General features: G+C 43.9%; 1 protein-coding gene across 1 annotated transcript; it reads left to right on the forward strand.

The window, feature by feature from the left end:
* Positions 1–28,904: 28,904 nt before the first annotated feature.
* On the forward strand, positions 28,905–33,687 carry LOC123434900 (mitochondrial inner membrane protein OXA1-like). The gene is made up of 9 exons (XM_045115541.1): positions 28,905–29,393; positions 29,496–29,577; positions 30,283–30,327; positions 30,451–30,509; positions 31,516–31,582; positions 31,702–31,833; positions 32,498–32,617; positions 32,951–33,005; positions 33,095–33,687. The coding sequence occupies exons 1-9, from the start codon at positions 28,954–28,956 to the stop codon at positions 33,310–33,312; spliced, it is 1,218 nt and encodes a 405-aa protein (XP_044971476.1). The 5' UTR covers positions 28,905–28,953; the 3' UTR covers positions 33,313–33,687.
* The last annotated feature ends 38,402 nt before the right edge of the window (positions 33,688–72,089 follow it).

Genomic DNA, 72,089 nt, shown 5'->3' on the forward strand with positions numbered 1-72,089 from the left:
GTAGTTGTCTTATTCTATTAAAGTAGTCTAAAAAGGGTAGTTATCCAAAGGGGTATGAAAACTTCCACCTTCATGTGCATTGAATAGTTAGAGAAGTTTGATTCATCTCAATTAGTTTTGAGTTGTGGTTATGGTAATATTGAAGTTACACTAGTAAAGTGTTGTGGATATAGAAATACTTGTGTTGAAGTTAGTGATTCCTGTAGCATGCACGTATGGTGAACCGCTATGTGATGAAGTCTGAGCATGATTAGTATATTGATTGTCATCCTTTGTGTGGCGGTCGGGATCGCGCGATGGTTTATACCTACCAACCCTTCCCCTAGGAGTATGCGTTGAATGCTTTGTTTCGATTACTACTAAAACTTTTCCAACAAGTATATGAGTTCTTCAGGACTAATGTTGAGTCCATGGTTTAGATGCACTTTCACCTTCCACCATCACTATCTTCTTTAGTACCGTGCAACTTTCGCCGGTGCACAAAACCCACCAATAGCCTCCCTCAAAACAGCCACCATACCTACCTACTATGGATTTTTTAAAGCTATTTCGAGATATATTGCCATGCAGCTACCACCATGACATGTACCACCACTTCTACATTGCCATTGCATGGTCGTAAGATAGCTAGCATGATGTTTCCATTGATGTCTATGTCATGCTAGATCATTGTCATGGTACACTACCGAAGGCATTCCATATAGAGTCATTATTGCTCTAAGTTTTGAGTTGTAAGTGTGATGATCATCATTGATGGAGCATTTTCCCATGTGAGTAAATAAAAGAGGCCAAAGATTCCTACACAAAAAAGGCCAAAGAGCCCACCAAAAAAAGAGAGAAAAGGAGAGAAGGGACAATTCTACTATCCTTCCACACTTGTGCATATTAAGCACCATGATCTTCATGATTGAGAGTCTGTCGTTTTGTCACCACCATAAAGCTAGTGGGAAATTTTCATTATATAACTTGGCTTGTATATTCCAATGATAGGCTTCCTCAAAATTGCCTTAGGTCTTCGTGAGCAAGCAAGTTGGATGCACACCCACTAGTTTTCTTTAAGAGCTTTCACATACTCTTAGCTCTAGTGCATCATTTGTATGGCAATCCCTACTCATTCACGTTGATATCTATTGATGAGCATCTCCATAGCTCATTGATATGCCTAGTCAATGTGACTATCTTCTCCTTGTTTGCCTTCCAACTTCCACCACACTCCACACCATTTATAGTGCTAAAACCATGGCTCGCGCTCATGTATTGCGTGAGAGTTGAAAAAGTTTGAGAAAGTAAAGGTGTGAAAAAAATTACTTGGCCAATACCGGGGTTGTGCATGATTTAAATTCGTTGTGCAAGGATGATAGAGCATAGCCAGACTATATGATTTTGTAGGGATAACTTTCTTTTGGCCTTGTTGTTTCGAAAGTTCATGATTACCTTGCTAGTTTGCTTGAATTATTATTGTCTCCACGTCAATAGAAAAGTATTGTTTTGAATCTAATGGATCTGAACATTCACGTCACATAAGAGGAGTTACAAAGGACATCTATGTTAGGTAGCATGAAAGCATCAAAAATTCATTCTTTATCACTTCCCTACTCAAGGACGAGCAGGAGTTAAGCTTGGGGATGCTTGATACGTCTCAAACGTATCTATAATTTTTGATGGTTTCACGTTGTTATCTTGTCAACTTTGGATGTTCTGTTTACCTTTTATATCTTTTTTGGGACTAACTTATTAATTCAGTGACAAGTGCGAGTTCCTATTTTTTCTGTGTTTTTGACTCTTTTCAGATCTGATTTTGGAACGGAGTCCAAACGGAATAAAATCCCCGAAATAAATTTTTCCAGAACGGAAGAAGATTGGGAGGCTTGAGGGCCAAGGCAGGGGGCTCCCTGGGAGCCCACAAGCCCTGTTGCCGCGGCCAGGGGGCCCGCGGCAACCAGGCTTGTGGCCTCTGTGGCGCTCCCCTGCCCTAGCTCTTTGGCCTATAAATTCCCTAAAATCCAGAAAAAATCAGGGCATCCACGAAAACACTTTTCCGCCGCCGCAAGCTTCCGTTTCCGCGAGATCTCATCTAGAGAACCTTCCCGGTGCCTTGCCGGAGGGGACTTTGGAGTTGGAGGGCTTCTTCATAAATATCATCGCCCCTCCAATGACTCGTGAGTACTTCACTTCAGACCTACGGGTCCGTAGTTAGTAGCTAGATGGCTTCTTCTCTCTCTTGGATCTTCAATACAAAGTTCTCCATGATCTTCACGGAGATCTATCCGATGTAATCTTCTTTGGCAGTGTGATTGTCGAGATCCGATGAATTGTGGATTTGTGATCAGATTATCTATGAATTATATTTGAGTCTTTGCTGATTTCTTATATGCATGATTTGATATCCTTGTAAGTCTCTCCGAGTCTTGGGTTTTTTGGCCAACTAGATTTATGATTCTTGCAATGGGAGAAGTGCTTGGTTTTGGGTTCATACTATGTGGTGACCTTTCCCAGTGACAGAAGGGGCAGCAAGGCACACATCGTGTCGTTGCCATCAAGGGTAACAAGATGGGCTTTTATCGTAGATATGAGATTGTCCATCTACATCATGTCATCTTGCTTAAGGCGTTACTCTGTTCTTTTGGACTTAATACACTAGATGCATGCTGGATAGCGGTCGACGTGTGGAGTAATAGTAGTAGATGCAGAAAGTATCGGTCTACTTGTTTTGGACGTGATGCCTATAGATATAATCATTGCCTTAGATAACGTCATGACTTTGCGCGGTTCTATCAATTGCTCGATAGTAATTCGTTCACCCACCGTCTACTTGCTTTCATGAGAGAAGCCACTAGTGAACACTACGGCCCCCGGGTCTATTCACAACTATCGTTTCCACGTTCACTTTTACTTTGCTTTGTTTCCTTTGTTTCTTTCAGTTCTCACTTTGCAAACAATCAATAAGGGATTGACAACCCCTTCATAGCATTGGGTGCAAGCTCTTTGTGTTTGTGCAGGTACTTGTGGCTTGACGCAATCCTTTCTCTGGATCGATACCTTGGTTCACAAAACTGAGGGAAATACTTGCCGCTGCTGTGCTACATCACCCTTTCCGCTTCGAGGGAACACCAACGCAAGGCTCCAAGGTCACAAGGGAATCCTTTGCATATTTGCCAAGGAAGTCCCTAAAGGCGTAGCCGTAGCAGAAGGATTCCTGGCATCGTTGCTGAGGAGTACCATGACAAGAACAGTCTCCCGTCAACACGCTTGTTTCTGGCGCCGTTGGAAGGTCTTTTGTTGGAGTAGCATACTACTGCTCCCCCAAGTCGTACTACCGCTCAAAATATAAAAATACCTCGAAGAAGCCAGAGAAAATATTTAAGAGGAAGTAGCATCGGTATTACACAACGGAAGTACCGCCCAATCGGTACTACCGTGGTACCGAGCGATAGTACCATCTGTTTACAGAAAAACAACTCTGGTACTCAAACTGCCATAACTTTCGCGTACGAGCTCTCATTTGAGCAAACTCAAGCTTGTTGGATTCAGGACGACAAGAGCTATATAAACAACAACTAGAAATCTTAAGAACACGCAGTTATGAAAATGCCAATGATATATATATGTGAAACCTCTATGAATGACGGACCGACAAAAACTTCCAACATCGAAAAGATCATAGAAGATGCATATGGACTCCGTTTTCGATGAACTTGAGCTTGTCATGAAGATGACCATAAGCTCTACAACTCACAAAGAGAATCACCAAATAAGAACCAATAAATATGATGCAAGGATGCAAATGGTTTCATCTCTTAACGAACGACACGATCAAGCTACTCACTTGAGAGCCCCCCTTGACAATACGACAATCGATCCTAAAATAGAAAAAAAACTATCAAGGGCAAACCTATACGTTGCACATAGTCCACTTGAGCTAGAATATGACGATCTTGACTTCCTCAATATGGACCACCTTTCTTGATTGCATTGGCCTGATGAAGACTAGTTGATTGCCTCCCCATACTCATTTTGGGTGAGCCACTCTTCAGCACATCATCACAAGTCCATTGCCACCACAATGAACGACAAACTTCAAGCATGATATCTTCATGATGGTCCATTTGAACTTGCACATCGCAATCTTGATGACGATCACCACTTGATCTCATCCTTCATGGGTTGAATGAGATCTTCCTCTTAACGCAAACCCATGGAAACACACCTAACCCCACATAGAACTCCCACGAAGACCATGGGTTAGTACACAAAAGTGTTATGGACAATGCTTACCGTACCATGGGATCACTTGATCCCTCTCGGTACATCTTGTACGTTTTGTGTGTTGATCATCTTGATTTACTCTTTGTCTGACGACTTTGATCAACCTTGTGTCATTATGACCATTCTTTGGATAATACCTTGAATACCACCTTGGTCATCATATAAACTCCTTGGAACCAACCAATGGACTTCAAGAAGTGCCTATGGATAAATCCTTTGAATATAACTCAATGCAACCGTTAGTCCATAGGGATTGTCATCAATTACTAAAACCGCATACGGAGAAATATGCTCTAACACCTTTGATGTCCTGCAAGTGCACAAGGTTGCTTGAGGCACACTTTCGTGGAAGTAGCATCCCAAAAATTATATTGCTCCCAACATAAAGCACATGCAAGCATTATTGTGAGTGTTTCGGTCACACTCAAGGTGTCACTTGTCTCAAGCGAATTAACTAGTTTGGTGTCTATCAGAATTATGGTGATGATGACGGTAGAACAGGAGTGGCAAAAAGTAATGCCACGGAAATAAAGGTTGCAAGTAAATAAAAAAGTATAAACGATATTTTCTACAATGAAGAGGTTAGGCACGGAGAGCTCTAGTTCACGGTGAATTGAAAATGTGTCACGTGCAACACTAACATGAAGTTGCCTAGTATTCATTTATATTTGTGTTCAGTATTCGAGTCGCCTTTGAATATCCAAACTCATCATGTCAGGATTGTTTGATTCTATTGGCATGACCGTCGTTACTGTCAACAACGACCGGCTCGATAATTATGGTTGTTAGACTGTACCAATGCTTTAGACGTCGTGGCTTATCGTGCTCCTCATATTGCTTTCGTCTCTCGTTGATACAAACACATGCCACCTGGTGGTCGCATATTTGTTGGATGATAAGTGCTTAACTATTTAGTTCTTCGATATTATCTACGCTTATAAATTGGACAACAAGCATTACATATGCCATAAATAATCAACTTGACAACCAATCATAGAAGTAATCTCACAAATACATCTAAATATTAAGCAGAGACAAATCTCATTAACCCCTAACATCTCTCACACGAGGACAATTACTTACGCATGGAGACAAAGATCAAATGAAAGGGGTCATATCGATATTACCATGGTTTGACACAACAAGATAAATGATTAAACACATCACGAGCTATTTATCAAAGTACAAACATAGTTTACAAAGCTAGCCTTACAAGTTGGAGACTTCTTAAAATGGAGGTGTTGCCGAGAGAGAATCGTGATTAAGAGAAACCCAGAACAGATCCATGTAAAGTAATTCTCCTTGGAATGTCTCTCTCTACTCTGGTCGATGGTTCTGTCTACCATGTTGCTCTAACACCTCTCGCTTGGTTATGAAAGTTGCGTGTGTAGATGAGATGAAGGCTGCATCGATTGATATGAACGATCGCGCTCGTACTTTTCATCGTATTTTTTTCACGCCAGATCCAATTATATCGAAGGAGAGAGTTATTAATTTCCTTCTCAATCAAGTAAGTTACATGGTATTCTTATCTTCAATGTATCGATTACTGATACGTCTCAAACGTATCTATAATTTTTGATGGTTTCACGCTGTTATCTTGCCTTCTTTGTATGTTTTATGTACCTTTTTATATCTTTTGGGGACTAACTTATTAATTCAGTGCCAAGTGTCAGTTCCTGTTTTTTCCGTGTTTTTGACTCTTTTCAGATCTGATTTTGGAACGGAGTCCAAACGGAAGAAAAACCCCGAAATGATTTTTTTTCGAATGGAAGAAGTCCACGTGGCTTTTGGGCCAAGCCAGGTGGGCTCCACGGAGCCCACAAGCCCCCACTCCGCCACCAGGGGAGGCGGCGGTGGGCAGGCTTGTGGCCTCCCTGGTCGCCCCCTGACCTAGGTCTTTGGCCTATAAATTCCCAAATATTCCGCAAAAAATCAGGGGAGCCTCAAAAATACTTTTCCACCGCCGCAAGCTTCCGTTTCCGCGAGATCTCATCTGGAGACCCTTCCCGGCACCCTGCCGGAGGGGACTTTGGAGTTGGAGGGCTTCTTCATCATCATCATCGCCCCTCCAATGACTCGTGAGTAGTTCACTTCAGACCTACGGGTCCGTAGTTAGTAGCTAGATGGCTTCTTCTCTCTCTTGGATCTTCAATAAAAAGTTCTCCATGATCTTCATGGAGATCTATCCGATGTAATCTTCTTTGGCGGTCTGTTTGTCGAGATCTGATGAATGGTGGACTTGTGATCAGATTATCTATGATATATATTTGAGTCTTTGATGATTTCTTATATGCATGATTTGATATCCTTGTAAGTCTCTCCGAGTCTTGGGTTTTGTTTGGCCAACTAGATCTATGATTCTTGCAATGGGAGAAGTGCTTGGTTTTGGGTTCTGCCATGTGGTGACCTTTCCCAGTGACAGTAGGGGCAGCAAGTCACACATCAAGCAGTTGCCATCAAGGGTAAAAAGATGGGGTTTTTATCATTGGTTTGAGATTATCCCTCTACATCATGTCATCTTGCTTAAGGCGTTACTTTGTTCTTATGGACTTAATACACTAGATGCATGCTGGATAGCGGTCGACGTGTGGAGTAATAGTAGTAGATGGAGAAAGTATCGGTCTACTTGTTTCAGACGTGATGCCTATAGAAATAATCATTGCATAGATATCGTCACGACTCTGCACAGTTCTATCAATTGCTCGATAGTAATTTGTTCACCCACCGTCTACTTGCTTTCATGAGAGAAGCCACTAGTAAACACTACGGCCCCCGGGTCTATTCACATGCATCGTTTACATCTCCGCTTTTACTTTGCTTTGTTACTTTGTTGCTTTCAGTTCTCACTTGGCAAACAATCTATAAGGGATTGACAACCCCTTCATAGCGTTGGGTGCAAGCTTTTGTGTTTGTGCAGGATCTTGAGATACTCTTCCGCCGGATTGATACCTTGGTTCTCAAACTGAGGGAAATACTTATTATTGTTGTGCTACATCACCCTTTCCGCTTCGAGGGAACACCAACGCAAGGCTCCAAGGCCACGGGGGAAATACTTTGCATACTTTCCTAGGAAGTCCCTTAAGGCGTAGCCGTAGCTGAAGGATTCCTGGTGCCGTCGACACAACTATTTATGGCACCGTTGCAAGGGATACAGAGCAAACATCAGAAGTATTTCTGGCGCTGTTGCCGGGGAGGAGAAGTCAAGATCTATCCAAGCAGGTCTCACAAACTCATCTCTTGCATTTACTTTTGTTGCCAGTTGCCTCTCGTTTTCCTCTCCCCCACTTCACATTTGCCGTTTTCATTTGCCTTTCTCCTTTGCCTTTTTCGTTTGCCCTTTTCTCTCGCTTGCTTTCTGTTCGCTTGTGTGCCATGTGCCCTCAATATGCTTGCATCTTCGCTTGCTGAAAATCTAGTGATATGGATCCTCATCCACTAGCTAGTCTCTTTAAGAGACCCACTCGTGTGGAACAAATTGCTAGTGAGTTGAGGGCAATTGACTATTTCTTTGGAGTTTTGCGTAAGATGCGTGAATATGAAAATTGTGAGGAAGAAATTCATGAAGTGATTCACGAGGGCTCCTTGGATGAAAAGCATGATTGCAATGGTTTCACTATAAATTCTATCAGTGATAATCATGCTAAAATTATGCAAAACCCTAAGCTTGGGGATGCTAGTTTTGCTTTGTCCACTACTTGTTGCAATAATCATGATTGGGGTGATGATCTTTCTTATGATCTTGAAATTTTTTTCAAACCTCATGATGAATATGATATTTGCAACAATACTGAAAGTGGGATTGGAGAAGTCATGACTTTATTTGATGATAATCCCACTATTTTTGAAGAGCGTCAACTTTGCATGCATGTGGATCATGAAAAGAATATCCTTTGTGATAGTTACATTGTTGAATTCGAATATGATCCCACATGTAATTGCTATGAGAGAGGAAAATATTTTGGTAGAAACTTTCATGTTACCAAATTACCTCTCGTTATGTGGAGATTGCTATTGTCTCTTTCTTCTTCCTTGCATATGGCAACTATTGGTTGTCTTGACAATCTGTTTTCCTATAAAATGCCTATGCATAGGAAGTATGTTAGACTTAGATGTGATTTTCACATGCTTTAGGATGCTCTCGTTGTGCTTCAATTCTTGTCTTTTGTGAGAGCATCATCGAATGCCTAGCTAAGGGCGTTAAACAAAAGCGCTTGTTGGAAAGCAACCCAACGAATCTATCCTTTTTCTTTCTATTTTGTAATTTCCACACTTTCATAATTCTGTTATGATTGTGTTTTTTGTGTTTATTTTTGCGTTTGTGCCAAGCAAAACCACTATGATTAGTCTTGAGGATGATCGTTTGGTCATGCTGGAAAAGACAGAAACTTTCGGCTCACGAAAAGAATTTTCATTTTTTTCTGTAAGAGCTTTTGAGTTGATTCTTTCTGCTTCTGATTGCTACACAAATTCTTCAGACTGTCGTATTTTGTCAGAATTTTGAAGTACCAGAGGTATACGAAACATACAGATTGCTACAGACTGGTCTGTTGTTAAAAGATTCTGTTTTTGTTGTGTTGGTTGCTTATTTTCATGAAACTATGGATCGTATCGGGGGGTCTTAGCCATGGAAGATTGAAAGTAAAGTAACCCAACATCAGCACAAGTAGAATTTAAGTTTGCTACAATACCTAAGGAAGTGGTGGTTTGCTTTCTTGTACTAATGTTATCACGAGTTTCTGTTTATGTTTCGTGTTGTGAAGTTTTCAAGTTTTGGGTGAAGTTCTTATGGACAAAAAGATAAAAAGTGGCAAGAGCTCAAGCTTGGGGATGCCCAAGGCACCCCAAGAGATTCAAGGATGTCGTAAAATCCTAAGCTTGGGGATGCCCCGGGAAGGCATCCCCTCTCTCGTCTTCAATCCATCTGTAACGTTACTTGGGGCTATATTTTTATTCACCACATGTTATGTGTATTTGCTTGGAGCATCTTGTATCGTAGGAGTCTTTTTTTTTTGTCACAATCATCCTTGATGCACACCTAGAGAGAGATACATGCACACACCGTGATTTTGTCGAGCTTCACTTATATCTTTTGGTAGACAATTCAGCTCACATGTGCTTCACTTATATCTTTTGAGCTAGATACTTTTGCTCTATGTGCTTCACTTATATCTTTTAGAGCACAGCGGTGCGTGGCTTGGTAGTTGATCTATGCTTTGAAAGTCGTCTCAAAAGGGGTAGTTATCCAAAGGGATACGAAAACTTCCACCTTCATGTGCATTGAATAGTTGGAGAAGTTTGATTCATCTCAATTAGTTTCGAGTTGTGGTTATGGTAATATTGAAGTCATGCTAGTAAGGTGTTGTGGATCTAGAAATACTTGTGTTGAAGTTAGTGATTCCCGTAGCATGCACGTATGGTGAACCGCTATGTGATGAAGTCTGAGCATGATTAGTATATTGATTGTCATCCTTTGCGTGGCGGTCGAGATCACGCGATGGTTTATACCTACCAACCCTTCCCCTAGGAGTATGTGTTGAATGCTTTGTTTCGATTACTAATAAAACTTTTGCAACAAGTATATGAGTTCTTCATGACTAATGTTGAGTCCATGGTTTAGATGCACTTTCACCTTCCACCATCACTATCTTCTTAGTGTCGTGCAACTTTCGGCGGTGCACAAAACCCACCATTAGCCTCCCTCAAAACAGCCACCATACCTACCTACTATGGCTTTTTCAAAGTCATTCCGAGATATATTGCCATGCAACTACCACCATGATATGTGCCACCACGTCTACATTGCCTTTGCACGATCGTAAGATAGCTAGCATGATGTTTCCATTAATGTCTATGCCATGTTAGATCATTGCCACGGTACACTACCGAAGGCATTCCATATAGAGTCATAGTTGCTCTAAGTTTTGAGTTGAAAGTGTGATGATCATCATATTGGAGCATTGTCCCATGTGAGGAAATAAAAGAAGCCAAAGAAGCCCATAAAAAATAGGCCAAAGAGCCCACCAAAAAAATGAGAGAAAAAGAGAGAAGGGACAATGCTACCACTTTTTCCACACTTGTGCATTTTGAGCACCATAATCTTCATGATTGAGAGTCTCTCGTTTTGTCACCACCATTTAGCTAGTGGGAAATTTTCATTATATAACTTGGCTGGTATATTCCAATGATAGGCTTCCTCGAAATTGCCTGTGGTCTTCGTGAGCAAGCAAGTTGGATGCACACCCACTAGTTTTCTTTAAGAGCTTTCACATACTCGTAGCTCTAGTGCATCATTTGTATGGCAATCCCTACTCATTCACATTGATATCTATTGATGAGCATCTCCACAGCTCATTGATATGCCTAGTTAATGTGACTATCTTCTCCTTTTTTGTCTTGCAACCTCCACCACATTCCACACCATCTATAGTGTTATAACCATGGCTCACGCTCATGTATTGCGTGAGAGTTGAAAATGTTTGAGAAAGTAAAGGTGTGAAACAATTACTTGGCCAATACCAGGGTTGTGAATGATTTAAATTCGTTGTGCGATGATGATTGAGCATAGCCAGACTATATGCTTTTGTAGGGATAACTTTTTTTGGCCTTGTTATTTTGAAAGTTCATGATTACTTTGCTAGTTTGCTTGAATTACTATTGTTTCCACGTCAATAGCAAACTATTGTTTTGAATCTAATGGATCTGAACATTCACGTCACATAAGAGGAATTATAAAGGACACCTATGCTAGGTAGCATGAAAGCATCAAAAATTCATTCTTCTCACTTCCCTACTCCAGGACGAGCAGGAGTTAAGCTTGGGGATGCTTGATACGTCTCAAACGTATCTATAATTTTTGATGGTTTCACGCTGTTATCTTGCCTTCTTTGTATGTTTTATGTACCTTTTTGTATCTTTTTGGGACTAACTTATTAATTCAGTGCCAAGTGCGAGTTCTTATTTTTTCTGTGTTTTTGACTCTTTTCAGATCTGATTTTGGAACGGAGTCTGAACGGAAGAAAAACCCCGAAATGATTTTTTTCCGAGCGGAAGAAGTCCAGGTGGCTTTTGGGCCAAGCCAGGTGGGCTCCAGGGAGCCCACAAGCCCCCACTCCGCCACCAGGGGGTAGGCGGCAGTGGGCAAGCTTGTGGCCTCCCTGGCCGCCCCCTGACCTAGGTCTTTGGCCTATAAATTCCCAAATATTCCGCAAAAAATCAGGGGAGCCTCAAAAATACTTTTTCGCCGCTGCAAGCTTCTGTTTCCACGAGATCTCATCTAGAGACCCTTCCTGGCACCCTGCCGGAGGGGACTTTGGAGTTGGAGGGCTTCTTCATCATCATCATCGCCCCTCCAATGACTCGTGAGTAGTTCAATTCAGACCTACGGGTCCATAGTTAGTAGCTAGATGGCTTCTTCTCTTTCTTGGATCTCCAATACAAAGTTCTCCATGATCCTCATGGAGATCTATCTGATGTAATCTTCTTTGGCGATGTGTTTGTCGAGATCCAATGAATTGTGGACTTGTGAGCAGATTATCTATGATATATATTTGAGTCTTTGCTGATTTCTTATATGCATGATTTGATATCCTTGTAAGTCTCTCAGAGTCTTGGGTTTTGTTTGGCCAACTAGATCTATGATTCTTGCAATGGGAGAAGTGCTTGGTTTTGGGTTCTGCCATGTGGTGACCTTTCCTAGTGAGAGTAGGGGCAGGAAGGCACACATCAAGCAGGTGCCATCAAGGGTAAAAAGATGGGGTTTTTATCATTGGTTTGAGATTATCCCTCTACATCATGTCATCTTTCTTAAGGCGTTACTCTGTTCTTATGGACTTAATACACTAGATGCATGCTGGATAGCGGTCGACGTGTGGAGTAATAGTAGTAGATGGAGAAAGTATCGGTCTACTTGTTTCGGACGTGATGCCTATAGAAATAATCATTGCATAGAGATTGTCACGACTCTGCACAGTTCTATCAATTGCTCGACAGCAATTTGTTCACCCACCGTCTACTTGCTTTCATGAGAGAAGCCACTAGTAAACACTACGGCCCCCGGGTCTATTCACATCCATCGTTTACATCTCCACTTTTACTTTGCTTTGTTACTGTGTTGCTTTCAGTTCTCACTTGGCAAACAATCTATAAGGGATTGACAACCCCTTCATAGCGTTGGGTGCAAGCTTTTGTGTTTGTGCAGGATCTTGAGAGACTCTTCCGCCGGATTGATACCTTGGTTCTCAAACTGAGGGAAATACTTAAAGTCGCTGTGCTACATCACCCTTTCCGCTTCGAGGGAACACCAATGCACGGCTCCAAGGCCACGGGGGAAATCCTTTGCATACTTTCCTAGGAAGTCCCTTAAGTCATAGCCGTAGCTGAAGGATTCCTGGTGCCGTCGACACAACTATTTTTGGCGTCGTTGCAAGGGATACACAGCAAACATCAATTTCCAAATGGAAAAAATCGACAGATGCAAGGGTTAAACCAAACAAAGTACTCTAAAATATATATATATATATATATATATATATATATATATATATATATATATATATATATATATATATATATATATATATATATATATAATGGATCTATCACCCATGTGATAAGCTAAATCGATAAATGGGGTTGTGCTACCATATGTCAACACCCCCTGACCATCATGTTGTGCCTCCACACCGACTCCCGCTCAATTCCCTCCAATGTCGATTGTTGTGTTGCAACGAGCTTCGTATTCTCAGTGCAATTTTAGTTGATCTTTGCTCGATGATGTGTGATACCTTCTCACTTTGCAAATCATTTTGATGTACATGTGTGAGAGTTCCCATTAAGGTTCATGTTCGTCAACAACTTCTCGACTACATTGCTCCAGTATCATGCCCCTTGTAGCAAATTTTGCGTGCATGTTTACAACACACGATAGTTGTTGATTGTGTTTGCTCATGTCATGGGAATCCAAGGTGCACATGGGTAATTTCGGCGGCTCATAAGGTTTTGATATTTTCACACCCTTAACAACACCTCACTTAAGTCACACATGTCAAGGAGTAAAAGAAAAATAACAATGCAAACTACCAAAACACATATATCGCACGGCAAGCGTGATAAGCTCTTCCAAACGAATAAATAAATAAATAATCAAAACACATACTCCTATGTCGTGTTGCAAACCCACGGCAAAATTGACAAAAATGACCCCTGGGGGGAAAGAACTCACAGAGTGACCCCTCGGGGGAAATATTTCACCCGTCTGGCCATTTTGTGTGGCGCCCGACACCTAGGCGCCACACTACACTGTGTGACGCCTAGCCGTTCGGCGCCACACCCCCCGACCACCTAGCAGAGAGGGCCCACCCCCCAGGCCGTGTGACGCCTAAGCCTCAGGCATCACACATTGTAATGTGTGGCGCCGAACGCTTAGGCGCCACACATTGACTTATACAGCCATGGGCCAGCCCCCTCCCCACCCCCTCCCCATTCCCCTCCCTCATTCAAACCAGCGGCGGCTGGCTCTCATCCAAGCCTGAATCCCCTCCCCCATCCCCTTCAGATCTGGTGATTTCTTCCTTGGATTGATCCCCCAAGGTTGGCTACTAGGTAATCTCTTTTGTTTCCCATCCTTGTATCCAAATGGAATAGGTTTTTGTTTGAGTAGATGAGTAGATTGATATGAGTAGGTTGATATGAGTAGATTGATATGAGTAGATAGGATATGGGTAGATTCATATGAGTAGTTAGTATTAGTAGTTAGGATATGAGTAGATTCATATGAGTAGTTAGGATATGAGTTCTTAGGATTTGAGTAGTTAGGATATGAGTAGATTCATATGAGTTCTTAGGATTTGAGTAGTTAGGATATGAGTAGATTCATATGAGTAGTTAGGATATTAGTAGTTAGGATATGAGTAGATTCATATGAGTAGTTAGGATATGAGTAATATGTAGATGAGTGGATTAGTAGATGAGTATTTTTTTGAATATGAGTATTTTTTGTGATTTGTAGGATGGTGTGGCTTTTGAATGATGTCTATGACGTTGAACACCGGGCCTATTTGATGTCGGAGAAGAAAATGGTAAGTAGATCATATGATAAAAAAATCATGTATTTAATAAGATGAAAATGTAATGATATCACTTACTCCTATCTGTTTGCAGGAGCTTATGCCCTTGAAGATCCGGTCTCACGGGGCATCGTCTGTAATGCAGTACGATGAGCGGTACACACCATACATCGAGATGACAGGACTCCTTCCATTCATTCAGCTTGTGAGTCGGTCAACGCCCAATCTGAACGTTGCGGCAGTCACTGCACTTATTGATCGGTGGAGGCCGGAGACACATAGTTTTCACCTCCGGACCGGAGAGATGACAGGTACTCTTCAAGATGTTTCCATGATCACCGCACTTCCGATCGAGGGGAAGCCTCTTTGTATGAGCACTAATTCTGAGGGATGGCGGCAACAAATGGAGGCCCTTATTGATATGTCGCCTCAGGAGCCGGAGGTAGAAGATGGAGGGAAGAAAGATAGAGTCCCGGTCGGCGCTCCTTTCACTTGGATTGCCGCGAACTTTGCTCATTGTCCCGAGGACGCAGATGACGAGGTGATCCAGAGGTATGCTCGCGTGTACATGTGGCACGTCATCTCTAGGACTATCTTCGCTGACGGCACTGGCAAGAATGCTCCATGGATGTGGCTGAAGGCATTGACTGTTTTCGACAACAAGTTCAGTTGGGGCTCGGCCGCACTGGCTTACTTGTATTGGCAGGTAATAAATTGTTAATAGTAAGTACTCTCTGATATCCTTTTCTGCTAAACTAATACATGTTTGTTGTTACTTGTAGTTGGACGATGCTTGTCGCAGGTCCACAAAGGACGGTGGAGTTGGTGGTTGTATGCTCCTACTTTCAGTATGGAGCTGGGAACGCCTTCCTATTGGACACCCTAAAACCTCAAAGTGGAATACCTGGGATGACCACGGCAACCCTGTACGGCTTCCTACATGGGCTTACAAGTGGGACTTGGTATCGGAGGTGGCAAGCGAAGTGAACCTATTGTACAAGCAATACACCAACGAGATGGATTCGCTTACCCCCGAGCAGGTAAGATGGTTTCAGAGTTGACTTCCAGCTTTTATGTTGTGAGTAAAATGAATTGTGCCATTTATGTTGTGTTGTAGGTGGAATAGCAGCCATATGGTGCCGGGCCAAACTTTGGTGATGCACACACGTTCGAGCTCAATCCACTATGCCTGCAGGAAAAACATCTTTGGCTAATGTGTTGTCCCCTTATATGCAATTGTGCGGTTGAGTTTCATCTCCCGCATCGTGTGATGCATCAATTTGGGTTGTTTTAGCCACACCCGCCAGAGTGGGTGGACACCGACACACAACTTCACAGGTAACAAAATCATGCACAATAAAGAAGTACTGATGAGTTTTGTTTTTAGTGTTGAGCGAGCTACTGATGGATTTTGTTAAAAGCAGGTTGGATAGGAGGAGGCAGCGAAAGATCAAGGATTGGCATAAGCATCATAAGAACTATGTCATTATGTTCGAGCAAAGTGTGCAGGCAGCTTCGAGTGCGCAACGAACCCAGCACCGCCAGCATTGTCCGCTTGCGTTCAACAACTACCTAAGATGGTTTCAGGAGAGTACTCGTGTCGAGATTTGTTCGCCGGCTTACGAGGAGGACATATTGGAAGAACCCATTGAGTACGATGCACTTGCCCATGGCGATTACAACAAGTTAATTCATGAAGGGTACCAAACTTCCTTCGCCCCTGTCCTGAACTTTGTGGTAAGTGTGCTCACCTGTGTTAAGTATGAATGCTAGTACACCTATTCATTTGCATGTCATTGTCTTGTGATCATAGCGCAAAGAGGTCAAGAAACAAGCTCATGAGTCCAAAGATATTCTAGAGAAGACACCCGGAGGAAAAAAGGGAGAATCTGCACTTCGTCTTTTCATAAAGGTGTTGTTTCATTATTATTATTTTGCCCACGAATGCAACATACGGTACCTTATATATGTCATTTATATTTGAATCTAACAGGAACAGGGCAAGAAGTTGCGGCTGTTGGAATTATGCCCTAGAGGCAATAATAAATATAGTTATTATTAGAATTCCTGTATCAAGATAATCGTTTATTATCCATGCTATAATTGTATTGAATGAAGACTTATATACATGTGTGGATACATAGACAAAACACTGTCCCTAGAAAGCCTCTAGTTGGCTAGCCAGTTGATCAAAGATAGTCAGGGTCTTCTGATTATATACAAGGTGTTGTTGCTTGATAACTGGATCACGTCATTAGGGGAATCACGTGATGGACTAGACCCAAACTAATAGACGTAGCATGTTGATCGTGTCATTTTGTTGCTACTGTTTTCTGCGTGTCAAGTATTTGTTCCTATGACCATGAGATCATACAACTCACCGACACCGGAGGAATGCTTTGTGTGTATCAAACGTCACAACGTAACTGGGTGACTATAAAGATGCTCTACAGGTATCTCCGAAGGTGTTCGTTGAGTTAGTACGGATCGAGACTGGGATTTGTCACTCCGTGTGACGGAGAGGTATCTCGGGGCCCACTCGGTAATACAACATCACACACAAGCCTTGCAAGCAATGTGACTTAGTGTAAGTTGCGGGATCTTGTATTACGGAACGAGTAAAGAGACTTGCCGGTAAACGAGATTGAAATAGGTATGCGGATACTGACGATCGAATCTCGGGCAAGTAACATACCGAAGGACAAAGGGAATGACATACGGGATTATATGAATCCTTGGCACTGAGGTTCAAACGATAAGATCTTCGTAGAATATGTGGGATCCAATATGGGCATCCAGGTCCCGCTATTGGATATTGACCGACGAGTCACTCGGGTCATGTCTACATAGTTCTCGAACCCGCACGGTCTGCACACTTAAGGTTCGACGTTGTTTTATGTGTATTTGAGTTATATGGTTGGTTACCGAATGTTTTTCGGAGTCCCGGATGAGATCACGGACGTCACGAGGGTTTCCGGAATGGTCCGGAAACGAAGATTGATATATAGGATGACCTCATTTGATTACTGGAAGGTTTTTGGAGTTACCGGGAATGTATCGGGAATGACGAATGGGTTCCGGGTGTTCACCGGGGGGGGCAACCCACCCCGGGGAAGCCCATAGGCCTTGGGGGTGGCGCACCAGCCCTTGGTGAGCTGGTGGGACAGCCCAAGAGGGCCCTATGTGCCAAGGATAGAAAATCAAAGAGAAAAGAAAAAAAAAGAGGTGGGAAAGGAGAGAAGGACTCCACTTTTCAATCCTAGTTGGACTAGGATTGGAGGAGGACTCCTCCTCCCCTTGGTGCGCAGCCCTTGGGGCTCCTTGAGCCTCAAGGCAAGCCTCCCCTCCCTCCTCCTATATATATGGAGCAATTAGGGCTGATTTGAGACAACTTTTCAAAGGCAGCCCGACCACATACCTCCACGGTTTTACCTCTAGATCGCGTTTCTGCGGAGCTCGGGCGGAGCCCTGCCGAGATTAGATCACCACCAACCTCCGGAGCACCGTCATGCTGCCGGAGAACTCATCTACCTATCCGTATCTCTTGCTGGATCAAGAAGGCCGAGATCATCGTCGAGCTGTACGTGTGCTGAACACGGAGGTGTCGTCCGTTCGGCACTAGATCGTGGGACGGATCGCGGGACGGTTCGTGGGACGGTTCGCGGGGCGGATCGAGGGACGTGAGGACGTTCCACTACATCAACCGCGTTCACTAATGCTTCTGCTGTGCTATCTACAAGGGTACGTAGATCGGAAATCCCCTCTCGTAGATGAACATCACCATGATAGGTCTTCGTGCGCGTAGGGAAATTTTTGTTTCCCATGCGACGTTCCCCAACAGTGGTATCAGAGCTAGGTTCATGCGTAGATGTCTTCTCGAGTAGAACACAAAAGTTTTTGTGGGCGGTGATGTGCGTTTTGCTGCCCTCCTTAGTATTTTCTTGATTCCGCGGTATTGTTGGATTGAAGCGGCTTGGACCGACATTACTCGTACGCTTACGAGAGACTGGTTTCATCGCTACGAGTAACCCCGTTGCTCAAAGATGACTGGCAAGTGTCGGTTTCTCCAACTTTAGTTGAATCGGATTTGACCGAGGAGGTCCTTGGATAAGGTTAAATAGAGATTCATATATCTCCGTTGTGGTGTTTGCGTAAGTAAGATGCGATCCTACTAGATACCCATGGTCACCACGTAAAACATGCAACAACAAAATTAGAGGACGTCTAACTTGTTTTTGCAGGGTATGCTTGTGATGTGATATGGACAATGATGTGATGTGATATATTGGATGTATGAGATGATCATGTTGTAATAGATAATATCGACTTGCACGTCGATGGTACGGCAACCGGCATGAGCCATAGGGTTGTCTTTAAACTAACGTTTGTGCTTGCAGATGCGTTTACTATTTTGCTAGGATGTAGCTTTAGTAGTAATAGCATGAGTAGCACGACAACCCCGATGGCGACACGTTGATGGAGATCATGGTGTGGCGCCGGTGACAAGAAGATCGTGTCGGTGCTTTGGTGATGGAGATCAAGGAGCACGTGATGATGGCCATATCATGTCACTTATGAATTGCATGTGATGTTAATCCTTTTATGCACCTTATTTTGCTTAGAACGACGGTAGCATTATGAGGTGATCTCTCACTAAAATCTCAAGACGAAATTGTGTTCTCCCCGACTATGCACCGTTGCTACAGTTCGTCGTTTCGAGACACCACGTGTTGATCGGGTGTGATAGACTCAACTTCACATACAACGGGTGCAAAACAATTGCACACGCGGAACACTCGGGTTAAGCTTGACGAGCCTAGCATGTGCAGACATGGCCTCGGAACACATGAGACCGAAAGGTCGATCATGAATCATATAGTTGATATGATTAGCATAGGGATGCTTACCACTGAAACTATACTCAACTCACGTGATGATCGGAGTTGAGCTAGTGTAAGTGGGTCATGAACCACTCAAATGACTAGAGAGATGTACTTTTTGAGTGGAAGTTTAGCAAGTAATTTGATTAAGTTAAACTCTAATTATCTTGAACATAGTCTAAGTCCACTTTGAATATATTTGTGTTGTAGATCATGGCTCACGCGACAGTCACCCTGAATTTTAATACGTTCCTAGAGAAAGCTAAGTTGAAAGATGATGGAAGCAACTTTGTAGACTGGGCTCGTAATCTTAAGTTGATCCTATAAGCTGGGAAGAAGGATTATGTCCTTAATGCTGCGCTAGGAGATGAACCACCCGCTACGGCTGACCAGGATGCTAAGAACGCGTGGTTAACACGTAAGGAGGACTACTCAGTAGTTCAATGTGCAGTCTTGTATGGCTTAGAACTGGGACTTCAACGTCGCTTTGAGCATCATGGAGCATATGAGATGTTCCAGGAGTTGAAGTTTATCTTTCAGAAGAACGCCCGTATCGAGAGGTATGAGACCTCCGATAAATTCTATGCTTGCAAGATGGAGGAGAATTCGTCTGTCAGTGAACATGTGCTCAAAATGTCTGGATACTCAAACCGTCTAGCTGAGCTGGGGATTGAACTCCCGCAAGAGGCTATCACTGACAGAATTCTTCAATCACTGCCGCCAAGCTATAAGGCTTTGTGTTGAACTACAACATGCAAGGGATGAACAAGTCACCCGGCGAGTTGTTTGCGATGCTGAAAGTCGCAGAGTCTGAACTCCGTAAAGAGCATCAAGTCTTGATGGTGAATAAGACCACTAGTTTCAAGAGAAACGGCAAAGGCAAGAAGGGTAATTCAAAGAAGAGCGGCAAGCCTGTTGCCAATCCGACGAAGAAACCCAAAGCTGGACCTAAGCCTGAAACAGAGTGCTACTATTGCAAGGGTATGGGTCACTGGAAGCGCAACTGCCCCAAGTATCTGGCTGATAAGAAGGCAGCCAAAGAAAAATCAGGTATATTTGATATACATGTTATTGATGTGTACTTAACCAGCTCTCGTAGTAGTGCCTGGGTATTCGATACCGGTTCTGTTGCTCATATTTGCAACTCGAAACAGGAACTGCGGAATAGGCGAAGGCTGGCGAAAGATGAAGTGACGATGCGCGTAGGAAATGGTTCCAAGGTTGATGCAATCGCCGTTGGCACAGTTTCACTTCAATTACCATCGGGATTAGTTATGAACTTGAATAATTGTTATTTAGTGCGTGCGTTGAGCATGAACATTATATATGGATCTTGTTTATTGCGAGACGGATACTCTTTTAAGTCAGAGAATAATGGTTGTTCTATTTCTATGAGTAACATCTTTTATGGTCATGCACCCAATGTGAGAGGATTGTTCATATTGATTCTTGATAGTGATACACATATACATAACATTGAGACCAAAAGAGTTAGAGTTAACAATGATAGCGCCATGTTTTTGTGGCACTGCCGCTTAGGTCATATTGGTGTAAAGCGCATGAAGAAACTCCACACCGATGGACTTTTGGAGTCACTTGACTTTGATTCACTTGACACGTGCGAACCATGCCTCATGGGCAAGATGACTAAAACTCTGTTCTCCGGAACAATGGAGCGTGCCAGTGACTTGTTGGAAATCATACATACCGATGTGTGCGGTCCGATGAGCGTGGAGGCACGCGACGGATATCGTTATTTTCTCACCTTCACTGACGATTTGAGTAGATATGGTTATGTCTACTTAATGAAGCACAAGTCTGAAACATTTGAAAAGTTCAAGCAATTTCAGAGTGAAGTTGAAAATCATCGTAACAAGAAGATCAAGTTCCTACGGTCTGATCGTGGGGGTGAATATCTGAGTTTCGAGTTTGGTGCTCACTTAAGACAATATGGAATTGTTTCACAGTTGACACCGCCTGGAACACCACAACGTAATGGTGTGTCCGGACGTCGTAATCGTACTTTATTAGAGATGGTGCGATCTATGATGTCTCTTACCGATTTGTCGTTATCGTTTTGGGGTTATGCATTAGACACAGCGGCTTTCACTTTAAATAGGGCACCATCAAAATCCGTTGAGACGACACCATACGAATTGTGGTATGGCAAAAGGCCAAAGTTGTCGTTTCCTAAAGTTTGGGGATGTGATGCTTATGTCAAAAAGCTTCAGCCTGAAAAGCTGGAACCCAAAGCGGAAAAGTGCATCTTCATAGGTTACCCAAAAGAGACAGTTGGGTACACCTTCTATCTCAAATCCGAGGGCAAAGTGTTTGTTGCTAAAAATGGAGCTTTTCTTGAGAAGGAGTTTCTCTCGAGAGAATTGAGTGGGAGGAAGATAGAACTTGATGAGGTTGTCGAACCTCTCATCCCTCTGGATGGTGGCGCAGGGCAAGGGGAAACCCCTGTCGTTGTGACGCCGGTTGAGGAGGAAGTTAATGATGATGATCATGAAACTCCGGTTCAAGTTCCTATCGAACCACGCAGGTCGACGAGACCACGTGCTGCTCGAGAGTGGTATGGTAATCCCGTTTTGTCAATCATGTTGTTAGACAACAATGAACCTGCAAATTATGAAGAAGCAATGGTGGGCCCAGATTCCAACAAATGGCTGGAGGCCATGAAGTCCGAGATAGGATCCATGTATGAAAACAAAGTGTGGACTTTGGAAGTACTACCTGAGGGCCGCAAGGCTATTCAGAACAAATGGATCTTTAAGAAGAAGACGGACACTGACGGCAATGTGACCGTTTATAAAGCTCGACTTGTGGCAAAGGGTTTTTCACAAGTTCAAGGAGTTGACTACGATGAGACATTCTCACCCGTAGAGATGCTTAAGTCCGTCAGAATCATGTTAGCAATAGCTGCATTTTTCGATTATGAAATCTAGCAGATGGATGTCAAAACGGCGTTCCTTAACGGTTTCCTTAAGGAAGAGTTGTATATGATGCAACCCGAAGGTTTTGTCGATCCTAAGAATGCTAACAAGGTGTGCAAGCTCCAGCGATCCATTTATGGACTGGTGCAAGCATCTCGGAGTTGGAACAAACGCTTTGATGAGGTGATCAAAGCATTTGGGTTTATACAAGTGGTTGGAGAATCTTGTATTTACAAGAAAGTGAGTGGGAGCTCTGTGGCGTTTCTAATATTATATGTGGATGACATATTGCTAATTGGAAACAACGTAGAGTTTTTGGAGAGCATAAAGGATTACTTGAATAAAAGTTTCTCTATGAAGGACCTATGAGAAGCTGCTTACATTCTAGGCATTAAGATCTACAGGGATAGATCGAAACGCGTGATAGGACTTTCACAAAGCACATACCTTGATAAAGTTTTGAAGAGGTTCAAAATGGAACAGTCCAAGAAAGGGTTCTTGCCAGTTTTACAAGGTACGAGATTGAGTAAGACTCAGTGCCCATCAACTGATAAAGATAGAGAGCATATGAGCACCGTCCCCTATGCTTCAGCCATAGGATCTATCATATATGCAATGCTGTGCACTAGACCGGACGTTAGCCTGGCCATAAGTATGACAGGCAGGTTCCAGAGTAATCCAGGAGTGGATCACTGGACGGCGGTCAAGAATATCCTGAAGTACCTGAAAAGGACTAAGGAGATGTTTCTCGTGTATGGAGGTGACGAAGAGCTCGCCGTAAAGGGTTACGTCGATGCAAGCTTTGACACAGATCCGGACGACTCTAAGTCGCAGACCGGATACGTATTTATTCTTAATGGGGGTGCGGTAAGCTGGTGCAGTTCCAAGCAAAGCGTCGTAGCTGATTCTACATGTGAAGCGGAGTACATGGCTGCCTCGAAGGCGGCTAAGGAGGGTGTCTGGATGAAGCAGTTCATGACGGATCTTGGAGTGGTGCCAAGCGCACTGAATCCAATAACCTTGTTCTGTGACAACACGGGTGCCATTGCCTTAGCAAAGGAACCACGGTTTCACAAGAAGACTAGACACATCAAACGACGCTTCAACCTCATCCGCGACTACGTCGAAGGGGAGGACGTAAATATATGCAAAGTGCACACGGATCTGAATGTAGCAGACCCGCTGACTAAACCTCTTCCACGGGCAAAGCATGATCAACACCAGAACTGTATGGGTGTTAGATTTATTACAATGAATTCGCATGATGATGTGAGGGCTAGATTACTGACTCTAGTGCAAGTGGGAGACTGTTGGAATTATGCCCTAGAGGCAATAATAAATATAGTTATTATTATAATTCCTGTATCAAGATAATTGTTTATTATCCATGCTATAATTGTATTGAATGAAGACTTATATACATGTGTGGATACATAGACAAAACACTGTCCCTAGCAAGCCTCTAGTTGGCTAGCCAGTTGATCAAAGATAGTCAGGGTCTTCTGATTATATACAAGGTGTTGTTGCTTGATAACTGGATCACGTCATTAGGGGAATCACGTGATGGACTAGACCCAAACTAACAGACGTAGCATGTTGATCGTGTCATTTTGTTGCTACTGTTTTCTGCGTGTCAAGTATTTGTTCCTATGACCATGAGATCATACAACTCACCGACACTGGAGGAATGCTTTGTGTGTATCAAACGTCACAACGTAACTGGGTGACTATAAAGATGCTCTACAGGTATCTCCGAAGGTGTTCGTTGAGTTAGTACGGATCGAGACTGGGATTTGTCACTCCGTGTGACGGAGAGGTATCTCGGGGCCCACTCGGTAATACAACATCACACACAAGCCTTGCAAGCAATGTGACTTAGTGTAAGTTGCGGGATCTTGTATTACGGAACGAGTAAAGAGACTTGCCGGTAAACGAGATTGAAATAGGTATGCGGATACTGACGATCGAATCTCGGGCAAGTAACATACCGAAGGACAAAGGGAATGACATACGGGATTATATGAATCCTTGGCACTGAGGTTCAAACGATAAGATCTTCGTAGAATATGTGGGATCCAATATGGGCATCCAGGTCCCGCTATTGGATATTGAACGACGAGTCACTCGGGTCATGTCTACATAGTTCTCGAACCCGCAGGGTCTGCACACTTAAGGTTCGACGTTGTTTTATGTGTATTTGAGTTATATGGTTGGTTACCGAATGTTGTTCGGAATCCCGGATGAGATCACGGACGTCACGAGGGTTTCCGGAATGGTCCGGAAACGAAGATTGATATATAGGATGACCTCATTTGATTACCGGAAGGTTTTCGGAGTTACCGGGAATGTACCGGGAATGACGAATGGGTTCCGGGTGTTCACCGGGGGGGAACCCACCCTGGGGAAGCCCATAGGCCTTGGGGGTGGCGCACCAGCCCTTGGTGGGCTGGTGGGACAGCCCAAGAGGGCCCTATGCGCCAAGGATAGGAAATCAAAGAGAAAAGAAAAAAAAAGGTGGGAAAGGAGAGAAGGACTCCACTTTCCAATCCTAGTTGGACTAGGATTGGAGGAGGACTCCTCCTCCCCTTGGTGCGCAGCCCTTGGGGATCCTTGAGCCTCAAGGCAAGCCTCCCCTCCCTCCTCCTATATATATGGAGCAATTAGGGCTGATTTGAGACAACTTTTCAAAGGCAGCCCGACCACATACCTCCACGGTTTTACCTCTAGATCGCGTTTCTGCGGAGCTCGGGCGGAGCCCTGCCGAGATTAGATCACCACCAACCTCCGGAGCGCCGTCACGCTGCCGGAGAACTCATCTATCTCTCCGTCTCTCTTGCTGGATAAAGAAGGCCGAGATCATCGTCGAGCTGTACGTGTGCTGAACGCGGAGGTGTCGTCCGTTCTGCACTAGATCGTGGGACGGATCGCGGGACGGTTCGCGGGACGGTTCGCGGGGCGGATCGAGGGACGTGAGGACGTTCCACTACATCAACCGCGTTCACTAACGCTTCTGCTGTGCGATCTACAAGGGTACGTAGATCGGAAATCCCCTCTTGTAGATGAACATCACCATGATAGGTCTTCGTGCGCATAGGAATTTTTTTGTTTCCCATGCGACGTTCCCCAACAGTGGCGCCTATCCAACATTTTAGTTTGCGGTGACCCTGAATATGTTTCACCTTCCAGATCCGGTTCATCCCAAAGAAATACTCTAGACGATTCAGCTTCTTCGGGCGCTCGTATGGACGATGGTGACATTACCTCGGCAGCTAATACCCAAAGAAATATTGTAGAGGATGATGTTGACACTCCAGAGGTATGACATAGCCATAAAACATTGTGCACTTTCAACCTTCATATGTATGACGATATCGTTTTAGGTTGTGTACGGGATGACATTGAAGGCTTTCCAACGCTCCACTTACATGTTGAAGCCTAGGAAGGAATTTAGGCGGTACTCACCGGAAGATTATGCGAAAGGAAAGAACCCGGTCGCCGGGGGCTCTCGTTTGTCAAGGATGAGAAGCATGGACGATGAGGATGAGGATGAGGATGACGGTGAGTCGAATGACCCGGAGCAATTTGTAGTTTTGTGAAGAAATAAGCTAGTTTCTAAGAGGGGACGAGGCCCCAAGATGTGAACCGGAGCCATTTGGAGTTGTGAAGCATTTGCACTTGTTGGTGTTGCACTTGTGTTGTGAACCATTTGGAGTTGTGAACCATTTACTTGGTGTTGCACTTGTGTTGTGAACAATTAGGAGTTGTGAACCATTTACTTGTGTTGTGAACCATTTGCTTACGATGATGACGATGCTGTCAAAATATACAGCACAATAATACTGGAGTTAAAACATACAACACAAATATAGTGGAGTTCAAACATACATAGGGTTCTTAAAGAACATACGTCCAAAAGTGCATACATAGTGGAGTTTCATAGTAAGAAAGCGCGCAAGCGAACAAGGTTCAACAACACATAGGGTTCGAAGATGAAAGCGTGCATGAGAATAGAAGCATCCGGCTCTATTGGGTCGAGCAAGGCCCCTTTCCCTTCTTCTTCTTCCTCTCTTCTTTCTCTTCCTCTTCCCTTTTGCGCATTTTTGAAGCCTCTTCCTTAACCCTCTCCGTGAAGCGTTGATGCTCCCGCTCTCTCTTTGTTGCGCCCTCTGCCATCATCTTCTTAAAGTTAGCTTCCCATTCTTTTTTAGGTTTCTCTAGCGTCTTCCTATCATTCTCCTTTATCCTAGCCTCATATCTCCGGCGCTCAAGTTCCATTTGCCACTGCTCATCCATCCTTGCCTTATACTCCTCATCCTTCTTCTTCCGTGCTTCGGCTGTATCCTCCTCTCTCAACTTCTTTGCATCCCTCTCCATGGTGCCCTTGTTGGCTTGTGCTTCCTTGACCCGTCCCTTGTTGGCTTGAACTTGGTTGTCTATGACCATGTTGGCTAGGACTTGGTTGGCTTGACCTGGAATCATTGTTTTTGGACTTCTTCTTTGGCTTCGTACACCTTCTTGTGTTGTGCCCTGTTACACCGCACTCTCCATAATGTGATCTCTCAGTAGGCTCTTGGAATTGGTTGTTCCCCATTTCTCTGCCACCACCATGGCCCCATCCATCCATGTCTCCTCTAAAACGCTTTGTCTTTCGTCTTCCCCGTTTCACAACCTTCCACTCCGGGTCGGGCCATAGTTGTACTCCATGATACCCCGACCATTGTGATTGGTCAAAGTATGGTTCAAATCTAGGAGCCCATGTATGCTTCGTGGTCATGATCGAGAACTCGGACTCCCTCACGGTTAGTGGATGGTTGATGTCCACATTCCTACTGCGAGCTGCCGTGTACAAATGCGAGCATGCGAGATGAACTCGGAGGTGAGTTGTCTATGGCTTTGCGACGAAAGGGCACCATCAACCCTCTTGCCACGACACATGTGAGGCATACAACTGACAATGTTCCATCCTGGCCCTCCTTTCCATGGTCTTGCATGGACAATCCAAGGACACCCTCTATCCTCACATGCAACCGTGTAACGCAGATTCATGTTTGAATTAACAACTCTGTGTGGCCTATAATGCGTAACAGAATATTCATCCAACCACATCTTCAGTTCAAAGAATGTTTCGAACTTTGATCCCGGCAAAATAATATTCTTCCCATGTCTGTCCCGATGAGAAGGTGGCCTAACTCCAAACAATATGCCTTCGCCTCCGTCAACCACGGCTTCATCCGCAAAGGCTAAGATCCTCGAACAATGGTGTCCGGTGATCACGCTTTAATACCTTTCTGAAAGCTTCAGCCTCCTTTGCCGTGAACCCTTCCTCATCAACTTCTTCATCGGACCCTCATCGTCAGACTCAGATGCATAGCCACGTGAGTACGGAATAGAATGGTCCATTGTCTCTTGCAAATTATATTTGTCCAAATCACCAAGATTGTTGTCATGAAGAACATTACCACCATTCTCATCATCATCGTGCTCATCATTAGCCTCTAGCAATGGTTCATGTTCAATGTTGGCCTCTTCGTTGGCCTCATCGACACAAGAAAGAGGTTCAATGTTGGCCTCTTCGTTGATGGGTGCAGGAATAGCTTCAACAATCGAAGAGGCAACCCGGTTCAAATCCAACAAGTTAGGAACATTTGTTTTGATGGCAAATAACTCTAGAGCCTTGTCTAGTGATTCGGCCACCGTATCCTTGTATGCAAGTCAACGTTGCTCGGAGTTGACACGCATGGTCTTCCAACGAATGTGCATTCCGAATCCCACATTATGCCTAGCATCAAACTCAACTACATCACTAGGGTCCATCCAATTCAAATCCTTTCGGACTTGTTCCAACAATTCACCATAGCTAGGACACAAATCGAACACCATGTCAAGCTCATCCGGGTCCGGATCAATATTGCCTTTTAAAAAGGCATTCTTGTCCACGTGATGAACATAAACACATGTTCTTTCCATCCCTAAACAACAAAACATAGAACTTTTTTTATAAGCAATCATACAACTACAATATCTACTTACTAACTTCCAAACATCCATAACCCTAACCCATCATAACTCTAACACAACCAAACATCCCTAACCCTAGCCTAACCATAGCCTAACCCTAAAACAACCATAATGCAAACATCCAAACAACCCTAATCCTAACACCATCATACCCCTTATCATAACATACAAACAAATACAACAATATCATATACATCCCACATTTCATGAAAAACTAAGGTTTCCTCAAATTTGCAAAAAAAAGGCCACAAGAGATTTTTCTTTGGATGAGAATGAGGGGAGATGTGGGGATTACCTTAGGGAAGTGATTGGACAACAAATGTCCGATCCAAACCTTCAGATTTGATGATTTGGAGAAGGATTTAAAGAGGGGCCCGTGGCTGGGAGAGGGGGATGAGGGGAGGGGAATGAGGAGGGGTGGGGAGGGGGGCTGGCCCATGGCTGTATAAGTCAATGTGTGGCGCCTAAGCATTCGGCGTCACACATTACAATGTGTGACGCCTGAGGCTTAGGCGTCACACGGCCTGGGGGGGTGGGCCCTCTCTGCCAGGTCGGGGGGTGTGGCGTCGAACGGCTAGGCATCACACAGTGTAGTGTGGCGCCTAGATGTGGGCGCCACACAAAATGGTCAGACGGGTGAAATATTTTTCCCGAGGGGTCACTCTCTCATGGATCATTTTTGTCAATTTTGCCCAAACCCACGGGCAAACAACTATAGTTCCAAGCTTAAAAAAAGAAGAAGGAATTTCACCCTTCTCTTTCGGCCGTACCGCGCTGCGAGCAGCAATGGCGTTGGCCGCGGCCGCGCGCAGAAGCCTCGCATCCGGTGGCCTCTCCGGTACCCTCGCCCGCCGCCTCCATCCGTCACTCCCCCAACTGCTTCCATCCAACCCCACCGGCGATCCCCGAAAACCCTCGCCCCTTCCACCCCCACCCGCACCACGGCCGTTTCACTTCGCGCTCGCCCCTCGCGGGACACCCCATACCCTAAGCTTCCTCCCGTTCGGTCTTCACCTCCTCCCCGGGCCATCCCGCCGCAGCTTCTCCTCCTCCCGCGACACCGGCTTCACCGACGGCCTCACCGATGCCGCCCATTCCGCAGCGTCCGTGGCGGCCCCGGCGAGCTTCCCCGGCGAGGTGGCATGGGCCGCGGAGGACTCGTCAATGGCCGTCGCGGCGGTGCAGCATCTCATCGATGCGGTCCATTCCGTCACCGGTCTGAACTGGTCAGGGTTTAGGGGTTTGAGGAATTTGCGCCTTTTACCTTGTCTTCAGAATTTCGTTTCCCGTGTGTGCATCACGTTCCTTGTTTATTGCTTTCACTACAGGTGGATTTCTATTGCTCTCTCCACAGTGCTGCTACGCTGTGGGATGTTCACAATTGCGACGCTTGTCAGGAAACGACTATATGTAAGATCTTAAGTATTACCAATGTTCCTCCCTTTGGTTTTATCCCCTTTCGTAAATATAAGACCTTTTAAAGATTTCAATATGAACTACATACTGATTTTGCTCCGTATGTAGTCCATATTGAAATCTCTAAAAGGTCTTATACTCCATGATAGAACGGAGGGAGTACTTTACTATGCATGTTAGAACACTTATCTATACTGGGCGCTATAAGTAAGCAGGCTCGTATCTTGTATAGTCAGAAGTTGCTTGTACCCAATTAGTCGCAAGTCAGATTTTATCCCATCTTTTGGTCGTGAGAAGTAAACCAAATTTCTGCATGTAAAGTTAAGATTCTTTGCTCGGGGTTAATCCCACCAACCAGGCAACAATAACAAAGCGGTAGGTTTAATCAGCCAGCTTTTTGTAAACCCAAAACTCACATATGGGGAATATGTGTGTTATCCATTAGTTTATGTGTGCCCTGTGCTATAATGCAATATCCTTGAGTAAAATGTGTGTTGGGAAATGTGAGAACCTCTTCGGTATCCTGTAGAATTCAATTGTTTCGTATGAAGTTCTTGCAGAACTCCCATGCATTGTAAAAGTGCCTAACTCACTACAGAGCCAACTGAAATAAAATTCAGTTGTCATATTTTACTTTGAAGAATTTTGTTTTGATCACAGGCTTAACCCTACTTTCTTTAATGCTTCAAACTTACATAGGGGATGCGTCAGGAGCTGTTTCAATTCTTCAAGTTGGTAAAGGATGTATGTAAGATCCCTGCAATAAGGGAAGCGAAAAATTATTAGATTTTTACTACTACTATTGCACTGTACAATCGGCATATTCTATTGTCAAGAAATTTAACTGTACACAATTATTTCCTGCAGTCTAAGGGTAAAAAATCAATTAAAGAACTTGAAGATGCAGGAGAGCCTATGATCAGAAAGTATGTAAAATGCTTTAGTTGCGTTTGTATTGAGACATTATTGCCAGCGCTAATGTTTTCTTTCTGAGTAAATATCCTTAAATAAATGGTTCTTTCTGGATGAAAGAAGAGATTGTGTGATGTTTAATGTTAACATGAAAGAGAGAAAAAGAAGTTTTGTGGTTCCCCAATCTTCTGTCTTTCCAGTGTTCAATCATGACACATATATGCTTAAAAGTTATTCAACAGGAAAAAGATGTTAGTTTGTTTCATCCGAGACATGAAATGATTTTGGCCTAGGAGACAACGCAGTTTAAGAAAAATACTAATAGAACCTGTCTTTGCTGGGGGCTGTGCACTGTACAGCACAATATATCAAGAAAACTGCACTCATCCTTTCCAATTACTGTCGGCGCCCTGTAGATTGATATATCATCATACATCCCCAGGCAGGCATAAATGCATCCAACTGCAACAAAGTATGGAAAATCATGGGACTGACAATCATTTCTAATATTGAAGTTGGATATATGAACGCGGAAACTTAGTTAGGCCCTTTTTATTTGTGTTCTTGCATTTGCAATTTCAAACATAAAAATAGTGTTGTTCCAGTCAAACACTTTTGAAGTTGTATAATGTCCACACTCCATACCTCCTTCAGCAAATCGGGTCACTTTTGCTGGACAGTTTGGTGAAAATAATTTCTTTTGGTATTTGATTATTTACTGTAAAAAGTAGAGTGCATGTGCAAACTTCCTAGTTTGCCTTGTACCTATGGTGCCGTGGTGTGAATGCCTGGCTCTAACCAATATAGTAATAATTCATGTTGCTGTGTAGCTTGTTTGGCATTTCCCTTCCAAATTGTCGCCCCTGACTTCTGTGTTTCTTATTGCGTTAAAATTCCTTTTGACTGACAAATTTAACCGCATGCCATAAACAACATCTAACTTATCTTGCTCCTACTTGTTGTTTTAGGGACCTTCCATGGGTTTCTGTAAATTCTAAATATTCGCTCTTGTTCACACAGGCTTGGTTTTCTGCCAATTCTTCAAATCATTGCGACACCATATACCTTTATAACTCTTTACCGTGCTGTAAGTTGATTTCACATGCTGAACAATTTTTTATGTATCACTTCTTACCACCACAACCATCTTCATTGTTTCCATTTTCACAGATTTCTTATCATTTCAATTTTCTGTCATGCTTCTAGATATCAAACATGGTTGAGAAAGTTCCATCTTTAAAAGGGGGTGGAGCTTTATGGTTTACTGATCTGACAACCCCTGATGCTCTTTGCATCTTTCCCATGATGACATCACTGTTCATCATGCTTCGCTTTGAGGTATATGTACAGTCCTTATCTAAATGTATGTTTGTTCTGGTGCTACAAAGTTTGAGATGCCATTTATCGCATCCTTCAACTATTTTCCCTTTAGATTCTGTTTAGTTTGTCTATGCTCCCGCTGTACACTGTTTCCATGAGATTTTTTTTTTAAGTGTTCACCAAAGAACTAGCCATGGACAGGGGTGTGTGGAAGCTTGCTATCCATGTGCCAGAACCATGAGTTGGTCGCGAGATCTTGCGGGTTTCACCTCTAGCCTACCCCAACTTGTTTGGGACTAAATGCTTTATTGTTGTTGTTGTTGTTGTTGTTGTTCCTCTCTATTGAGAAATTTAAGGTGGCAACTGGCCAGGCTTTTCAGGATTCCGATATTAAGTTAAACAATATGTACATTATTTGATACAAATTGTTATTGTTGGATTGTTTCATCAGTTTATCGGCTACTCGGTGACCCTTTGAGGAGGGATTAATCGGCAAGTTAACTGGTTTATCGGACGAATTCTTGACCAGGATTTAAAATCACCACCTAGTGAATTCAATTTTGTATCACAGAGTTCACATAAATTTGATTAATTGTTTGTCAAAGATAAGCACTGGGAAGTATGGACGCCTTGCCTTTCCAAATGGATGGAGGGATGACTAACATGAGTTTTTGGCTTTTAGGTCAACTATGGTGTCTCAACAAAACGAACAGAACACTCTCGCAAGAGGGAAGATAATATAAGGCAGGTTGTGAGAGCAATGTCTCTTGTACCTATGTTGTGGACAGCTACCCTTCCTCAGGTAGAGTGGAGTACTTGCTCATGCTTGGAGTTTTTGGTATTGAATAATTTACATTGTTGAATTTAGCCTGACCCCCCCCCCCCCCCCCCCCCCCCCCCCCCCCCGCGGTTTCAAATAAAAAGGTAACCGGCTTAATTTTTTTGTTTTCTTCAATGCCTTGAGGTTTATCACCATGTCTCCGTGAGTTCTTTCTTAAATACTGGTTGCTGTCTATTATAAAGGCCAAAAGATTATACCCAACTTAGTCAAGCCATTCTAAGTAAAGCTTGTAAACATGCTGATACTGCCCTACTTTCTGATGTCAAATCATCTCCAAATTTATGTCCTGTCCAGGCGATTTCTTGCTCCTTGGTCACCTGGAGCGGTCTGACTCTTGCAGGAAAGATAGGTGAGCCCTGTCACAGTCTCCTGTACCTTGCAATTGAGTTTGGTCTTATTTCCATTACACTTGACAATACATGCTTTCATTGCTTGCAGTTCTTAAGCATCCAGATGTGCAGAAAGTACTATACGGTGGCTCCTTACTACTAAAACAAGAACTTTCCTCTTCCGATGGACAGAAGGACCCGGCTGCTGAAGATTCCCCGCGTCCTGTCAAAGAAGAGGAAGAACCAGTTTCTCCAGAGAGAAAGAAATCTTCTGATGCCAGCGTTCAGAGAGACAAGTCTGACAAGAAATCGACCAAAGATGGTTAAATCTGGATATAGTCCTGACTTATCATCGCAGTATATCCATTGCTGGGACGACAATCTCCCAACGATCTGTTGTCTTATGCTTTGTATCTGAATCTAGATAGCTATGCTGCCATTCCAGGATTAGAGTGGCTGGCTGCTACTGCAGATGAGTAGGTAGCATACTGACGTGGTTTAGTTTATCGTATATTTAGTTCAGGCATCAGGTGAGATGTCTTGGTTACCGTTAACATGATACGGAGTAGTTGAAAAGAAATTGGGAGCAGAAGCTTCATATTTTTAAGCACTGATGGCTGGGTCTTGGAAGAGCAAACTTACTGCGTTTTTTTTGTAAAGAAACTGACCGGATATCAAATGAAGACCTGTCATATGTCCTTATTCTATAGGGTCCTTTCATTTGGATGAGGTTTAAGTATGTCTCACCATAGATGGCACATAATAGGCTGTTTTTTGTTTCCTTCACTTGTTTTTTCCTCCTCCTGTTTCTTTTTGTTTCTCCACCCTTTTTATTGTATTTTTTTTTCTACTCCTTCTGTGCCTAAATATAAGTATTTTTAGAGGTTTTACTAGAGGACTACATACGAATGTATATAGGCATATTTTAAAGTGTAATTTCTCTATTTTGCTTCGTATGAAGTATCCTAGTGAAATCTTGAAAAAAAAAACTTATACTCCGTATTTAGGAAGGGAGGTTGTAGAAAATATGTAAATATATTTTCCATACAGCTGTGCGTAACTCTAGTGACGCGCGCCTAGTGGACATACATCTGCGCATAGCGAGCGGACATGCAGCTATAATTACATGCAGATCGGTGTACGACTATAATTGGGAGTGATGCAAATTATTTTGAATCGGCCATAACTGGGAGTGATGCAAATTATTTTGAATCGGCCACGACACAGCAGGCTGAAGGGGGAACGCCTGTTCCAAGCGCACTGGTTGCATGTTGATACAGTGGATGAAAATAAGACTGAAAAATTCACTGTTCTGACCCTAGCTACGTAAAGAATTTACAGAACGAACTCATCCTGAAAAAATTTCACGATCTGATCATTTTTAGAAACGTCAGAAACCGTGGCGTTGCTACGGCACCTAGAAACGCCAGTCTAGCGTGACGCTTCTGGTCGACATTCAGACGTCAGTCTAGCTCGCGTTGCAGCCTAGACCGAAACGCCAATGACGTTTGCGTTTCTAGACATATACAAACGTCATTGATGTTGGCGTTTCATCTTTGCTGCTGGGAATAAGTTCCTCTCCTGTGCGGGAACAATTTCAGATCAAGGTGTTACTGTTTAGGATAACACTTGTTTTTCGATACTTTCTCAGTTGGCCAGCAATCATGCATGCAACCCAAAGCAAAAGCAGCAAGCAGTGGGCGATACCGAAAGAAACGAGCCACAGTGGCACAATACCTAGCTAGCCAGCCACATAGGAGTACTCCTAGATAATACCCCTACGTCCGGCGAGGACAAACCAACCACTGCACTGTACCCTTCCATGGCTGGCGGCTGTCTTTTTCTCTTGTTCTCTTCGAAAAAGGTTTCTTCGGTCCATGCATGCACCAGCGCAGAGTGTTGTCGCCTCACGCACTGCTGCCGAAGATGAAAAGCCAACGCCAATGGAGTTTCTATATAGTCCAGAAACGCCAACGTCATTTGCCTTTCGGTCTGGACTGCCACGCGAACTAGTCTGACGTTTGAATATGGACCAAAAACGCCACGCTAGACTGACGTTTCTAAGTGCCGCAACAATGCCACGGTTTCTGGCGTTTCTAAAAGGGTCAGATCGTGAATTTTTTTTGGGAGCGAGTTCGTTCTGTGAATTCTTTACGTAGCTAGGGTCGGAACAGTGAATTTGTCCTTGTTTGGTTGCGTGCATCACTGTTGTTAAACAAGCAACATGTTGTTTGGTTGCAAACGGCTAAAGATGTGATCATCACTTCTCACAAGTGGTGATCTTACGACACACACTGAACATTGTTTTGTTATGGCAGTTTATCCTAACTACTAGCAAATGACAGTACAAGTTATTAAGAGCCAACATGGCTGAATAAGGATAGTTCAATGATGCTAACTAAGGTGTTCGTCTTCCTCGCTTCTTCTGCTGCCTCTTTCTTGTTCCTCTTGTTCTTCTGCTTCAGATCCTTGTCTGACCTTTGTTATCCTACATTGTGTGAGCCCACTCCAACCTTTTGTTCTTCCACGCTTCGTTGTCAAACGCCTTCATACCATGGCCGGAGCTGATCACCTCATTAGGAGTCACATCTTCCTCCTCCGGCACAAATTCATCAACTACCGATTGCAGGATCCAGTTGTGAATGATGCAACATGCAATAACAAGTTTCACCTGGGTAGGGTAAAGGTGGAATGACTTCTGATCCAGGATCTTAAACCTGTTCTTCAGAGCTCCAAAGGCCCTCTCAACAGTCACCCTAAGGCTGGAGTGTCTGAGGTTGAACAGTTCGTGAGGAGTCCTAGGATAGTTCCTACCACCAAACTTGTTCAGATGGTACCTGATTTTCCTTAAGGGTGAAGGAGCACCTGGCCGACATGCATAGCCAGCATCTCCAAGGTAGAACTTGCCATCGGGGATGTTGATGCCATCATGACGACTCATGATGTCACTGAGAATGTTAGCATCATGTGCTGAACCTTCCCAGCTAGCCGACACATATGTGAACTTCGGATTGAAGTCAACAGCAGCTAGCACATTCTAGCTTGTGTAGTGCTTACTCCCTCTATATGTTGCAGCTTGTGACCTCGACACTTTGGCAGTGACATGAGTACCATCTATTGCTCCCATGCAATCTTGGAATGGAATTACAATATGTTGTTAGTCCACAGAATAACAATAACAACATATCAAGGCATGAACTACATACGGTATAAGTGCTCACCTTGAAGTATGGGTACCATCTTGGGCTAGTGCGAATTTTGGTAGGAGTCCGGCCAGTTGGTGACCTGATCATCTCTCCTCTGAGCTCCCCAACAGCATACAACACTTGCTTGAAGTACGTGGAGATGGTCTCCATTGTGCTCCTGAAGGTGTTGTGTACAACCTTGAACCTCTGGTTATGACCAACAACATGGAGGAACATGGTCACTTGCTCATCCACAGTGGTGTTGATGCTATCTTGTAGCAACCCCCGCTCCTAAACGTCTGCACAAGTCCGTTTAAAGGAGCTCTTTTCATTCTAAGCATCCACAAAGCCTCTGTGTCGTTGCCATTATAGATGTAGTTCATATTGGCCATCCTCTCCTGATCCCTGATTAACATGAGACCATACCGGATGAGAGGTTTCTCATTTCGACAAACAACTCTCATATGCTCCAACAGGATCCAGGCCTGAACCACACCTATCAGCGATGCTGCGTGAACTAGAAGCTTTGCCCGTTCATCCACAACCTAAGCCACATCCATGGTGCGGTCAGGGCAATCACTATCAACCCTAAACGCTCCTATCGAACGACCTATCACATAACAAAGGAGGGGGAAGGGTAGCTTACCAGCTTCGATGTCGGTGGAGACACGGCGGAGACGAGGATGGCTGATAGTGACGAGGGTCCTGATCTTTCGATGAGATGGTGGCTATCAATTTGGTGGAGCCGACTTTGACGATTCGACTACAAACATGCACGACGTTGCGCCTTAGCAATCGCTAAACCAACTCCAAGAGGTTATTGACCAGGTCGGAGCACGATCAACCTGACCGCGAAGGTCTCTTCCTGCAAGCAATCAAAGAACAAGCAAGAATATTATAAAAGCAATAGGAATATTGCGAATATATATGAAGTATTGGTAAGGGTGGGGATCCGAAATCAGTCTTTGTATGGTCGCTGGGCACAAACGAAGTACACGAAGTTGCAATGGCTAACTTTTAAGTAAAAAAAATCCTAAGCAAAAAACTACTAGGTTGATCTACTTATATAGGAGCAAGGGATGGCGACCAAGGAGGTGGGAGAACGTCGCAAGGCAGCCTAAAACTAACCATATGTCGTACAAGGCCTATGGGCCCAAGTGGAGATGATGCAACACCTTTGGACTTGTAGTTTGACTTGGATCCTGATGCAACATCAGATCATTTTGTCAATATCTCCATGCTCCGAATGAACTTTAAGGTTATTCCAATTGGGTTTTAACGTACATAAAGTCTACTTTCCAACAAAAAAAAGAATCACCCAATTTGGAGTCCGTATGAAAACGTTGTTGATGTTTTGAGACAGCTATGTCTATGAAGTCCGGATCTAAGTCCAGAACGTGAGAGACTTGGACTTTATCTTCTCTTGGGATAAAAGTGACGTGAGGGAACTTCTTGAACAACACATAATAATTTACTTTGATGTGAGAGGACTTATTGAACAACACATCATCATTTCCTCTTTCTTTAACTTCACATGTGGTTCGTGCAAACGTTCGACAATTCTGCATTTAGGCATGGAATGAAAATAGGTGAAGTATTTTTGTTCTGGATAACATAAATAAATTATTGAATAATTATTATAAGAAATCACCTCGCAAATATGCAAATATGAAATATTTTTTGTCGTATCCAAGGTAGCCATGTCCTCATCAATGGCCGGACGGAGTCGAGGAAGAAGGGGAGAAGCAGTGGCCGCTGGCGGGGAGTGGTGTTGCCGTTGTAGGTCAAATCTGAGACACCGCCACCGCCGTAGCCGCACATTTGAGCCGCCACCACCGCCGGTGTCAACAAAAACAGAGGAGGGTTTGTCCTAAACCTAGAGGTGAGCGAGTAAATGGGGTGGTGAGGGTATATTTGGCGCCACCCCGCCTCGGCCAATTTTCCTCCTCCGCCATCTCTGCCTGCTTGCCCGGTGCACCCCGCCCTATGCCGCTTCTTCATTTTCCGCCCGACTCAGTCTGGCTCACTCGAAACGGTCGATTCGGCCGTTCCTAGCGAGCCAGGCTCTGGGGTGCTCTAAGTTCCGTGCAGATGCAAGCCAGGCCGGCCTACAGGCAACCAAGCGGCCCATTTTCATCCTGCCCGAGCCTGGTTGGGTTGTATGCAACCAACCAAACGTGCCCTTGGAGCTCGTACAAAAACTTATTAATTGGGACACGGAGGTTCTCACAACCCAAAGAGAAGGATCAATAGTCCTGGAAAATAGATGGAAAAACTGTGGAGAGAACATACTACACTGGAAAATGGACAGAAAATGAAGGAGATGCAAATACTGATTGAAAAACTACTGGACCAGGAAGAATTATTTTGGTTGCAACGAGCAAGGGCGAATTGGTTACTTCATGGGGACATAAACATGATATTTTTCATAGAGTGGCGTCAACACGTAAAATAGAAATTGCATTAAATGCCCACTAGATGATAGAGGGGTGTGGAAAGAGGATATGAATGATCTGAACTCCATCATCACATGATATTTTTCTGAACTATTTACCTCATAGGTGCACTTGTCGCTGAATGTTTGTGAATAGTAGAGTTACCGAGGAGATGAACGCAATTTTGAGGGCTCTCTACACAATTGAAGAAGTGAGAAATGCCCTATTGTCAATTGGTGACTTCAAGGCACCAGGTCCACATAGTCTTCATGCCATATTTTACAAGAGATTCTGGCCAATTCTCGATCATGACTTGGTTTTAGAGGTCCCGAACGCGATGAATAGTCGAGCAATGCCATAATGGTGGAATAATACCACAATTGTTATGATCCCTAAAGTAGAAACTCCAGAAAGGGTAATGCAATTTAGACCCATCGGCTTGTGCAATGTGGTGTACAAACTGATGTCTAAAATGATAGTGACCATATGAAAGTCTACACACCATTAAGAAGAAGAAGGTGGGGAAAGAATGATAGTGTGCGGTGAAGCTGGATATGCATAAGGCCTATGACAGAGTCGAGTGCATGTTTCTGGAAGCAATGCTCTTGAAGTTGGGTTTTCATGTTGATTGGGTTCATCTGATTATGACTTGTGTGCCATCGGTGGAACACAAGGTGAGATTTCATTCATCTAAAACAGAAACTATCATGCCTTCTAGGGGGCTTTGAAAAGGTTATCCTTTATCATTGTATCTGTTCTTTCTGCGCATGGAAGGACTTGTGATGTCTACTACACAACCTTCTTATTGTAGACTCGTGTCGGGCCTCCAAGCGTAGAGTTTTGTTGGATGATACATCCATTTTGCATCATGCTTTTATATTTATATTTATTGCATTATGGGCTGTTATTACACATTATGGTACAATACTTATGCCTTTTCTCTCTTATTTTACAAGGTTTACATGAAGAGGGAGAATGCCGGCAGCTGGAATTCTGGACCGGAGAAGGAGCAACTATGAGAGGCCTATTATGCACAACTCCAAAAGTCCTAAAAACTTACTGAGAATTATTGTGGAATATATAAAAAATACTAGGCGAAAGAGACACCTGAGGGGACCCACCAGGCAGCCACAAGCCAGGGGCAGGGCCTACCCCCTGGCCGCGCCCTACAGGCTGGTGGGCCACCTGGCAGGCCCCCGGTGCCCATCTTCTGCTATGTCAAGGGTTTTGACCTGGAGAAAATCATAACACAACTTTCGGGACGAAGCACTGCCGTCTCGAGGCGGAACTTGGGCAGAACCAATCTAGAGCTCCGGCGAAGCTATTCCGCCGAGGAAACTTCCCTCCCGGAGGGGGAAATCGAAGCCATCGTCATCACCAACGATCCTCTCATCAAGAAGGGGTCAATCTCCATCAACATCTTCATCAGCACCATCTCCTCTCCAAACCCTACTTCATCTCTTGTAACCGATCTTTGTCTCAAACCTCAGATTGGTACCTCGGGGATTGCTAGTAGTGTTGATTACTCCTTGTAGTTGATGCTAGTTGGTTTATTTGGTGGAAGATTATATGATCAAATCCTTAATTAATATTAATACTCCTCTGATTATGAACATGAATATGCTTTGTGAGTAGTTACGTTTGTTCCTGGGGACATGGGATAACTCTTGCTATAAGTAATCATGTGAATTTGGTATTTGTTTGATATTTTGATAAGATGTATGTTGTCTCTCCTCTAGTGGTGTCATGCGAACGTCGACTACATGACACTTCACCATTATTTGGGCCAAGGGGAAGGCACTGGTAAGTAATAAGTAGATGATGGGTTGCTATAGTGACAGAAGCTTAAACCCTAGTTTATGCGTTGCTTCGTAAGGGGCTGATTTGGATCCATATGTTTCATGCTATGGTTAGATTTATCTTAATTCTTCTTTCATAGTTGCGGATGCTTGCGAGAGAGATTAATCATAAGTGGGAGGTTTGTCCAATTAAGGGAAGCACCCAAGCACCCACATATAAAATTATCAAAGTAACGAAAGCAAATCATATGAACAGGATGAAAACTAGCTTGACAGAAATTCCCATGTGTCCTCGTGAGCGCTTTTCTTTATATAAGAGTTTTTCCAAGCTTGTCCTTTGCTACAAAAAGGATTGGGACACCTTGGTGCACCTTTGTTACATTTGTTACTTGCTACCCATTACAAATTACCCTATCACAAAACCATCTGTTACCGACAATTTCAGTGCTTGCACGGAATACCTTACTGAGAACCGCTTGTCATTTCCTTCCGCTCCTCGTTGGGTTAGAAAATCTTACTTATCGAAAGGAGTACGATAGATCCCCTACACTTGTGGGTCATCAAGACTCTTTTCTGGCGCCAATTCCGGGGAGTGAAGCGCCTTTTGGTGAGTGGAACTTGGTAAGGAAAAATTAATATATTGTGCTGAAATTTACTGTCACCTGTCACTATGGAAAATAATCCTTTGAGGAGCTTGTTTGGGGTATTTTCACCCCAATCAGAAGCACAAATAGATTCTCCTCAACCTCTTGTACCTACTGAAAATATTTACTATGAAATTCCTTCGGGTATGATAGAAAAACTGCTAGCTAATCCTTATGCAGGAGATGGAACACTACATCCTCATTTGCATATAATCTATGTGGATGAAGTTTAGGGATTATTTAAGCTTGCAGGTCTGCCCGAGGACGATGTTAAGAAGAAGGTCTTTCCTTTATATTTTAAGGAAAAGGCATTGACATGGTATAGGCCATGTGATGATATTGGATCATGGAACTACAACCGATTGAAATTGGAATTTCATCAGAAGTTTTATCCTATGCATCTGGTTCGTCGTGATCGGAATTATATTTATAATTTTTGCCTCGTGAAGGATAAAGAATCGCTCAAGCTTAGGGGAGGATTAAGTCAATGTTATATTCATGCCCCAATCATGATCTCCCAAGAGAAATCATTATTCAGAACTTTTATGCTCGGCTCTCTCGTAATGATCAATCCATGCTCGATACTTCTTGTGTTGGTTCCTTTATTAAGAAATATATTAAATTCAAATGGGACTTATTGGAAATAATTAGACACAACTCTGAAGATTGGTAACTCGACGAAGGTAATGAGTCAGGTATAAGCCTTAAGTTTGATTGTGTTAAATCCTTTATAGACAACGATGCTTTTCGTGATTTTAGCACTAAATACGGACTTGACTGTGAGGTAGTAGCTTCATTATGTGAATCTTTCACTACTCATGTTGATCTCCCTAAGGAGAAGTGGTTTAAATATCACCCTACCATTGAAGTTAAAGTAGTTGAACCTATTAAAGTTGTTGAAGAAACCATTATTTACAATGCTGATCCTGTTATTCCTACTGCTTATGTTGAAAAACCACCCTTTCTAGTTAGAATAAAGGAACATGCTAAAGTTGCAACTGTGGTTCATAAGAGTTGTACTAGAACACCTATACCCCCTGAACAAATTAAAGTTGAACCTAGTATTGCTATGGTTAAAGATCTCTTGGTTGATAATATTGATGGGCCTGTTATTCATTTCTGTGATGAAGCTGCCAGAATTGTTAAACCTCATACTAAAGGTAAACATAGACCTATTGTTGGCATGCATGTCGTTTTCGTTAAAATAGGAGATCATTATTATCATGGCTTATGTGATATGGTTTCTAGTGTGAGTGCAGTTCCCTTTTCCTTATACAAAGAAATTATGAATGACATTGCACCAGTTGAATTAGAAGGAATTGATGTTACCATCAAGCTTGCTAATAGAGATACTATTGTACCATTGTGGATTGTTAGAGATGTTGAAGTCTTGTGTTGGAAAATAGAGTATCCTACTAATTTTCTTGTTCTTGGTTCCCCACAAGATGGTTTTTGCCCCATTATATTTGGTAGACCCTTCATGAATACTCGTAATGCTAGGATTGATCGTGAGAAAGAAACCGTTACTGTAAGTTTTGGGGGTGTGTCTCATGAGTTCAGTTTCCCTCAATTTCGTAGACAACCCTGATTCCGTGACAGCAGACCTTCCCCTGCAATGGCACCAAAAGAATGCTGCTAGCACTCTCCGGCAATCGAAACTAGAAGAATGTTGTTGACGGCCCACCAGCGCGTGGGATCGCAATAATTTTCGAGGGAAGAGTATTCCACCCAAATTTTTTGATCGCCAGGCAGGAGGTGAGAGAATACTCTAGAGTATTGGCAGCTGAATGTGTCAGGTTCAACCACACCTGAAATATTAGTATCTGCAAGCAAAGTAGTAACAGCAAAGTAGTATGATAACAACGGTGTCAGAAACGATCTATTGACGGCAGACTATTCCTAACTGTCGTATCAATGGCGCCAAGTTGCCTCGTCGATGGAAATTGTCTGTTCCCGTCAACGACCAGCGAATGAAGATTGTAGCAGGTAGCAACAGTGTAACGAGTAATAGCAGCGACAAGGAACAACAGTAGTGACAACAGTAGCAAGTAGCAACATTAGCAAGCGACAGTAGTAGCAACAGTAGCAGTAGAGCAAGACAAGTAACAACAGCAGTAGGACAAACTCGTAGGCAATGGGTCGGTGATTTGTTTGGATGATATTCATCATGCAACAGTTATAACACGGAGAGATATGTGGCTAGATCCCGTTCGTCAATGTGATGTAGGCATGCATTCCGTGTGTCGTCATACGTGCTTAGGGAAAAGAACTTGCATGACATCTATTGTCCATCCCTCCCGTGGCAGCGGGGTCCAAAAGGAAACTACGGGATATTAAGGTTCTCCTTTTAATAAAGAACCGGACCAACGCATTAGCACTTGGTGAACACGTGAACTCCTCAAACTATGGTCATCACCGGGAGTGGTTCCGGTTATTGTCACGCGAGGGTTGCCGGATCATAACACATAGTAGGTAACTACAACTTGCAAGATCGGATCTAAAACACACATATATTGGTGACAACATAATAATTTCAGATCTGAAATCATGGCACTCGGGCCCTAGTGACAAGCATTAAGCATGGCAAAGTAGTAGCAACATCAATCTCAGAACATAGTGGATACTAGGGATCAATCCCCGTCAAAACTAACTCGATTACATGATAGATCTCATCCTACTCATCACCGCCCAGCGAGCCTACGAATAGATTACTCACGAACGACGAAGAGCTTCATGGAATTGGACAGGGAAGAAGGCTGATGATGACGATGGCGACGATTTCCCCTCTCCGGAGCCCAAAACGGACTCCAGATCTGCCCTCCAGATGAAGAACAGGTTGTGGCGGCGCCTCCGTATCGCAAAGGCGATGAAATCTTCTCTCTTGATTTTTTCTGGGACGAAAGTGAACTTATAGAGCTGAGATCGGGGGTGGCAAAGCCACGTGGGCCCCACAAGCTTGCCATCCGCCACCAGGGGGGTGGCGGTGGCAGGGCTTGTGGCCCACTGGCTCACCTCCTCCAGTGGATCTTTGCGCAGGTATTTTTCATATTTTCTAAAAATATTCTCCGTAAATTTTCAGGACGTTCTGAGAACTTTGTTTTCTGCACAAAAATAACACCAAGGCAATTCTGCTGAAAACAGCGTAAGTCCAGGTTAGTTCCATTCAAATCATGCAAATTAGAGTCCAAAACAAGGGCAAAAGAGTTTGGAAAAGTAGATACGATGGAGACGTATCAACTCCCCCAATCATAAAACCTTGCTTGTCCTCAAGCAACTCAGTTGACAAACTGAGAGAGAAAGAAAAACTTTGACAAACTCTGTTTGATCCTGTTGTTGCAACTATGTCTAACTCATAACCAGAATTTCAGCAAGATCACAAGTTAACCACATAAGCAAGTGACACAAAGGTCTCACGGTAAACTAATATCAATGGCATAATCAGCTAACGAGCAAATAATAACGAGTTTCAAATACCAACACTTCAATCAAAACAAGCATGAAGCAATATGAATAGGTGGTATCTCACTAGCTCTTTCTGAGACCGCAAAACATAAATGCAGAGCACTTTCAAAGATCAAGGGCTGACTAAACATTGTAATTCATAGCAACGAAGATCCAGTCATAGTCATACTCAATATCAATCAAAAGAAAAGCATAAAAATGACAGAGGTGCTCTCTAATTGGTGCTTATATAAGAAGAGGATGACTCGACAGGAAAATTAATAGACAGACCCTTCGCAGAGGGAAGCATTGATTTGCAGAGGTGCCAGAGCTCAAGCTTTGAAAACAGAGATAATAATTTTGGGTGGCATGCTTTCATTGTCAATGCAATGACCAAGAGTTCTTAATATCTTCCATGCTACTCATGCTATAGGTGGTTCCCAAACAGAAAAGTAAAGTTTTAACTCCCCCACCACCAATCAATCACACTCCAGGGCTAGCCGAATCCTCGGGTACCGTCCATACTAACATCAATCCGGGGGGAGTCTTGTTTTACAGTTATGTTTTCGATTTAAGCATGGAATTGGGCATTCCAATTACCGACCCCTTTCTCGTGAATGACAGTGAATAAACACATGTCGAGGATAACACTCCTAGCATGGAAGATACCAATAGCCCCGTGTCACCACATGAGCGGTCCGGGCATGCAAAACATATTATTTCTTGAAGGTTTAGAGAGTGGCACATGCAAATTTACTTGGAACGGCAGGTAGATACCGCAAATAGGTAGGTATGGTGGACTCTCATGGAAAAACTTTTGGGTTTATGGAAGTGGATGCACAAGAAGTATTCTGCTTAGTACAAGTGAAGGCTAGCAAAAGACTGGGAAGCGACCAACTAGAGAGCGACAACAGTCATCTAGATGCAATGAGTTTGACTAACATTGAATGCAAGCATGAACATGATATAAGTCACCATGAACATGAACATCATAGAGGCTATGTTGATTTTGTTTCAACTACATGTATGAACATGCACCAAGTCAAGCCACTTGAATCATTCAAAGGAGAATACCATCCTATCATACTACATCATAGTCATCTCAAAATCTATGTTGGCATTCAAGACAAACCATTATAAGCTCTCAGCTAAATAAGCATGGCATCAAAAACTATGATCTCTAAGTTGTCATTGCAAACATGGTTCTCTCACAACAAAGCTGAATCTGGGTCGACAAGCTAGTCATATTTACAAAAACAAAATAGATAGAGTTCATACCAGCTTTTGAGTCTCAGTCACTTCATCATATATCATCATTATTGCCTTTCATTTGCACGATCGAACGATGTGAACAATAATAAGAGTGCTCGTGCATTGGCCTAAGCTGAATCTGCAGGCAAACACAAAGAGAAGACAAGGTAATATGGCTCTTTGAAAGCTAAACAGGTATGCATGCAAGAACCACTAAACATTGTAACCAATATCTTCTACCTTGACCCAAAGAAAAAGAAAACTATTTACACAGGAAAACTCCCAACAAGCAAAAGAAGAAAGGAAAATATTTTTGGGTTTTCTCAAAAGGACACAAAACAAGAAAACAAGAAAACGAAAATAAACTAGCATGGATAATACAGTGGCAAAGTGTGAACACCGGCTAACAAAGTGAAAGCATAAGCATGAATCTGAAGTCGGTGAGAACACGTACTCCCCAAGCTTAGGCTTTTGTCCTAGCTTGGTCTACTCCCATGGATGGTCCTGGCGAAACCCAAAATCATAATGGGTGTTATACGGGAGTGCTGCAGCCACTGCCTGAATAGCTTCCTCACGAAGTCGAGCAGCCATCGCCTCCCTCTCATACTCCTATGCTTCTCCTATGGTTATGTAGTATCTTCGTTTCACCTGAAAGTCAAAGAAGGCAGGAGCAGGAAGGGTAATATGGAAAACACGCTGCCGATTAAATATCAAGCGGTATAGGAGGGATCCATGATCTCTCTCAAGGAACTGGTAGCGTGTTAGAGCGACACGATCAAGGTAGGCTGTACGGAGAGGAGGGTCTTCTGAGCGGATGGATACTCCAAGAAAATTTTCTAAGCGTGTAGCATAAACTCCACCAAAGAAATCCCCCTCACTGGCATTATTATTCAGCCTCCTTGCTATTATAGCTCCCATATTGAAGCTCCTGTCACCTATTACTGTGCTCTTAAGGATACTAAGGCCGGAAGCGCATAGGTGACAATGTGCACCCTTGCCGTTAATGCACCTACCTATGAAGAGGGCAAAGTAGTGCAAGGCAGGGAAATGGATGCTTCCTATGGTGGCTTGCGTGATATCCCTGGTTTCTCCAACAGTTATACTGGAGACAAAGTCTCTGACCGAAGACTTAGAAGGATCATTAATACTACCCCCATCGGGTATCTTGCAAATCCTATTGAAATCCTCCAAATCCATGGCGTAGGATTTATCGTACAGATCAAACAGTATGGATGAGTCACGGCCAACTGAAAATTTAAATCTACGCACGAAAGAGGCAGTGAGCATAGCATACTGTTCACATTTGTCTGAGAGGAATTCTTCTAACCCGGCATTGCGGACAAGTGTATCAAACTCATCCTTGAAACCTGCTTCGATCATGAACTCATCGGAAGGACATTCACATGGTTGTACCGGTGCGTACCTTAGTTGAAAAGGTTCAGGCTCCCGAAATGAAAGACGGTGACCCTTCTTACTTGAGGAACCACCATGAAACTTCCTCCTGAACATATTTTCCTTTTTCTGAAATTTTTGAAGTTCAAGAGAAAAGTGAATGAAGGCCAACCACACCTTGTAGCAACTACTCCTACTAGTGCCTAGAGACCGTATCACGCGCTAAAACTACTTGGGACCAGCTAAAATCATCATTTCTATCTCAAGAATAGGGTCACCAAGGTAGCAAGAATACGTGAAGGATAAAGCACTAGAGCAAAAACTAATTGGACCAATGGAGGAGTCACTTACCAAGGAGTAATTTCCCCAAAACGGTTCGGAGAATGGTGCTTTGATCAAGGAGATCGAAAATCATAGCCAAATGAGCAAGAACACGGGTTTGAGCTGCGAAACAATTTTTTCTCGAGGTGGAAGAAGAGGATGAGAGCTGGAATGAGTGGAGGGGGTCCCTGTGGGCCCCACAAGCTTGCTAGCCGCCACGAGGGGGGGGGGGTGGCAGTGGCAGGGCTTGTGGCCCACTGGTCTGGACCCCAGGCCAGCTCTCAGGCCCAGTAATTTTCAAATATTCCAGAAAAAATCATACTAAATTTTCAGGACCATCGGAGAACTTTTATTTTCGAGGTATTTTTCTCCGGGACGCTAAAACAGAAAACAGGAAAAACTAAACTAAATCTATCATTTTTCTTTTAAGCAACATAAATTGAAAGCTCAAAACAGAGGTATGTGACTCTTTGATTCATCCATTTCATGGTCATCGAAAGAAATCCGTCAATGGGGTTGATCAAGTCCTCATGACAAAACCTTCTCGAATCGCAAGAGAGAACGGAGAATTTTCGAATAGCCACTAAGTCACCTCAATGGGGATATGTATCTCCCCAACAAGCAAATCATACTTCATCTTGACATGAGGAATAGGGCATTCAAAGCTCCGAATAAGAATCGATGAAGTCTTTTCGATAGCATTGATGGAATGTACTTGATATCGTTTGTTCGGAAAGTGCATTGTGTGCTCCTTACCATTGACATGGAAAGTGACATAGCCTTTGTTGCAATCTATAACAGCCCCTGCCGTGTTTAAAAAGGGTCTTCCGAGGATGACAGCCATGGCATCATCCTCGGGAATATCCAAGATAACAAAGTCTGTTAAGATAGTGGTGTTAGCAACCACAACAGGCACATCCTCGCAAATGCCGATAGGGAAAGCAGTTGATTTGTCGGCCATTTGCAGAGAAATTTCAGTGGGTGTGAACTTATCCAACTCAAGTCTACGATTAAAGATAGAGCGGCATAACACTAACACCGGCTCCAAGGTCACATAAGGCAGTTCTTACGTAGTTTCCTTTAATGGAGCAAGGTATAGTGGGCACTCCGGGATCACCAAGTTTCTTAAGAGTTCCACCTTTGAAAGTGTAATTAGCAAGCATGGTGGAGATCTCAAGATCCGGTATTTTCCGTTTATTAGTCACGATATCTTCCATGTACTTGGCATACGGAGACATCTTGAGCATATCAGTTAACCGCATCTGCACAATGATGGGTCTCATCATCTCAACGAAGCGCTCAAAATCCTTATCATCCTTTTTCTTGGATGGCTTAGCAGGAAAGGGCATAGATCTCTGAACCCATGGTTCCCTTTCTTTACCATGCTTCCTAGCAGTGAAGTCATTCTTATCATATCTCTTAGTGTTGGGGCATAGTTTATGCCTAAGTAATTTTGGTGATTGATGACAGTACCGTAAAGGACTAACCGTGTGTGTTAAGGTTTCAGATAACACACGTCAACGGCACAAGACGACTCGTCTCCTCATTCATGGAACGGATGCACAGTGCTCTCTACGATTCTTTTTATTTGAGTCATAGGAAAGCCGTACTATTAAGAGGGGATCCGTAGTGGAAAGGTTTGGATGGAATCTATCTTTGCACGCGCACACTTCACATATTCTCCCTTACCTTCATTTTTGGAGCGGCCCCCGCCACTGTGTTTCTTTCCTCCTTGCAAATTGGTCCCCAGCGGTAGTACCGCTGGCCCTAGCGGTAGTACCGCTGGAAGGCTAGCGGTAGTACCACTGCAGCCAGCGGTACTACCGCTGGCTGGCGGTAGTACCGCCCCTGGTCAGCGGTAGTACCGCTCCAGGAGCTTAGTACCGCCTGCCTAGCGGTAGTTCGTGGACAGACCTTTTTGCGAAGATTTTTTTGGCGGTGGTAGTGCTTTTGCACTACCAGGGGCCCAGCGGTAGTACCGCTGGGGCCAGCGGTAGTACCGCAGGAATTCCAGCGGTAGTACCGCTGCATCTAGCGGTAGTACCGCTAGGCGGCGGTAGTACCGTCCCTGGTCAGCGGTAGTACCGCTGCAGTCAGCGGTAGTACCACTGGAGCTCGGGCAGAGAGTGGGAAAACGGTCTGATTCCCCCCCCCCACTATATAAAGGGTTCTTCTAGCTGTGGAACCTTATCTCTTACCCTCTCAAGCTCCATTGTTGCTCCCTAAGCTCAAAAGTGCCCGGTCTCTCTCCCTAGCCAATCAAACTTGTTGATTCTTTAGGGATTGGTTGAGAAGGCCTAGATCCACACTTCCACCAAGAGAAAAGTTGATTCCCCCACCAATCCCTTGCGGATCTTTTTACTCTTGGGTGTTTGAGCATCCTAGACGGTTGAGGTCACCTCGAAGCCATATTCCATTGTGGTGAAGCTTCGTGGTCTAGTTGGGAGCCTCCAAGCTTTGTGTGGAGTTGCCCCAACCTTGTTTGTAAAGGTTCGGTCGCCGCCTTCAAGGGCACCTATAGTGGAATCACGGTACCTTGCATTGTGCGAGGGCGTGAGGATAATACGGTGGCCTTAGTGGCTTTTTGGGGAGCATTGTGCCTCCACACCGCTCCAACGGAGACGTACTTCCTGTCAAAGGGAAGGAACTTCGGTAACACATCCTCGTCTTCATCGGTTCCACTTGTGGTTATCTCTATCCTTTACTTTGTATTTGCTTATGCTTGTGACTATATCTTACTTGTCTTAATAGCTCTCGTTGTTAGCTTCTTTAGGGTTCACCTCATTGTCGTATTATTTGTGAACCCGTATGTTGTTTACCTTAACTTGCTAAGATTAATTAAAAAGTGGTCGTTGTCTATTCACCCCCCCTCTAGCCAACCATATCGATCCTTTCAATTGGTATCAGAGCCACGTCTCGTTATTAAGGGTTTAACCACCCGAAGATTATGGAAGGCGAAGAGGGAATTAACCATGGGCAACCCGAGGCCATGGACTTGACTTCGGTCACAAGGGACGACTTGAATACGGCTATGGCCGCTCTCAAGACGTCCTTGACGAACGAGGTCAAGACCATGCTTAAAGAGTTAATTGAGGGATTTAAAAGTTCACCCGAACCGGCTATAGTGGTTAAACCCACCGTTTCCGATTCGGAGGCCAACTCCTCTAAGGAAGCGACTAAAGGTATGCAACCTCCCTCATCTCACGAAAAGGATGGGACTGGAACATATGCCTCAGTTCCACCCCCCATGGTCTATGGAGGATCCGTTCCCGCACCACGTCTTAATCCTGTTGGTCCTCCTCCTAGGCTTGTGAAAGGTGACTTTGCTAACTGGGTATTTTCTATTAAGTCTCATTTGAATCACAGCTCAACAAACTTGTGGAGAATCATTGAGCAAGGATATTATCCCCATGATCCAAGCAACCTCACTCCAAGAGAAGATGCAGACAATCAATACAATCACTCTGCTTTGTTTATTCTCCAGTCTGCAGTGCCACCTGAAGATCTTCCTCACTTGCGTCCCTTCACTTTGGCCAAGGATTGTTGGGAGCATATTATGGTGTTGTACAAGGGAAGCTCAAGCATTCAACGATCCAACTATGAAGTGATACTTGATAAGGCCGATGAGTTTGTGATGAAGGAAGACGAGGACCCTCGTGATCTCTATCGGAGGGTGACTGCTATTGCTGTGGCACTCAAGGATCATGGGAGCAAGGATGTGGATGACACATGGGTCAAACGCAAGTTCCTTAAAGCCATCATGCCTTTCAACAAAGCTATGTCATCAGTCATTCGTCAGCGGCCAGACTTTCACTCCTTGTCTTCCAGTGAGGTGTTGGATGAATTCATTGCAATGTCAATTATGAACGAAATAGCCGACAATGCACTTGCTCGTGTTCGATCAAAGACAACTTCACCCAACCTTGCGTTGAAAGCAAAAGCAATGCTTGAAGAAGAAGAAGAAGATGAGGAATAGGAGGGCTGCCCTGAGGACACAAAGTATGCCTATCATGAGCACATGGCTCTTGCATCAAGGCAATTCTGGGGCAACAAGAGGAACTCAAGACCCACCTTCACCCAGAACAACTCGAGTGGATTCAAACCCAAACAACGAGTAAGGACATGCTATAACTGTGGTAACGTGAGTCACTTCGTGGCCGAATGTCCCTATGAGAAAAGGGAAGACAACGGAGGCAAGCTCATTCGCAAAGACAAAACCAAATCATTTCCAATCAAGAACAACTTTGTGAAGAAACCTCACCCAAAAGGGATGGTGGCCCTTGAAGAGTATCCTTCAGATGATGATGATGATGATGATGATACAGTGGCAACGACAACTGTTGCTATTGCCACTACCTCTCCCCAGAAGGTGTCTCTCTTCAACGCCCCCAACGAGAACCACATCACCAAGTGCCTCATGGCAAAAGGTATCAATCAGGTAACTCCCATCATTAAGACCAACATTGCTTCTGCTCCTTTATTGTTAAATTGTGTTGAATATAGTGATGTTGGGGAACTTAATGAGCATGATCTTGACAAGTTTTTGTGCACTATTAAGGGAGAATCCAAGAAGCACTTTGTTGCTCTCTTGGAACAACTGGGTGAGGCCACTGACCTCACTGAGTCTCATGAGGAGACCATCTCCGAGCTTCAGGGACACAGTCGTGACTATGCCGATGAAATTGCCGAATTATCTAATGCTCTAGAAGAGGAGCTCACTCTTCGTTTGGCTCTTGAGGAGTCATATAACGATGACTTCGCTAAAATGCAAAAGAAACTAGATCATGATGTGGTTCTTATTCGCATGCTTAAGTCTGAACAGTATGCTCTTGGGGTTGGCCATGACAGACTCAAAGAGGAGTTTGACACACTTGACAAGGCCCACAAGGTCTTGAAAGGTGCTCATTTCTCTCTGAAAGAGTCTCATGATCAACTCCAAGCAAAACTTACCAAGGAGATCTCCACGTGCCCTCCCTTTGTGTTAATTGATAATGCTTGTGCAACTAACCCCTGTTGTGAGCATGTACATCTTGTGGAGGAAAATGCCAAGTTGAAGGAGAAACTTGAGAAGGGCCTTGTGGCATGCATACAAGGTGAGAAGAGTCTGAACGACCTCTTGAGCACTCAAAAGGGTGTTGTAGGAAAGGAGGGACTTGGACTTACCTCCAAGTCAAAAGGTAAAAGAAGGAACAGGAACAAACGATCTCCCACCCTCATGGACATCTTTGTCAAAGAGGGTGAGGGGACTCAGAAGGTGAACAAGAACAAGGTGGACTATGGAAACCTCAAGAAGGGCAAAACCATTCCTACTAACACAGCCGGCAAATTCAATTCTTCTTATGACTTATGTTGTGCTAGTGATGGGCATGTTTATGCCAGATTTGTTGGTTCCTACGATGAGGATATTGAATGGGCTATCTGGGTTCCTAAGACCCTTATCTCTAACATGAAAGGACCCATTAAAAAATGGGTACCTAAAACCAAGCCTTGATCTATTGCAGGAGTTTGCTTCCGGTGGGGTGTCATGGTTGCTTGATAGTGGAGCAACAAATCATATGACCGGAAGCAAGGACTTAGTGGTGGATGTGCATCCTTCTCCATCTATGCCCACCCATGTCCAATTCGCCGATGCATCCTCTTCAAAGGTATTGGGATTTGGTAAGGTGGTCGTCTCTCAAGATTTATCTATTGAGAAGGTCATGCTTGTTGAGTCACTTGCCTACAATTTACTTTCGGTTCGTCAACTCGCAATTATGGGGTTTTCCACATTCTTTAATATTGACACTGTGGTCCTCCTGAAAAGCAGGACTCTTAAAGTAGCCTATGTTGGACATGTTGAAAATGGTCTTTACGTGGTGAACTTCTCAAAGCGACCCACTAAGACTGCGACATGTTTAATGGCTAAAGTTGACGTGGGCTGGCTTTGGCATCGCCGTTTAGCTCATGTCAATATGAGATATTTGCAAAGCCTTCCGACAGGTGACCATGTTCGTGGACTAACAAATGTGAGATTTGCTAAAGATCGTGTTTGCAGTGCCTGCATTGAAGGAAAGATTCATGAAACTGCTCATCGTCCAACGACTATTATCTACACTAAGAGGCCATTGGAACTTCTCCATATGGATCTGTTTGGTCCTCCATCATTTGATAGTCTTGGAGGCAGAAAGTATTGCTTAGTGATTGTTGACGACTACTCAAGATATACCTGGGTATATTTCTTTAAAAGGAAGAGTGAAACTCAACAAACGGTCATCAATTTTGCTAATGAAGCGCAACGTCAACATGAAGAAAAGATCTTGACGATTAGGAGTAACAACGGCACTGAGTTCAAGAACTACACCTTAGATGAGTTTCTAGGTGATGAGGGAATAAAACACCAATATTCTGCACCATATACCCCTCAGCAAAACGGCGTGGCAGAAAGGAAGAACCGGACCTTGATAGACGCTGCAAGGACAATGATGGCAAAATTCAAATCTCCATATAACTTCTGGGCAGAGGCCATCAACACAGCATGTCATGCATCCAATCGGCTCTACATCCGCAAAGGCTTGAACAAGACTCCGTATGAGATTCTAACTGGAAACAAACCCAATCTCAAGTACTTCCGGGTATTCGGTTGTAAGTGTTTCATTCTCAAGAAAGGAGCACGGTTAGCTAAATTTGATTCTAGAGCACATGAGGGTATCTTTGTTGGTTATGCTACAAACTCTCATCCTTACCGTGTCCTCAACAAGTCCACCGGACTAATTGAGGAGACATGTAACGTAGAGTTTGATGAAAATAATGGCTCCCAAGTGGAGCAAAGTGGTCTTTGTGATGTAGGTGATGAAATTTCTCCCCAAGCCATAAGAAGAATGGGGATTGGTCAAATACTCCCCATTGAGGAACCCCTTATGGCCGAAGGAGAAGGACAATGCTCTACTCAAGTGGAGCCATCACCTTCACAAGCCCCACATGCTTCCGATCAACAAAGAGAAGACTCTCAACAAAATAAACAAGCTCAAGGTCAAGATAAATTCCCCAACAATGATGATGTGTCTCAGGATATTCAAGCACTACCCCAAGACACCGAACCGGCTCATGATCAAGATCAAGTGCAACCCCGAGATCCAAACAAAGAAGAAGCACAAGATCAAGATCAAGAGCAACCACAAATACAAGAACAAACTAGTGAACCTGCTCAAGTCGAAGGACAAGATGATCAGGAGACTGTCTCACAATTCCCTTCTGGAGCACCAACAGCCGGCTCAAGACGCAAGGGCAAGCAAAGGAAACAAGTTGATGCTCCCCCGATATCTAATGAAGAACTCTTGGAGCGTCGAGCAGCCAAGATTGCGAACAAGCTGAGAGTCAAGTCACATCTTATGAAGAATGTACTTGGCAGTATAAAAAGGGGAGTATCCACCCGACAACAGATTTGGAATTATTGTGAGAATCACGCGTTTGTTTCATATTGTGAACCTCAACAGGTACATGAAGCGCTCGATGATGAGGATTGACTTATGGCCATGCACGAAGAACTTAACAACTTCGAGCGCAACCAAGTCTGGGATTTAGTGTCTAGGCCAACGGAGGAACATAATGTCATCGGGACCAAATGGATATTCAAGAACAAGCAAGATGCCAATGGAATTGTGATTCGAAACAAGGCAAGATTGGTGGCTCAAGGCTACTCCCAACTCGAGGGTATCGACTACGGTGAAACCTTTGCCCCTGTTGCTCGTCTAGAATCTGTTCACATGTTGCTTGCACTTGCTTCTCATCATAACTTCAAGTTACAACAAATGGATGTGAAAAGTGCCTTTCTTAATGGTCCTTTGAATGAGTTGGTCTATGTCAAACAACCCCCGGGATTCGAACATCCCAAGCTCCCCAATCATGTGTACAAACTCAATAAGGCACTCTATGGTCTTAAACAAGCCCCACGCGCGTGGTATGAGTATCTTACTGAGTTGTTACAAGATCGTGGGTTTGAAATTGGGAAGATAGATCCCACTCTTTTTACTAAGAGGGTTGAAGGGGATTTGTTCATATGCCAACTATATGTTGATGATATTATCTTGGGCTCTCCTAACATTTCCTTCAATGAAGAATTTGCTGCACTAATGACTAAGAAGTTTGAGATGTCCATGATGGGAGAGTTGAAGTTCTTCCTCGGGTTCGAGATTGCACAAGGTCTAGAAGGGACATTCATCAAACAAGCCAAGTACACTCAAGACATGCTCAAACGGTTCGAGCTCGAAGATGTCAAACCGGTCAAGTTCCCCATGCCAATAAGATGCAAGCTTGACAGTGATCCCAATGGTAAAGCAGTGGATCAAAAGGTATATCGCTCCATGATTGGATCCCTCCTTTACCTTTGTGCATCTAGACCGGATATTATGTTGAGTGTAGGGATATGTGCACGGTTTCAATCCGCACCAAAAGAAAGCCATTACATGGCTGTTAAGCGAATCTTTCGATATTTGTCTCATACCCCAAACTTTGGCCTCTGGTATCCCAAAGGAGCAAACTTCAATCTAGTTGGCTATTCTGACTCAGATTGGGCAGGAGATTGTGTGGAGAGGAAGTCAACGTCTGGAGGATGCCAATTCCTTGGTCGCTCATTGGTAAGTTGGTCATTTAAGAAGTAGAATTGCGTCTCCTTATCATCCACCAAAGCTGAGTATGTGGCAGCTGCAAGTTGTTGTGCACAATTGCTATGGATGAGGCAAACTTTAAAGGATTACGGTGTCAGTTGTGACAAAGTGCCTCTTCTATGTGACAATCAAAGCGCTATCAAGATTTCCCTCAACCCAGTGCAACATAGCAAAACCAAACATATTGATATTCGTCATCACTTCATTCGTGAACATATCAAGCTAGGTGATATTGAGGTTCACTTCATCCACACTAAAGAGCAACTTGCAGATATTTTCACTAAGCCTCTAGATGAAGCAAGGTTCCGGGAGTTAAGGCATGAGCTAAATATCATTGATTGAAGTAATGTGGATTGAAACTAGGCATGTTGCACCTCACTTCGCATTCCATTTTGGTCTAGATGTAGGCATGGACATAGGGGGAGTGTTGTTCTCTCAATGAACTGTCCCTCCCCCCATTATGCATAAATCAATCTAGTCTTTCACTTTAGCCATTGTCAAAAGGCACTTGTGCTTCAAAGACGAGCATTGGTCATGAACCCAAGGATAATTCTTCGCGGTGTCATACCATTGTCTCAAACATAGGTGGCCTCAGCCACCGCCCCTCCCACCTTTCTTTTGTATAGAAGAAAGGATATACAATGACAAGTCAGTACATCTTTCTAGGTGTTATCTCGTTTTTTACTTACTTGTCATTTGCCCAAGTTCTTCTCTTATCCTAGGCCGCGTTGTGACATTTGCAGCGGTACTACCGCCAGGGGTAGCGGTACTACCGCCAGGACCCCAGCGGTACTACAGCGGTACTACCGCTAGGTATGGCGGTACTACCGCCAGAATTCCCATCTAACACGACCGGCTAGGAAATTTTTAGGGCTGTCTCAAGGGGGAGCGGTACTACCGCCAGGACCCCAGCGGTACTACCGCTGGCCCGTACCTCTTGGGCTATATAAAGGAGGGGGAGCCCGTTTTTCTCAGGCTCTTTCTTCTTTCTCGCGGCTCCTCCCTCCCCTAGCCCGAAATCCCCCTGTTTTGATCTCGTTTCGTGGAGCTCCTTCTCTCCGTTGGATTGGAAGGGTTGCTCCACCTCTCCTTCCTCCTCCAAGGGCCATGAATCCCGGTAAAGCTCCTCCCCTTCTTCTATTTGGTTGATGTTCTTGTTCTAGGGTTAGGAGCATTGGGGGATTGGATCCATGTCTTTGATCTTGTGCCTTGTTCTTGATGGCATGAAGGAGATATTTGAGGGGAGTGTAGGTCCTATGAATCGTTGCTGATTATTTTTCCATACCCTAGGATTTACTTGTTTTAGATCTAGCACTTGAACTATGTTTGGATTAGATCTAAAACTTGCTCTCTCTTGCCTAGGCATGTACTTATTTCGGTGATTCATGTGATCCTCATGTGAGTAGGGCTGGGGTGGAGTTCTTTGTGTTCATATACAGCCCATGCCCCTCGTAAAAATCGTGTAGCCCTATGCATGAGGTGTATTTTTATCTATCAGATCTGAAAGTCAAACCCCCGCGGTACTACCGTCAGGGGTAGCGGTACTACCGCCAGGACCCCCAGCGGTACTACCGCCAGGGGTAGCGGTACTACCGCCAGGAGGATTCATTGTGCATTCTTTTCATGTGCTTGACAATGAGTGTTTATTTTTTTCTGCTTTTTCTAAGTTCATTGCCTTGACTCTTTTTGTCGCTTCTTTTCGCTGTGTGTTTTGTGTCACAGGTAGTTCTCGCCGTTCGAACCCCCCACGGGAGACGCAGTCAAAGCAGTTTTGCAACCAAGAAGCTCCCGAGGGGTCTGCCACCTCAGGTCTGCAACCCAAAAAGCAGTCCTTCAAGAAGACCGCACACAAGGATAAGGGGATCAATGTCCGAACAATGCCCCCCCAAGGACTTTCTGCAGTTTCGCACTCAGAACCATTATCTCAAAGAGAAGGCTGTGATCAAGAATGTTGACCATGTTTGGGCAAAGGATCAGTGCAGGATCTACCGTGATATTGTCGCGCAGTTCAAGAAGAACTATGTCCCCGTTCAGTGGATTGACCTAGCTCATCTTCAGCGGAACCTGGACTATTTTGGTGATGCCCTCTCTCTGATTGACAAACTGGGCATCAAGGACATCATCACTTTCAAGACAAATTTTGACCCCACTGCTGTTGCTCAGTTCTATGTCACGGTCCACTTCTCTCCTGATGAAGAGCGCTCTATGGTGTGGATGACAGGGTCTCAGAAGATGACCGGTTCCTGGCGTGAATTCATGCAACTCCTCAAGGTTGACTTCCAGGGAGCTCATACTCCACTTGGGTTGCGTGCTCATGCTGCAGCCCCCACCGATAGGCCCCCCGCAAAGGACAGATTGCAGAAACTCTATGTGAGGAAGGGTGTGCTCCCCAGACATCTGGACATCATGCATCGGATCCTTCGCAACACCCTCTTCCCTCGCATTGGTAACTTTGACGAGGTTCATGGCTCTTTGGCTGAGATGGTGCTGCTTTGTGAGGAGGCTATGACTAAGGAGTCTGCCCCTCTTAATATTTCTGATGTGATGTTCACGGAACTCTGGAACTGCATCATCATGCGTAAGGTTCCCATCTACGGGCCCTATCTGTTCGCTTATATTTGTCAGAAGTGGCAAGAAACTTTTCCAGAGGAGGTGCTCTATGCTCAGTCTGACTACATTGTGCATGACCCAATCAAGCTTCGCGTCAAGGAGAAATGGGCCAACCCATCAACTTCCTCTCAGCACATGGATACTGACACAGAGACTGCTGCTGACAGAGGAACCGCCTCTCAGTCCCGCCCTTCTGCCATACCATCTTGGGCCATCAAACTGCAGGATAAGATGAAGACTCTATTCTGTATGCAGGCTAAGGGTCAGTACCAGACGCACGTGGCTCAGAAGGAGAGCCACCAGAGGCACAAGCGCGTTCTCAGGTCTCTTGATGTGGACATCTCCAGCGGATCAGAGGACGATATCACTCCAGAGGCTACTTTGATGCAGGCTCAAGGTTACCAGTGGTCTGGCGATGAGGAGGAAGAGGAGGAGCAGGATGATCAGGAGGGTACCGACGAGTCTGGCGATGCTGAGGATGAGGAGTAACTACCTGTGGCGTTAGGTGTGCCCCTTTTTGGTGTCTTATGCCAAAGGGGGAGAGAGTCTAGGAGCTGGATTTGCTTTCATAGTCGAACTTTGTTTTGCTTTCCTTTCTTTCGTGGTTTGCTTCGAACTTGGTTTGCTTCTAGTTTGCTATCGTTTGTGAGACATGAACTTATGTGAGATTTATTTCCATCATATGCATATGCCCCGTATTGTCATATATCTCTATCTTTTTGTTCTCATATTATTCTCTGTGCAAATCCGGTATTGTCATCAATCCACCAAAAAGGGGGAGATTGTTGGGGCATAGTTTATGCCTAAGTAATTTTGGTGATTGATGACAGTACCGTAAAGGACTAACCGTGTGTGTTAAGGTTTCAGATAACACACGTCAACGGCACAAGACGACTCGTCTCCTCATTCATGGAACGGATGCACGGTGCTCTCTACGATTCTCTTTATTTGAGTCATAGGAAAGCCATACTATTAAGAGGGGATCCGTAGTGGAAAGGTTTGGGTGGAATCTATCTTTGCACGCGCACACTTCATATATTCTCCCTTACCTTCATTTTTGGAGCGACCCCCGCCATTGTGTTTCTTTCCTCCTTGCAAATTTGTCCCCAGCGGTAGTACCGCTGGCCCTAGCGGTAGTACCGCTGGCTGGCGGTAGTACCGCCCCTGGTCAGCGGTAGTACCGCTCCAGGAGCTTAGTACCGCCTGCCTAGCGGTAGTTCGTGGACGGACCTTTTTGCAAAGACTTTCTTGGCGGTGGTAGTGCTTTTGCACTACCAGGGGCCCAGCGGTAGTACCGCTGCATCCAGCGGTAGTACCGCTAGGCGGCGGTAGTACCGTACCTGGTCAGCGGTAGTACCACTGGAGTGCCAGCGGTAGTACCGCTGCAGTCAGCGGTAGTACCGCTGGAGCTCGGGCAGAGAGTGGGAAAACGGTCTGATTTCCCCCCACTATATAAAGGGTTCTTCTAGCTGTGGAACCTTATCTCTTACCCTCTCAAGCTCTAATGTTGCTCCCTAAGCTCAAAAGTGCCCGATCTCTCTCCCTAGCCAATCAAACTTGTTGATTCTTTAGGGATTGGTTGAGAAGGCCTAGATCCACACTTCCACCAAGAGAAAAGTTGATTCCCCCACCAATCCCTTGCGGATCTTGTTACTCTTGAGTGTTTGAGCATCCTAGACGGTTGAGGTCACCTCGAAGCCATATTCCATTGTGGTGAAGCTTCGTGGTCTAGTTGGGAGCCTCCAAGCTTTGCGTGGAGTTGCCCCAACCTTGTTTGTAAAGGTTCGGTCGCCGCCTTCAAGGGCACCTATAGTGGAATCACGGTACCTTGCATTGTGCGAGGGCGTGAGGAGAATACGGTGGCCTTAGTGGCTTATTGGGGAGCATTGTGCCTCCACACCGCTCCAACGGAGACGTACTTCCTGTCAAAGGGAAGGAACTTCGGTAACACATCCTCGTCTCCATCGGTTCCATTTGTGGTTATCTCTATCCTTTACTTTGTATGTGCTTATGCTTGTGACTATATCTTACTTGTCTTAATAGCTCTCGTTGTTAGCTTCTTTAGGGTTCACCTCATTGTCGTATTATTTGTGAACCCGTATGTTGTTTACCTTAACTTGCTAAGATTAATTAAAAAGTGGTCGTTGTCTATTCACCCCCCCTCTAGCCAACCATATCGATCCTTTCACTTAGGTTGTGGGTTATCTGGATTAACCGTAGGTTCAATCTCCACATCCCCATCATTGCTAGGTTGAGAATTATTATGAACATCACTGTCCATATTGTCACTAGGTTCATGTTCATCACCAGATTGTGTTTCTGCATCAGACGCACAAATATCATTAGGTTCTTCAGGTGTGATAGTATTTGGTGAACTGGCATGTAGGTTTCTATCATCCTTCTTCTTCTCCTTAGGATGACTGGGTGTATCAGCATTTATTCCTTGAGAATCTTGATCAATTGTCTTAGGATGACCTTCAGGATACAAAGGTTCCTGAGTCATTTTGCCTCCTCTAGTAATGACTCTGACAGAGTTGTCATTTAATTCATTGAGCAGGTCATTCTGAGCTTGAAGTACTTGTTCTACCTGAGTAGTAATCATAGAGGCATGTTTACTCAGAAGCTTCAGATCATTGACATTTCTGTCTACACAAGCACTTAAATGGTTAAGCATACGAGTACTTTGTTCCAAGTGTCTGCTAACATAATCATTGAAACTCTCTTGTTTGGCAACAAAGTTGTCAAATTCATCAAATCATAGGCTAGCAGGTTTGTCAAAAGGAATATCACTCTCATCAAACCTACGCAGAGAATTCACTTCTACTACCTGTATCGGGTTATCGAGACCATGGATCTCTTTGATAGGTGGTAGATTTTTGACATCTTTAGATCTAATGACTTTCTCTTACATAGATTTCTTGGCTTCTTGCATATCTTCGGGACCGAGGAATAGAATACCTCTTTTCTTCGGAGTTGGCTTAGGAGGTGGTTCGGGAATAGTCCAAGCATTATCGTTGATCAAGATGTTATTCAGTAGGGTCTTAGCTTGTTCTACAGTTGGTTCCCTAAAAACACAACCGACACAACTATCTAGGTGGTCTCTAGAAGCATCGATAAGTCCGTTATAGAAGATATCAAGTATCTCATTCTTCTTAAGAGGGTGATCAGGCAAAGCATTCTGTAGCTGGATCACGAGATACTTGATATCTTCTATAACGGACTTACCGATGCTTCTAGAGACCACCTAGATAGTTGTGCCGGTTGTGTTTTTAGGGAACGAACTGTAGGACAAGCTGAGACCCTACTGAATAACATCTTGATCAACGATAATGCTTGGACTATTCCCGAACCACCTCCTAAGCCAACTCCGAAGAAAAGAGGTATTCTATTCCTCGGTCCCGAAGATATGCAAGAAGCCAAGAAATCTATGCAAGAGAAAGACATTAGATATGAAGAAGTCAAAAATCTACCGCCTATCGAAGAGATCCATGGTCTCGATAACCCGATACAAGTAGTAGAGGTGAATTCTCTGCGTAGATTCAACAAGAGTGATATTCCTTTTGACAAACCTGCTAGGCTATGCTTTGATGAATTTGACAACTTTGTTGCCAAACAACAGAGTTTCAATGATTATGTTAGCAGCGATTGGAACAAAGTACTCGTATGCTTAGTCATTTAAGTGCTTGTGTAGACAGAAATGTCAGTGATCTGAAGCTTGTGAGTAAACATGCCTCTATGATTACTACTCAGGTAGAACAAGTACTTAAAGCTCAGAACGACTTGCTCAATGAATTAAATGGCAACTCTGTCAGAGTCATTACTAGAGCAGGCAAAATGACTTAGGAACCTTTGTATCCTGAAGGCCATCCTAGGAGAATTGATCAAGATTCTCAAGGAATTAATGCTGATACACCCAGTCATCCTAAGAAGAAGAAGAAGGATGATAGAAACCTACATGTCAGTTCACCAAATACTGTCACACCTGAAGAACCAAATGATATTTCTGCGTCTGATGCAGAAACACAATCTAGTGATGAACATGAACCTGGTGACAATATGGACAACGATGTTCATAATAATGCTCAACCTAGCAATGATAAGGATGTGGAGATTGAACCAACGGTTAATCCTGATAACCCACAACCTAAGAGATACGATAAGAATGACTTCACTGCTAGGAAGCATGGTAAAGAAAGGGAGTCATGGGTTCATAGACCCATGCCCTTTCCTCCTAAGCTATCCAAGAAAAAGGATGATGAGGATTTTGAGCGCTCTATTGAAATGTTGAGACCCGTCTTTCTGCAGATGCGGTTAATTGATATGCTCAAAATATCTCCATATGCCAAGTACATGAAAGATATCGTGACTAATAAACGGAAGATACCAGATCTTGAGATCTCCACCATTCTTGCCAATTACACTTTCAAAGGTGGAACTCCTAAGAAACTTAGTGATCCCGGAGTGCCCACTATACCTTGCTCCATTAAAGGAAACTACGTAAGAACTGCCTTATGTGACCTTGGAGCCGGTGTTAGTGTTATGCCTCTCTCTCTTTATCGTAGACTTGAACTGGATAAGTTGACACCCACTGAAATTTCTCTGCAAATGGCCGACAAATCAACTGCTTTCCCTGTCGACATTTGCGAGGATGTGCCTGTTGTGGTTGCTAATGTTACTATCTTAACGGACATTGTTATCCTGGATATTCCTGAGGATGATGCCATGGCAATCATTCTTGGAAGACCATTCTTAAACACCGCAAGGGCTGTTATAGATTGCAGCAAAGGCAATGTCACCTTCCATGCCAACGGTAATGAGCATACAATGCACTTTCCAAAGAAACAATATCAAGTACATTGCATCAATGCTATCGAAAAAACTTCATCGATTCTTATTTGGAGCTTTGAATGCCCTATTCATCGTGTTAAGATGAAGTATGATTTGCTTGTTGGGGAAATTCATGTCCCCATTGAGGTGACTTAGTGGCTATTCGACAATTCTCTGTTTCCTTTTGCGATTCGAAAAGGTTTTGTCGAGGGGATTTGATCAACCCCATTGATGGATTTCTTTCGATGACCATGAAATGGATGAATCAAAGAGTCACATACCTCTGTTTTAAGCTTTCACTTTCTGTTGCTTAGAAGGAAAATGATAGATTTAGTTTAGTTTTTCCTGTTTTCTGTTTTAGCGTCCCGGAAAAAAGTACCCCGAAAATAAAAGTTCTCCGATGGTCCTGAAAATCAAATATGATTTTTTCTGGATTTTTTGAAAAATACTAGGACTGAGAGCTGGCCTGGGGGCCACACCAGTGGGCCACAAGCCCTGTAGCCGTGGCCTCCCCCTGGCCACAGCTACCAAGCTTGTGGGGCCCACAGGGACCCTCTGCACTCATTCTAGCTCCCATCCTCTTCTTCTACCTCCAGAAAAAAATCGTTTCGCAGCTCAAACCCGTGTTCTTGCTCATTTGGCTGTGATTTTCGGTCTCCTTTCTCAAAGCACCATTCTTCGAACCGTTTTGGGGAAATTACTCCTTGGTAAGTGACTCCTCCATTGGTCCAATTAGTTTCTACTCTAGTGCTTTATCCTTCGCGTATTCTTGCCACCTTGGTGACCCTGTTCTTGAGCTTGAAATGTTGATTTTAGCTGGTCCCAAGTAGTTTTAGCGCGTGATACGGTCTCTAGGCACTAGTAGGAGTAGTTGCTACGAGTTGGGTTAATCCTTACTCACTTTTCTTTCGAAGTCTCTAAAAATTTCAGAATTTTTCAGAGTTAGAAAAGGGAAAAGATGTGGAGGTTCTTGAGAGGCCCTTCAAGCCGTAACCCCAAGGAGGATGAGAAGAACCACCCCAAGTACGTGGTTCCTCGAGTCATAGAAGTTCGAGCGTGCGAGTGGCAAAGTGATGAATTTTTGCGCGTCGCTGGGCTTTATGAAGACTTTTATTACTTGGTGGAGAATGCAGGTCTTACCGCGTTCGTTGAAGTTAAGTGCCCACAATACCTCCTCCTCACCAATATTTTCGTTCAAAGCTTCAATTTTTATCCGATGAAGAATCCTCCTATGGTTGAGTTCATGTTATACGATATCCCCCAACGCATGACACTACAGGATTTTTGCAATGTGTGCAAATTACCTTATGTTGGCGATATTCATGATCCTCGTCCACGGGACTTGGAGGCTTTCATAGATACTATTGCTGTTGGAGAGGAGAGAGGAATGTCTCGCGCTAGAATTGCTAGCATACATTTTCCTGTGCTTCGGTACTTCTCATTATTTGTGGGAAAATGTTTGATTGGCCATGGGGAGGCTGGATCACTTAGCTCTCCAGACCTTGCGGTTTTGCGCGAAGGCCTTTATAACAATAAGACTTATAGCCTAGGTGCTATAGTAGCTCATCGGTTGAACACAAACCGTTCCAAAGGTGTCGTCTATGGAGGTATCTATGCTACCCGTCTTGCCAGACACTTTGAGATACCCATTAGACTAGAGGAGGAAGAAGAAATGCCTCTTCCTAAGAAATATCTGGATTATGACACCATGGTTCGCCATGATTTTCTGGATAGAGATGCTAGTAGACGGATGATTTATAACCTGGTATTTAGTCAGGGTACTCGTGAGACTATTACTTTGCCTACTCCTTCTTTGTTCAATCTTCATGAAGACAGGTACACTATTATACCCTCAGACATCTACGCATATTGGGGATTGGCCCAACCACAGGTGCCCGTGCCCGAGCCGCCAGTCTAGTACCAGACGCTAGTTTATCAGTGGGAGCCAGAGGAGCTCACACAGCAGTGGCATCCACAGTCCGCTGTGGAGTATCCCGTAGCTGGTTATTTACCTCCTTGGGAGTAGATCCAGCTAGGCCAAAAGCCTAAGCTTGGGGGAGTACGTGTCTGCACCAACTTTACATTCATGCTTATGCTTTCACTTTGTTAGTCGATGTTTACACTTTGCCACTGTATTATCCATGCTAGTTTATTTTTGTTTTCTTGTTTTCTTGTTCTCTGTCCTTTTGAGAAAACCCAAAAAGATTTTCCTTTCTTCTTTTGCTTGTTGGGAGCTTTCCCGTGTAAATAGTTTTCTTTTTCTTTGAGTCGAGGTAGAAGACCATGGTTACAATGTTTAGTGGCTCTCGCATGCATACCTGTTCATTTGTTAAAGAGCCATATTACTTTGTCTTCTCCTTTGTGTTTGCCTGCAGATTCAGCTTAGTCCATTGCACGAGCACTCTTATTATTGTTCACATCGTTCGATCATGCAAGTGAAAGGCAATAATGATGATATATGATGAAGTGACTGAGACTGGAAAAGCTGGCATGAACTCTATCTATTTTGGCTTTGTAAATAGGACTAGCTTGTCGTCCCAGATTCAGCTTTGTTAAGAGAGAACCATTTTTGCAATGAGAACTTAGAGATCATAGTTTCTGATGCCATGCTTAATTAGCTAGGAGCTTATAATGGTTTGTCTTGAATGCCAACATAGATTTTGAGATGACTATGATGTAGTATGATAGGATGGTATTCTCCTTTGAATGATTCAAGTGGCTTGACTTCGCGCATGTTCATGCATGTACTTGAAACAAAATCAACATAGCCTCTATGATGTTCGTGTTCATGGTGATTTATATCCTCCTCATGCTTGCACTCAATGTTAGTCAAACTCATTGCATCTTGATGACTGTTGTCACTCTCTAGTTGGTCGCTTCCCAGTATTTTGCTAGTCTTCACTTGTACTAAGCGGAATACTGCTTGTGCATCCACTTCCATAAACCCAAGAGTTTTTCCATGAGAGTCCACCATACCTACCTATTTGCGATATCTACCTGCCGTTCCAAGTAAATTTTCATGTGCCATTCTCTAAACCTTCAAGAAATAATCTGTTTTGCATGCCTGAACCGCTCATGTGGTGACAGGGGGCTATTGGTATCTTCCATGTTAGGCGTGTTATCCTCGACATGTGTTTATTCACTGTCATTCATGAGAAAGGGGCAAGTAATTGGAATGCCTAGTTCCACGCTTAAATCGAAAACATAACTGTAAAACAAGACTCCCCCCGGATTGATGTTAGTATGGACGGTACCCGAGGATTCGGCTAGCCGTGGAGTGTGATTGGTTGGTGGTGGGGGAGTTAAAACTTTACTTTTCTGTTTGGGAACCGCCTATAACATGAATAGCATGGAAGATATTGAGAACTCTTGGTCATTGCGTTGACAATGAAAGCATGCCACCCAAAATTATTATCTCTGTTTTCAAAGCTTGAGCTCTGGCACCTCTGCAAATCAATGCTTCCCTCTGCGAAGGGCCTGTCTATTTATTTTCCTGTTGAGTCATCCTCTTCTTATATAAGCACCAATTAGAGAGCACCTCTGTCATTTTTATGCTTTGCTTTTGATTGATATTGAGTATGACTATGACTGGATCTTCGTTGCTATGAAATACAATGTTTAGTCAACCCTTGATCTCTGAAAGTGCTCTGCATTTATGTTTTGCGCTCTCAGAAAGAGCTAGCGATATACCACCTATTCATACTGCTTCATGCTTGTTTTGATTGAATTGTTGGTATCTCAAACTCATTATTATTTGCTCGCTAGCTGTTTATGCCATTGATATTAGTTTACCGTGAGACCTATGTGTCACTTTCTTATGTGGTTAACTTGTGATCTTGCTGAAATTCTGGTTATGAGTTAGACATAGTTGCAACAACAAGATCAAACAGGGTTTGTCAAAGTTTTTCTTTCTCTTTCAGTTTGTCAACTGAGTTGCTTGAGGACAAGCAAGGTTTTAAGCTTGGGGGAGTTGATACGTCTCCATCGTATCTACTTTTCCAAACTCTTTTGCCCTTGTTTTGGACTCTAATTTGCATGATTTGAATGGAACTAACCCAGACTAACGCTGTTTTCAGCAGAATTGCCATGGTGCTGTTTTTGTGCAGAAATGAAAGTTCTCGGAACGTCCTGAAAATTTACGGAGAATATTTCTGGAAAATATGAAAAATACGTGCGCAAAGATCCACCGGAGGGGACGGGCCAGTGGGCCACAAGCCCTGTAGCCGCGGCCTCCCCCCTGGCCGCGACTACCAGGCTTGTGGGGCCCACATGGCTCTGCCGCCCCCAATTCCAGCGCTATTTATTCCCTTTCGTCCCGGAAAAAATGAAGAGAGAAGAGTTCATCGCGTTTGACGATCCAGAGGCGCCGCCAGATCCAGTTCTTGCCCTGGAGGGTAGATCCGGAGTCCGTTTTGGGCTCCGGATCAAGGAGATCGTCGCCATCATCATCATCAACCTTCTTCCCTCTCCAGTTCCATGAAGCTCTTCATCGTTCGTGAGTAATCTATTCGTAGGCTCGCTGGACGGTGATGAGTAGGATGAGATCTATCATGTAATCGAGTTAGTTTTGACGGGGATTGATCCCTAGTATCCACTATGTTCTGAGATGATGTTGCTACTACTTTGCCATGCTTAATGCTTGTCACTAGGGCCCGAGTGCCATGAATTCAGATCTGAAATTATTATGTTGTGACCAATATATGTGTGTTTTTGATCCGATCTTGCAAGTTGTAGTTACCTATTATGTGTTATGATCCGGCAACCCCGGAGTGACAATAACCGGAACCACTCCCGGTGATGACCATAGTTTGAGGAGTTCATGTGTTCACCAAGTGCTAATGCGTTGGTCCGGTTCTTTATTAAAAGGAGAACCTTAATATCCCGTAGTATCCATTTGGACCCCGCTGCCACGGGAGGGATGGACAATAGATGTCATGCAAGTTCTTTTCCCTAAGCACGTATGACTACACACGGAATGCATGCCTACATCACATTGATGAACGAGAGCTAGCCACATATCTCTCCGTGTTATAACTGTTGCATGATGAATGTCATCCAACAAATCACCGATCCATTGCCTACGAGTTTGTCCCGCTGCTACTGTTACTTGCTTTGTCCTCCTCCTGCTGCCACTACTGTTGCTACTACTGTTACTTGCTGCTACTGTTACTTGCTTTGTCCTGCTGCTGCTGCAACTACTGTTGCTACTACTGTTACTTGCTTTGCTCTGCTGCTGTTACTACTGTTGCTGCTGCTATTACTTGCTACTACTATTACTTGCTGTTGTTGTTACTTGCTACTGTTGCTACTTGCTACTGCTGTCACTATTGCTATTCCTTGCTACTGTTGTTACTCGTTACACTCCTACTACCTGCTACAATACTTTACTGGCGCCATTGATACTTCAGTTAGGAATAATCTGCCGTCAACAAATTCTTTGCTAGCACCGTTGCTATCATACTACTTGCAGATACTAATCTTTCAGGTGTGGTTGAGCCGACAACTCAACTGCTAATACTTGAGAATATCCTTTCACTCCCATCGTGTCGAACCAACAAATTTGGGTTGAATACTGTACCCTCGGAAACTGCCGCGATCCCACACGCTGGTGGGCCATTGCAAGACAATTGCTAATTGTTGAGCAACTTGAAGCACGCCCCTCGGTGTTTCTGAAGCACGGTGGCTTCTACGGTTCTCTTTGGTGGGTTTGAGTCGTAGGAAATCCATACTATTAAGAGGTGGTCCGCGTCGGAAAGGTTTGGGTGGAATCAACTCACACACACACACTTTTTCTTTCCACCACCTTTGCCCTGCAGCAATGGAGCTCCAACCTGTTCTCTTCCTGCGTGTGTAGAAAGTCCAGCGGTAGTACCGCTTGGCGAGTGATATCCCACAAGTATAGGGGATCACGTGTAGCCTTTTTGATAAGTAAGAGTGTCAATCCCAACGAGGAGCTAAAGGTAGGATAAATATTCTCTCAAGTTCTATCAATCATTGATACAACTCTACACACACTAAGTGTTTACTTTATCTAGGAAATAATACTAGAGCAGTAATACGGGTATGAGAGATAGCTTTGCATGACCATAAATACAAGAAAGTAAAAGTTAGTTGCTAAAGCTATAAAATATACTAATTAACCATAAACTAACAGTACCATGAGTGCGGAAAAGTGGTGGTAATTGTGGTGGAATTGTCCATGATCAAATAGTCAAATACGAGGTTGATATTCCTCTTTTATGTGGGAGAGGCAAAGCTAACAAGCACTCACTATCCAATGATTGCAAGTACTTATGATTGGAACTCTAGCAAACATCCGTAAATACTAGAGATGCGTTAAGGTAAAAATACCCAACCATAGCATTAAGATCAAATGGTCCTCTTTATCCCATATGCTTCAGTCACTAGATTTGGGCTCATGTTTCTGTCACTCAAGAAGCCCACCCTCTAGCTTTCTCCACATACTACAAACCCTATGATATGAGCCATGCACGCATAAACATATGATGGGCACCATAGGACTGTAAAAAATTCAATATATATCTCAAACCATCCATGGAGATTCAATAATTAATCATATGACAAAAGGCAACTACACACACATGACATAGATGCAATAGATCATTGGCAAATAATTTATAACATCACACACCATGTTTACATAGGGGATTACTGAGGTTTATGGGAGAGTGGACCGCTGTAGCTATGGAGGAGATGATGATGGAGGTGTTTGTGAAGGCGGCATCATGGCGGAGAGGATGGAGAAGGGACAGCAAGTGAGGTGCAGGGCGGCCGTCGGCGGCGCAGGGGGCTCCTCCTGCACCGGCCTACCATCATGGGGGAGCGCCGCCCCTTAGCTTCCTTACTCCATGGCTTCTTGGTGCTGTAGATGAGCCCTCGCCCATGGAGATGAGGCCATGGGGAAGGCAAATTTCGTGGCTTTTGGTGGTTGCACAGAAATCAGATTTTTTGTCTCCTAATATGAGTCGGGACGATCATACTTGGACCTCCGATGGATGCCCCTTTGATGCAAGGGCTCTTGGGAACCTCTAGAACCTTCCTAGGAACCCCTCTCAGCCCTAATGAGGTCACAAAGTAGTGGATTGGCCGAATCCATCTAATATGGTAAGAGTTGGACTCAATCACGTCACTGATTCCCGTAATCCCGTAATCAGATATTTGTGCTCCAGTAAAACGGGCTTTCGTGGAGCATCCGAACTCCAAAGGGACCGAGTTTTATATCTATAATTATAAGCATAAAATTCCCACAACTTCCGCATTTATTATTGTTCCATTTGACGTCATATTAGAGGTGGAAACAGACGATATCTAAAATCTCTAGGGGGGATAGATTTCAGGAAAGTCAGAGTCCTACTCCAACAAGGTTTCCTCTTCTATTTTGATAGTTCCTACACATCAAATTGTAAAACAAGAACATTGTACACTTTTGTAATTATTAGTAGGTTAGTCCAAATAAATCATAAACTTAATATAAAAACAAATATCAAAAGCATAAAAGTAGCATGAAACCATCAAAAATTCTACATACGTTTTGGACGTATCAGCGAGCGATAGTACCGCTCCAGGGGTGCGGTAGTACTGCTTCACGGGCGGTAGTACCTCTCTCTGGGCGGCTGTAATCTACTGCCGCTTCATTGGACTTTTTGCGCATACTTTCCTAGCGGTGGTAGGCCCGGTAGTATTATCTTTATTACCGTGGCTATGTGCCTACCAAGCGGTAGTACCGCTCCTTGCCTAGCGGTAGTACCGCTAGGGTAAGCGGTAGTACCGCTCCTCGCCAGCGGTAGTACCGCTAGGGTAAGCGGTAGTACCGCAATTCTCTAGCAGTAGTACCGCATTGCGGGTGCTGTAGGTGGGGGTAACGTTTGGATTTGTTCCCCCACTATATAAATGGTTCTTCCACTCCAAGAACCCTACCTCTTACCTCCCCAAGCTTCATTGTTGCTCCAAAGCTCATTCTTGCCCGATCTCTCTCCCTAGCCAACCAAACTTGTTGATTTTCTAGGGTTTTGTTGAGAAGGCCAATATCTACACTTGCACCAAGAGATATTTGATTCCCCTAATCCCTTGCGGATCTTGTTATTATTGGGTGTTTGAGCACCCTAGACGGTTGAGGTAACCCCGGAGCCACATTCCATTGTGGTGAAGCTCCGTGGTCTCGTTGGGGGCCTCCAAGCTTTGTGTCGAGATAGCCCCAACCTTGTTTGTAAAGGTTTGGTCACCTCCTTCAAAGGCACCAATAGTGGAATCACGACACCTCACATTGTGTGAAGGCGTGAGGAGAATACGGTGGCCCTAGTGGCTTATTGGGGAGCATTGTGCATCCACACCACTCAAACGGAGACGTACTTCCTGTCAAAGGGAAGGAACTTCAGTAACACATCCTCGTCTTCACCGGTTCCACTTGCGGTTATCTGTTACCTTTACTTTGTGAATATTGTTGTTGTAGTGTTTTTCTTGTTTACTCTAGTTGTCATGGTAGTTAGCATCATATAGGTTGCTCACCTAGTTGTTAATTTAGAGAACCTTTATGTTG

The sequence above is a fragment of the Hordeum vulgare genome, chromosome 1H (assembly GCF_904849725.1).
Source record: "Hordeum vulgare subsp. vulgare chromosome 1H, MorexV3_pseudomolecules_assembly, whole genome shotgun sequence".
Taxonomy (NCBI): Eukaryota; Viridiplantae; Streptophyta; class Magnoliopsida; order Poales; family Poaceae; genus Hordeum; species Hordeum vulgare.

Bases quoted from the DNA above. Each gene is read 5' to 3' on its own strand.
- LOC123434900 (XM_045115541.1), top strand. From the start codon at position 28,954: ATGGCGTTGGCCGCGGCCGCGCGCAGAAGCCTCGCATCCGGTGGCCTC. The intron at 29,578-30,282 runs GTAAGATCTTAA...AAACTTACATAG, and splicing joins TTGTCAGGAAACGACTATAT to GGGATGCGTCAGGAGCTGTT. The intron at 30,510-31,515 runs GTATGTAAAATG...TTGTTCACACAG, and splicing joins GGAGAGCCTATGATCAGAAA to GCTTGGTTTTCTGCCAATTC.